The following is a 72,089-nucleotide window of genomic DNA, read 5'->3' as shown; positions in this document are numbered from 1 at the left end:
AATCAAATAAGGTCTTGCACTTGGCGTATCAATCAAAGTGGAATTATCCACTCTTCTTCTCTCTCCATCAATAATGGTGCCGAAGGGTTTGTCAAGTAAGATGTGTTTTACATTGATGTTTTCTTGATTTCTTATTGTTTTCTTTTTCATCTCTAATCCGATATATATATATATATATATATGTATCTAATCTCATCTCCTTAACCAAATCTATCTCTCTCACTCTTAGTAATTCATCCTCTCTACAAATTTTAGGTTCTCTTTGCTACAGGTACATCTCTCCCCGCAGTATCCTTATTGTCTACGGACAAGAATAGGGCTTGGGAGGGAAAATTATCATCTCTTCACTTCTCTCATATCTACATTTTTCACATACTATCCTAGATGAATAACCCACATGATGATCATTTCTATCGCTTTCACTCTGTACAATCTATTAGAATTAACGTATGGATTAGCCGTAAAATACACTTTCAACAACGTATAGTGTTTCTCTTTGGCCCTGAAAGGCTCAATGAAATACTTCTATCACCGGATCCCATCATACTACCTCTCATAGACTATAATTTTTCTTTTGATGTAAGCGTAGTTATCTTGCTATGAACCAAGAGGATTTGTACACACAATTAATCCCAATCACTAGAAAAATTATATATATTATGGTAAACACAAAACTACAATTCCAAAGAACAATTCGTAGCCTATTTGGTCAGCCAAGATTGAATGCCATTAACTCATCCATTAACCCTTTCATATTACCCATGATATGATATGACCATAGCCTTGATGTTTTCATCTTCGTATTGTTTTGACATTCTCTTTTGCGTTCTTTCTTTGTGTGTGTGAATGCAAGAGAGAAAGAGTGAGTCTTCTTTGATTGCACTTCTTTCCAAACCCTAGTCTTCATGGCATCTATGGTTTAACTCCTTCATATAGTTTTTGTTGAGTTCTCTCACAAACTCTCACAGCCATAAGCCTGGTGCTTTCCTGGCAAGACCGCAAATTTCTCGACATATTTTTGGTGAACCCGACGCGAACAAGCCGGGGTGAGAGTACATAAAGATGGTTAGCAAAGTGGAGCAGCTATATGCTGAAATGAAAGAGCTTGAAGACAGATGCAAATGGCTTGAAGAAGAAGACCGGATTCAAAAAGCGATTGAAAGCGCTATGCAATCCGTATATAATGAGCTTAATATATTCGAAGGCTATGATCCAAAAGGATATCTTGAGTGCTATGTGACAGAGATGAGGCTTCAAGCAATTCCAGAAGCTCGAATGATTGCAGCATTTGTTGAACTTGTGAGTGATGATTTCAAGCACCAAGTTCAAGGCTATGCAAGTGTATATGCAAGCAACTGGGGTGAGTTTTCTACAGCTATAACACGGGTATTCTTGGAACATCAAGACCAAGAGATGGAGCAGAGTGGAAGTGGATGTGACCAGGTAGAGTTGGTGTCTCCTGTAAGCCATGCAAGTGTCAACACATCCATACAGGCCAATTTAGAAGCAGTAATAGATGCATATCTTTTGCAAGATGCAAATTTATTGTATGCAGATGAAGCAGACATAGTGCAAGCTATTTATGCACGTTTGGGTCTTGTAACCTTTGTATCTCAAGATAATGACTCTCATGATGCCATCCAAGCGCCTGAAACAGCTCAAAGCGACTTAGAGGATGATGCAAACTCGTCGGCTATGATAGATGATTTGGACGCTCCTTTTGATTCGTTTGAAGATACACATGAGTGTATATACAAGGATGAGGATGCTATGGTTTTGACAGAGGATGTGAAGGAAAAACAGGTGGAAGACGGCTATATTAGTGATGTGCTACAATCTACTTTTGAGCAGATCTAGGAACTTTTACCAAGTTTAGAAGAGCCGGATGCCTATACTGAAGACATATACTAGGATGAAGAAGCCATTATTAATGCTTTCCTATGCGAGTTTGATGCATGTGGTACTACCCAAATGGATATGCCTAGCTGCAAAAGTGCTAATTTAGAGGGGGTGACTGAAAATCTCTTCCTTTGTGAGTATAGGTTTGCTAGTAGCATTGCGGATTGTGAAGTACCTCAGTTAGACGAGGTGGAAGAAGAGGAGTGCATTGACGGAGTAATATGTATGTCTTGTATATATGGAGTAGCAGATGTGATGCAGATGACTCATGAAATTGTGCCTTATTTAGAGCTAGATGCAGCAAGCTTTCACAATTCCATGGTAGAGGAAGGAATGACAGATGCAGATTCTCTGCATGAGGATTGGGGTTCTGCAGATGAAGCTATGAATCTTCAAGATTCACAAATCAAAGATAGAAAAGTGTTTGGTTATGCTATACAGGTTGAAGTGACATTAGAGGATAGAGTAGAAGAGCAAGAAACCTCTTCGGATATGGTCTGTGATTGGGGTGATATTTCTTATCTGTGTGAAGATGCAAATAAAGACGCTTGCCATAAAGTGCCTACTATACAGGGTTCTAAGAAATTCGGTTGCCTGCAGGTATGCAAACAATATCTGAGGCATAAAAGGGATTTAGGTCTTGTGTCATAGGGTATAAATTGCAAGCAGGTTTGTGAGCATCTATCTGCTATGGATAGGAAGGGTATACATGGTGATTCCTTGAAGAAAGAAGAGGATGCTAGCTCTATGCTGACACCAAAGTCATGTAATGAAGAAGGGTTCTCCCTAGATGAGTGGAGACATGATTTAGTTGAAGATAATTTAGCGATGAGTCAAAAAGGAAGAAGGGGTGAAGATATTGTGTCAGAGAATAACTCCAAGGAGGTTTTTGAGCAGTCCGTTACAAGTGACCGGGAGCATACCTACCAGGATGATTTGGAAAGGGAATTAGACACCATATTTGAGAGGTATGAAAAGTTTTATGCTATAAAGCTACAGAGGTATTTGGTAAAAGGTGAGAGAATTGATGAGAGGTTTACCATGCACATTTTTGAGGTTTCTCTCGATGTTGAGAAAGGCTATCTAGAGGATTCTTTTGAGAATGAAGATGCAGATTCAGACTTCTATGTGAAAGAGGTACATATGGATTTACAGGTTGGTCAGAAGGTTGAAGTGCAGTTTCAAAAATCTTTCAAGTATATTACAGTAGGCCTGGAATTGTTTTTTGAAGAGGAGGATGAGGAACTTATGTCTCTATGTCATGAAGATTTTGCGCATAATGGAGATTTGTTACAGATGTTTTGGAGACAGATGTATATAACAATTCCTTCTGATCCGAGAGCAATTAAAAGATGCGGAGAATCTCAATGCTTAGTACAATACAAGTTTTTGAGTTACCCATATGATCCTGGAGGAGGTCATGGGATGACAGGGGATACAATTGCTTTCACAAGTTACCATGATGTTGGCACATGCCGGAGGATGTGCAGGTTTAGAGGGGGTGGATGTCGTGCTGTGACACGTACATAGTGGGAACGCATGCTACAAGAGTTATCTTGTAATTTTTTAGATACATAATTATCTTTCCTATAATGTACATATGCATATTTAGGTATAATAATAAGCTTTCTATCTCATCCTATTATTTTTCTCAAGGGTAACCTATTCTTACTTTACCATCAGAAAATACTATGGAAAAAGCATTAATAGCTCCGCCTCTTTAACTTGGGGCAAAAAGCATTGATTCTTTGTTTCTACTATCTCATTATCATCTCACACCCTAGCTAGATCCTATATCTAGGGTAAACTCCAATATATATATATATATATTCTATGTATTTTTCATATTTTTCTTATATTTCTTTTTAAATAGCTACTAGGAGGGAATCATATCCTAGTGGGACACTAGGTGGCATGATTTCAAAGATACACTTATTTTAATGCATTATTGCAAGCATGATTACAAAACTTTGTCAAGGAGCAATGTCATTCTTTCATATGGCATGAGGTGTCCTTTGGAATTAAATGAAAGTCTAGGCTAAGGAGACCACATGAAGACTTTTTCTGCCATAAATGTACCCTATTTTGATGAATTTTTTACACAAGGTTCCAATCTGAATTGGAAAATGATTTCAAAATGAAAATCGTAGCTAATGAGCTGAAGTTTCTGCCCATATTTTTACTTTTTTATTTGGAGCCACGGTTGAGGAGATATGATCAAAATACTGGACCCCAGTCTGCCCACATCATGCAGGGACAGCTCATTTCCAACTTTTCCAATTCCTGTTCACACTGGCTCCTCTCTTCTTGTGTAAACCCTTGGGGGTTCCCTTCACCTATAAAAGGGGACCTCTTCTTCCTTGAAAAGGAACTCAAGCATTCAAGCCATTGATGAGAGGAATTCTTGAGGGAGTGAGTAGTAATGCCTAATTGTACTTAGCCATTAACATAAGCCCAAGCCTACACTTTCTCCTAGAGGGAGACTAGCCATTCTTGCAACAAGCTAACCTTGGAAGATCAACTCTAATCAAATAAGGTCTTGCACTTGGCGTATCAATCAAAGTGGAATTATCCACTCTTCTTCTCTCTCCATCAATAATGGTGCCGAAGGGTTTGTCAAGTAAGATGTGTTTTACATTGATGTTTTCTTGATTTCTTATTGTTTTCTTTTTCATCTCTAATCCGATATATATATATATATATATATATGTATCTAATCTCATCTCCTTAACCAAATCTATCTCTCTCACTCTTAGTAATTCATCCTCTCTACAAATTTTAGGTTCTCTTTGCTACAGGTACATCTCTCCCCGCAGTATCCTTATTGTCTACGGACAAGAATAGGGCTTGGGAGGGAAAATTATCATCTCTTCACTTCTCTCATATCTACATTTTTCACATACTATCCTAGATGAATAACCCACATGATGATCATTTCTATCGCTTTCACTCTGTACAATCTATTAGAATTAACGTATGGATTAGCCGTAAAATACACTTTCAACAACGTATAGTGTTTCTCTTTGGCCCTGAAAGGCTCAATGAAATACTTCTATCACCGGATCCCATCATACTACCTCTCATAGACTATAATTTTTCTTTTGATGTAAGCGTAGTTATCTTGCTATGAACCAAGAGGATTTGTACACACAATTAATCCCAATCACTAGACAAAATATATATATTATGGTAAGCACAAAACTACAATTCCAAAGAACAATTCGTAGCCTATTTGGCCAGCCAAGATTGAATGCCATTAACTCATCCATTAACCCTTTCATATTACCCATGATACGATATGACCATAGCCTTGATGTTTTCATCTTCGTATTGTTTTGACATTCTCTTTTGCGTTCTTTCTTTGTGTGTGTGAATGCAAGAGAGAAAGAGTGAGTCTTCTTTGATTGCACTTCTTTCCAAACCCTAGTCTTCATGGCATCTATGGTTTAACTCCTTCATATAGTTTTTGTTGAGTTCTCTCACAAACTCTCACAGCCATAAGCCCGGTGCTTTCCTGGCAAGACCGCAAATTTCTCGACAGCGTTTGTGCCAAATGTCAACATTAGCCACAACATCTGTGCCCTGTGCAAATAATGCAGCTTTTACCTCAGGCATGTCTACATTCAGCGTAAACATTCTGCCCACACATTTGCCCTCTATGATCAGCTTACAGCCATTCTGGAAATCTTCTACATGACAGCCATTTGGATTGAAGCGAACCTGCAAACCTTGCTCAACCATTTGTCCAACAGAAACAAGATTCTTTGTAATGTTTGGGACATGAAGTACATCTGCTAAGTACTTTGATTTCCCACTCTTCGTATTTAGAGGTATGTCCCCTACATGAGCAATTGGGTGAGCTGTGTCATCTCCTGTCTGCACATAGCTTGACACATCTGGTTTGCGCATATCTCTAAACCACTCTCCACGAGACGTCATGTGATTAGAGGCGCCTGAATCCACATACCAAACATCATCTTGGGTGGAATTCTCTGCAGTCATTGTATTCATTACATGCTGCATAACAAACATGCACTCGTTTTTGCTGTCATCTGCATCTCTGCTAGTAGATGCATAGTTGCCCTGTTCTCTCTTTCCACTTGCTTTTCCCTTTGGACAGTCACGTGACATGTGACCTCTTTCACCACAAGTCCAACATTCTTTGCTATCTGCAGTATATTGCTGCCTGCTTGATTCTGCACTGCGACCTCTTTGACTCCCCCTGCCTTGAGACTGGTTTCCCCTGCAACCTGTATTGTTTTGATTTGATTGACCTTCTTGAAATTGGCCCCTGCAACCCCTTGGGCCTCAAACACGACCTCTACCTCTACCTCTGTTGGAGTTAGAATAGAAGGCCTGTTCAGAATTATTTCTGCCATAAGAAGAAGATGTGTCAAGGTTCTTCTCCTCAAGAATAAGCATAGAAATCAAATCTTGGAACATGGGGATGTTGTCTCTTGTATTCATGGAAGACCTGAAATGTACATACTCATCTCCTAGACCATCCAAGCATGCACGGACAATGTCATCATCTTCCACTGAGACTTTAATAGATCCAAGAGCTTCAATGATACTCTTGATCTTCAAAGCATAATCATTGATGGAGAGGTTGTTCCTCTTAACCTGATTTATCTCCGACTTTAGTTGAAGCTTCCTGGCTTTGGTGTTCACCTTGAACACTCTGCCTAAGTTTTTCCATGCAATGGCGGGGGTTTCAGCATCCTGTAGATAGCCCATCATGCCATCTGTGATACTTATAGAAAGCCAATACATCACTTTGCTCTGGCCTTGTTGCCAGTCCCTCAAAGCTTTTCTTTGTTCTGCTGTAGCATTTGCCTCGGGAATCTCGGGAAAAACAAAAAGGCCTATGGGCTCGTTAGGGAAACGTAAAAGTTTGGCACGCCCTTAAGATAATTAAAAAGGAGGCTCGGGAGTATCCATAGGTGCCTAGAGAGAAAGAGATCGTGTGTGTGTGTGTGTGTGTGTGTATGTGTGTGTGTGTGTGTGTGTGTGAGAGAGAGAGAGAGAGAGAGAGAGAGAGAGAGAGAGAGAGAGAGAGAGAGAGAGAGAGAGAGAGAATGACCTTGGAAAGTACGTCATGAAAGAGAGAGGGGGTCTTGTGGGAGTGTGGTGTGCATCGAAATGCACGATAGTAGCAGAGTAGTAGACCACATGACTCATGTGCTTGTGTGTCCATTGTGTGGTAGCATGCCCTGTGTTGTGGTGCACGATAATAGAAAAAAAGCTAGCTAGAGAATGTGGTGTATGTGCATTAATTGTTCTACGGAATGGTGCTTACCATCGGGCATCACCTCGGTTATGTGGGGCATATGGTGTCCTTGTGGTAAGTATTGGCTCATCATATGGGTACTAGGTTGGTAATGTGGCGATTGTAGTATCATTATGGTAGATAAAAAGCTCACAACAAGCTTATTGGTTAGGAAAATTTGTATAGGTTAATAGAAGGTAACATTAATATCTAACGTGATCATGTATTTTGGAAAGTAATCACTCAACGTTATAACATGTTCACATGTTTGTGATCACGTTGCTGGGTGAAAGAAAAAGTGGACACCTCTAAATTTTTACAGCCCAAGAGCATTAAAGCTTCAACCTCAACACCCAAAACCACTCTTAGTAAACCTCAACCAAAAGGCCTATGTGTAAAGAAAGAGGATGCAAGAGAGCTACACAAGACAAGCACAAAGCACACAGAGATGGAAAGCTTCTTCTTCTTCGTACAGAAAAGAGAGTACAAAATGACTAAGTGCAAAAATTGAAAAGTAGCACATATATACATGCGGTCACTAAGTGTGAACTCGCTAGAAGCGTACTAGACTGGCACTATAAGTGTAGTCCAGCTGTAGAATCACTGGCAGAGATCCTCCGTGTTGGTCACCTAACGCGCCAGTGAGTAAATTCCGTAAGCGGCCAAGACCCGTAGTGGGTGCCAACTCAAGATGTAGAGCTCGACATCTCAACACTATGCTCCCTTGGGAATTTACAAGCATACACCCACCCAAAAGACCAAATTACATAGGAGCAAAACCTTGTCAAAGCACGGATTTACAACACACACAGACGAATGAATATTAAGACAAGGGCCTCCCCTTTCACAATTGAACATCACAAACCCACAATTTCAACATCAACTCCACAATTCATAGATATATGCCCTCCCAATCTGTCAGCACACAATTTGCCACTAGGCTGCCATTACCATAACCTTATAAAGAACTAGCCGTAATTTGAAGAGTACAACTCCAATTGGGACAGTTTAAAGCTTGAAAGAAATTTTGAAAAATGAGTGGCAGGAAATCTAAATATGATCAAAATTGATTCTACATTCCGCTATATGAAAAATTGACGTAAGCAAAGAACTGTCCCAATACGACTACACGTAGAGAGATAAGGCGAGGGAAAAAAATTGCATCCAAAGGCATGGAGAAGCTAGAACGACCCAAAAACTGTAACTTTTTGAGCTTTGGCTGAAAATTTTAATGTTTTGACATGACTTTAGTTATATACAAGTCTCACTTCAAAAAACTCACTAATGGACACAGTGACCCGATAGTTGGCGTTGTGAGCGGGATGAAAACACACACAGCGCCTCTATAACGACCCGACACACACTCTTGGAAAGATACACATACACACACTATGGGGCACCACTCGGCTTACACAACACACCTGGCCGAGACAGGGAACACACCTCTGGAGTGAGAGGAGAGAGACTATCCACTTGCCCACTCCACACAGACACACACACACACACACCCAAAAAACTCAGTTCAAAAGAGGAGAATTTCTGATGTTTAGATACAAATGAGCTTGGGCCAACACCAATGGGGCAAATAGCTCACACAGTATGGGTAAAATAAGCCAGATATAATCACAAAAACTGGAGCAGAAACTTCGCTCATAGGAGAAACTTACACAGAAAAACAGCAGAAAAAGAGTGAGGAATTTGGCAAAATGGACAGCGTCATTGCGTCCAGAACGGCCCAAAACCCCGGTGTACAATGTCAAAGTGCTCAAATCCGACCTCGGATGAGCAGTTTACGGCCAAAACAGCCTCCAAAATGAGCAAAAACACACCTGCGGCTGTTCCTCCTCTCTTCTCCACGTTTTTTCTGGTCTTCTCTCTTGTTTTTCAGTTCCCACACTTAGCTTTATTAGTTGGTCACCCTTGGCCTTTTAGATGACCTCAAACGGACCCCGAACAGGCAAAAAACTGACCTCGCAGTGCATAGTTGTCACCTTTTTGCATCATCCGCACACCTGGCACTCAGCTTTTTTCCAATAATGCATCTCGCCACCACGTGAAGTGGACCAAAAAAAGGTCCTAATGATGAACTTTCTGCATAACTCTCACAAGAAAACACCCACGTTGTGTCCGTCCTCATCCGCGTGCAAATATTGACCTCGTTCGCCCTCCTGACGCCACTAGATGCCATCTGACGCACCTGCTGACCTCACGTCGTCGGCCCGCGGATAGCTTCCTCGAGAAGTTTTACGCGCTATAAACTCCTCATTATTGTAGAAAAAACACGGTGGTACTGGTACTAGTGAAAATCGATGCACTATGTACACCGTGTCCTACCTGTACACATGTGGGCCCCACGTAACCACCTGGCTAAGGAAAATGGGCAATCCTTTATTTGATGCACCATGCATGTATATGTACATATGCGCAATCCCTTGCTCCAAAAAGCTCCTGACAGCGCTACACTAGTGACTTGCACTACATGTACATCTGCTTGCCTAAGACATAAAAAAACCCCAAAAGAACATGCCCCAAACACTCTAATGAAAGTCTTTCTCTAGTCAGTATGTACAATTTTTTACAAGAAACGGGGATCTGAAAATGTGTCGAATATAGATTGCCAAATCCCGAGTCTTCTAGAGCATTCATGCTCAGCAGTAGACTATGCACAAGGTTATGTACAAAGGTACAGCATGTACAAAGATATCAACAACATATTCCCTTACCATGATCAAATGCAAAATTATTATCCCTTGACTCCATCCTAAACACATAATGGCATTCTTCAAAGTCACAAGGACAATCATCAATCACTGGTGAGCTCCAACCATCAAGGTTCATGTCATACAAACCAAAAGACCATGGATCAACATTCTCACCATCATGAAATGTATCACTCACATCAAGCCAAGACAAAACATCCACTGTATCCATGTCATCATGGCTGTCCCAACTTTCCAAGTTACAATTCTCTTCAACATCCACACATGCATGTGAGGTTTTTCTAATCTTTTTAATCCTTGACAATGCATGGCACACACTGACTTGCATCTCCTCATCCATCTCAACTTGTGGATCATCGAAGCCCCAATCAAGACTACCAAAACAATTCACATCACTCAAACCAACCTCTTGCTCACAATGAAAATCATGACTAGTAGGGAACTCAATTGCACCAATAGCACCATCAACATAAAAAACATGAATCTCACCATAAAAAATGGACCCACATGCCACCTATTCGTCCTCTCAGCCACATCGTTTTAGACAAGTGTGTAAGACATGGTAAACTGTCTTCTAATGCCTCGTTTAATGCAAAAATAATTGAACTTGAAGGAGATGTACTCGCCTCCATTGTCACTTTGCAAAGCTTTAAGCTTTCTACCCGATTGGTAAGCTAAGAACTTCTGAAAGACACTAAAGACATCACTCTTTTTCTTCAAGAGATAAACCCACACCTTTCATCTATGAATGTTAGGAAGTATAAGGCTCCCCCTAGAGACTTGACTGGGATAGGTCCACACAAGTTGCTATGAACGATATCTAGAGGACTTCCTACCTCCTTGTCCAAATGCATTGATGTCAACCTAGTCTATTTTTCATAGACACAATGCTCACATAAAGAGAAGTTAGAGTAATATAACACAAGGATATAACCAAAATGCTACAAGACTTTCATTCTCTTCTGACTCATATGACCTAGTTGGCTGTGCCAGAACTCTATAGACGACATCTCGGCTACACAAATAGAACTCTCTTTCACGGAAGAGACATAAAGTGAGTAAAATGAGCCAGACTTGTGGCCTTTAAGCATGACCAAATTTCCCTTCTTGATAATCCAAGAACCATGAGAAAATGTGGTAGTGTAAGCCAAATCATCTAGCTGTCCAACAAACTCTTTGTCAATTTGGGTACATGCCTAACATTATGAAGCATAAACTCAGTGCCATTACGCATAGAAAATTGGATGTTGCCCACATTGCATATATCAAGCTCATAAGGGTTGCCTAGATTCACTGTTCCATGTGTGGCAATGTATGTAGAAAACCACACCTTCTTGTGAGGAGTCACATAAAAGCTAGCACCCGAGTCCACAATCCAATTCTGCGCATAACACTCATCAAGAGCTAATAATGCATCAAGACTCAATTCTGTTTGAAAATCAACACGTCATTTGGCATGTCAAAAACTGTCTCAATGGCTGGAGACTCAACCACATTAACCTCTTCAATTTTTATGATGATTTTAGATTTGTCAGACTTTGATTTCTCCTTGCCCTTGTCACGCTACAATGTGCGACAATATTTCTTCAAGTGTCCCTTTTTATGAGAGTAGTAACACTCAATATTTCTCACGTCTTCTGCGTGACTCTTACTACGACCTTGCCCGCGATCTTGAGAATGACCGTGGCTACGACCACGCTTCCTTTGCTTGTCACAATTTCCACTAGCCACATAAGTATCACTATGCCCACTTGGATCAAGAGATCATTGAATCTCCTCAATGAGCAACACACTAGTTACATTTGTTGAAAACTAGCTTGCCATTAGGTGGAGAATTACTTATGGCTATGTTGAAGGTATCCCATGATGATGGTAGCAAACATAGAAAGAAAATGGCCTTTTTTTTCATCACAAAAATTGAAACTTTTTGAAGTAATCTCTAGAAATATGTTGTTGAACTCGTTCAAGTGAGAACTAACATTAGTTTCCTCTTTCATATTCATGGGTATAAACTTCTTCATCAAGAAAACCTTGTTTGAGGCATTGTTGCCATCCCATGCTACACATAAAGCATCCCATAAATCTTTGGCATTGGTCATATCCATTATGGTAAAGTAAGTGGATTCACCTAGGTGCATGCGAATGGTTGCCATGGCATGCTCATTCAAGTCTTCCCACTCTTCATCAGTGTACGCATTCTCTCTTCTTTCAGGCAAGGGTGCTATCAGGCCTTTGTTGATCAAAACATCTTGCATACGCTGCCACCAAATAGCAAAGTTTGTGCCATCAAACTTTTTGATGTAGTACTCTTCTCTTTCGGAAGCACTACTCACAACCATGACTCCAAAGAATGTGGCCAAAAACTTTATAACAAATTTCCTGGGATAATTTTGGTAGAGTTCCCCTAAAACAGGAGTAAAAACTCAAACCAAAAGTAGTAAAATCATCGTGTAAGAACAATCAAATTTACCAAGAACGCATAAAATGGACTCACGGATAAAATCAGGTAGAGTCTCCTCTATACGGGGATCTAACTCTCAAACCTGATAGGACAAAAGTAAGCGCATAAACTGCTCAAAACAGCCACTGGCATAAACTGCTCAAAACCACTACCGTGTGATTGCCAAATCAATGTCAGAAGAAAAAAAGTATGACCAAATACATATCCTATGGCGAGTGTACCGTAAGAGCGAAACTCCATCTACCTGTATCATCAAAAGTATCTCAACATTCAAGAATACCCAGCTCAAAGAAAACCTCATGCAACAACCCCCCAGAAGGCTAAAGCAGACTCAAAACAACTAGCCACAGTCTCAAAAAGGTCTCTTCATGTCCGAGTCTCAGGAACGGCCGAGAAAACTGCCAAAAGTATCACGCCAAATCGACACCACAAAAAATGTACATATGCATTGACCGCAACTCAACATACATGAGTGACTGTGCATGAACATGCACCAAGAACTGTTGCGTGCAGTAAAAAGGATCCCTGCAGGGATATTTGCTCTCCAAATAGCTCAATAGCACTATGTGTGCTCAAACAAACATGCATCTGTCAACAAATCTGTCCATAGAGAAACTACTATGAAAACAATTGCCAAAATTGCCTGAAAAGCGCTGTGCTTGTAAGTGTCCGAAAACCTGGAGAAAATTTTGTATGTGGGCTCGAAAACCCCATGTAACCTACGTGTTGGTGTAGAATAGAAATGTCAATGTTGCTGTCTACCGCTGGAAGAAAATGTGCTCGAATCCAATGCCGGGAGTCACTCCTCTCTGACAGAGGTACCTCACCCATGCATGCCAAAAAAATTGATGGTAGATCGTCGATGAAGTTAATGCCAAAAAATGAAACCAATTTCGTCTTCTGCCGTCGGATGGAAGCACTTGTCTATGCTGAGTACAAGGTGTCAAAGTCAAAGCCTTGTTCTCTCTTGCTCTCTCTCTCTCTCTTTCTCTCTCTTTCTATCTCTCACTCACTTGCTCTCTTTCTCACAGCTTTACTCTCTCTCTCTCTCTCTCTTTCTCTCTCTTTCTATCTCTCACTCACTTGCTCTCTCTCTCTCTCTCTCTCTCTCTCTCTCTCTCTCTCTCTCTCTCTCTCTCTCTCTCTCTCTCTCTCTCTCTCTCTCTCTCTCTCTCTCTCTCTCTCTCTCTCTCTCTCTCTCTGGTACCACAAGGAAATCTTTGCAGACGTATGCAAAGCCTTCAAGTGCCGAGAGAATTTATGCATGCAGTCTTTCGCATCTACCAAAAAGTGATATGGCGACTACGTATGGGAGATGGAATTCCAAATTTTTTTGCAAGCACCATTGGTGTCAAACAAGGATGCCCACTTTCTCCAACCCTCTTTGGGCTACTCATTGATGAATTGGAATGCATGGTTCTTGATTTTATGCAACAAGAAGGCATAGAAGAGGTTAAGATCGAAAATGCGGTGATCATGCTTTTGCTTTATGCCGATGATGTAGTGCTCTTGGCACATACCTTAGAAGATGAAGCTTATGAGTGTCTTAGAACGCTTTTGCCTACATAGCGGGCTGATCGTGAATGGATCCAAAACCAAGGTTATGCTTGTAAAGACCCTCAATGCCAAAAATCCATGCATTGTTGTATACAATGAGCAACTTGAAGTGGTAGATAGCTTCAAGTACCTTGGCCTTGAGGTTCCATCCAATCATAAATGGAAGGATTGTGCAATGGGTTGCTTAAAAGCCAAAAAGAGGGCTTATTATGCATTTGAGAACATGTGCAATGCTGGAGAGATCAAGCGTTGGGCTCTCAAAAAGTACCACTTTGACACATTGGTGACACCGGTGCTTCTTTATGGAGTGGAGGTGTGGGGTGGTAGCATCGAGAAGTCTACTTGGAAAGAGTTTGAGAATGTCCAAAAGCATTTTCTCACCAACTTTTTCCAAGTCAAGACACAAACACCCTACATGATCTTACTTCTTGAGTGCGGATTGCTTCCCATTGAGGTCTTTGGCATGCAAAGGGTTGTGGAATACATGCTTAAGACACAACGTAGCCCTTTGTATAGCCTTCCTAGAATCGTATATGAAGCAAGTCAAAAGGTCCAAAAGACATGCAAGAGCAAAATACTAAGCTCGGGGTGGATGCTTGACATTAAGAACTGGTTTGGAAGATGGGATGCATGTCACTTGGTCAAGGATGCATCGATCGACTCCCAAGTTAATGAGTCCTTCTTACAACACCAATGTATCATGGCTTGGGAGAAATCCGGAGGTTCTCGCTTCAACCATTACACCATTGCCCCAAACTACAAATCTCTCTGCTTCTCTGAACAAGGTAAGCGAACCCATCCCTAATTTCGTGAGCCCATCCCGTTGAGTGCGATCGGCACCATTGCCTCCATTTGTCTTAGCTCCCATTCTCTACGCCGTGAGACAGGACGCTGGGGCACTGGCAAGGAGTCTCATTGACTTTGCACCTTATGCCCCCATCAAGTGCGAGAGAGTGAGTACCACACACTACTTGAGTGCTCAACTTTTGACCACATTAGGTCCTCTTTTCCCCATAGATTCAGCCATGAGCTCTCCCTACATACCTTCCTCTCCCAACCACGATGTGGACTCTTGATTGCGACGCTCATTTTAGCCATTTTTGAGCATCGAGAGTCACTTATGACCTCCACTCACACCACGTGACATGTTCATTTGGTCCCATAGGTCATATGTGACCTCCAAGGATGATAATAGAACTATCTATCTATCTCTCTCTCTCTCTCTCTCTCTCTCTCTCTCTCTCACTCACACACACACACACACACACACACACACACACACACACACACACACACACACACACACACACACACACACACACACACACACACACACACACACACTCTTTCTTGGGTGTGTGTGAGCAAGGAGGCCAGGTTTTCGAGGGCATTGGTGTAAATTGTGAGCTTTGCCTAAAGTGTAAGTCAAGGAGAGAAGAGTGGAATTATCCCACATGCTGTGGAGCAAGGCTGTAGAGCTACTTAAAGCGCTCATTTTATGAATGAATAGACACAACTCTATTTTTCACTACATGCTTGTCTATGGTGAGCTTGTGCTAAGCTAAGTCAATACTCAAGATTGTGTTTATGAGTCCAAGCTAATTCTATCTTGGAACCTAAGTCACTTGAGTGATAATCTTGCTTACACACACACTCACACACTTGCACTATGTTTCTCTTTCATCCACACTAGCTAGCACGATTCCATTCCTAACAATTGGTATCAGAGCTATGGTGTGCTAGCTAGGATTGTTGTTCTGCGTTTGTGTGTTAGTATGATTAGCATTACTTTACCTTCATTAGCTAGATCCATAAGGTTTACCCTCTAATGCCTAATTAGTATTCCATTAGCTATCATGAGCATGTTCTCAAGATAAAGACTCTTGAGCCACTACTAGCTGACTAATTGGAATCCTAATTAGCATTCGAATTCATTAAAATTTTCCATTAAACTTGCATTTAGATTGGTACTTAGGAATCAATTTTGCATAACTTGCATCTTCAAATTAATTTTTCAACTTTACAATCACCAAGCATTGCCCACATCATTGCAAAGTACTCCTCAAGCACTTTCCATAGAGCCTATAACCTCTTCAATCCGAGCCTGGGAGCTCCCTCTACACCATCCCTAATTTTTGCTCGACATAGGTGTGTGTGTGTGTGTGTGTGTGGTTTGTGTCTATAAGACTGCAAAAAAACGGGTCAATAATTTTGTTTTTGGCTTCACTTCCACCAAGGTCCATTGGGCCCTTGTGGCTTAGCTCTATTGTGGGGTCAAGCACCGGATTTTAGACGTGGGCTCATGGGCGGATTTGTAAAATGTGCTCAGTTTTGCCTTTGAACCCCTTTTGGGTCCGCAAGGAGGGTTCATGCGTGTACCCCTTTTTGCTTGGCGACCAGACCCTACCTGCCCGTGCTGCCCTCGCCTACCCGACCTGCACCCACTACCCCGTGCCTGCCCGCGCTTGCCTAGAGCTACTGCCCGCCGCCCAACTTGCCCCCGCTGCCCCCGACTGCCCGGAAATCAGCCCGCCTACCCTTGGCCTTGCCCATTGCTTTTGGGTCCACCTCAGGCAGGCCCCCCCCTTCCCGTGCTGCTCCACTTAACTCCTCATAGGCCTTAAGACTTCCAATTAAGCAGCCTTTCCCACAGAAGTTGAAAAGGGCCGTATTCAGGAGCTATTTCCACTTGCAAAGAAGCCAAGGTGACTAAGGAATTCCTACAAAGAAACAAACTCCATAAAGTTATTTTCAAAGGGATAGTCCTCACTGCCATAAGCCTTTTTCAAAACTCCTTTAAGCATCGGAAGCAACAATTTCCAATGAGCTTCACCTAGTAAAGCAAAGGGCACTACCTCCTTATGAAGAGGGGCTTCACCAACGGTGAAGAGGAGCTTCACAAAAAGGAGTAGAGCTTTATCAAAGAAATTCTCTCTCTCTCTCTCTCTCTCTCTCTCTCTCTCTCTCTCTCTCACACACACACACACACACACACACACACACACACTTTGCAATGAAATGGATCCATCCAAGCACAATAACTTGCCAATAAATTTTTTCATTTCCTAAGGGCTATTTGTGCTCGTGTAAAGAGGTAGACACTGGCTAGGAGAGTCTCCTAAGCTAAGACCCCTCTATTAGCACAAATGGGGGAGAAGGGAATAGAAATATTCAACGGGGAGGGGGTTCACACCTGGCAAACAAAGTTAAGAGGTTATGTAATAAAAAAATGTTTGTGGTCTATCAGCAGCATTGCCTTAGAGCAACAAACCGAACCCGATGGAGTGCACATTAGGGAAACTACACTCATAGCAAGTGCATAGAATTTGGCCAAAGACGAACAAGTGTTAGGAATCATCATCACCTCCTTGCATGACAACTACGTGCATTTCATAGATGAATGTAAACATGCACATAATACTTGGCATGTCCTAGAAAGTAATTTTGGAGGCAAGGCCAAAAGAAGTAAAGTTAGTCTCAAAAGAAAACTTTACAAGATCAGTATGACTAAAGGGGAGGACATTGCTAGCCTAGTAAATAGGCTTGAGAGCATTGCTAGCCTAGTAAATAGGCTTGAGAGCATTGTCACATAGCTCACTTACATCCAGGTCGAAGTACCAAAAGATGACAAAGTGGCCGTATTATTAAGTGCACTTCCACCTTCTTATGACCACTTAGTCACAATTCTTGAAGAAAAGGAACCGGCTCCACCTTTCCAAGATGTCATCAACTCAATCCAAGCAGAAGAAAGAAAGCAAAAAGGATCATTAATCTCATCAAAAGGGTTTTTAATCACAACATCCTCAAGGGGAAGATATTCGCCATCGATATCATCAACAGGAAGAAAGTGTTATGAATGTGGAAGAATGGGACACATAGCAAAAGACCGCTACACAAACAAACCTTGCAACAAATGCGGTAAGAAGGGACACCCTCCTTCTTAATGCTACTCAAATGGAGGTAGTAGCAGTGGAGAAAGCACCAACAGTAGAAGCAGCAACAAAAGCCACAAAGGGAAGAGACCTATCAAAGGATCAACTCACATGGTAGAAGACGAAGAAGATGAAGGCGAGAACAACCTTGTCTTTTATGAAGACCCATTTTGAAGATGCGGTCTCTCTACTTGTAGGGGTGTGGATATTATCATCCTGTGTGAATTTTGTCAGCCTGTTTGGATATTATCATCCTATGTGGATACTGAATTATCATCCTATGTGGATATTGAATCTTCAGTACTTTGTCATAGTCCAAACCTCAAGGGGAGGATTGTAAAGTGTGAGCTTTGTCCTAAAGTGTGAGTCAAGGAGAGAAGAGTGGTATTATTCCACATGCTGTGGAGCAAGGCTGTAGAGCTACTTAAAGCTCATTTCATGAATGAATAAACACAACTCTAATGAATAAGCCCGATTGTACCCTATTGTAGAATCTGATGCAATGTGTGTGTTTGTGTGTATGCACACATTCATGCACTCTTCCAAAGCTGACTTGGTTTGCTATCTTGCCGACTCGCTAGCTCAGATGCTCACGCTGCCCCTTGCTCTTTGCTTCAAGCCTTCAAGGCCCTCTATCTCCACAACGCTGCCCAAGCTTAAAATGTAGTATTTAAGCGTGCGTAGCACTCAAAAATTAGGGGTGTGTTATGGTTTAGGCCGTAGGGTATACCAAACACTATTGCTCCATGTGGAGCTCTTTAGAGGTAGTTAGGAGTGTTATATGGTTTAGGCCACGCTACAAAGGATCACTCAGTTGACTTGCTGTAGCGCGGCCTCAATTTTAGACTCTGCTCGATTTATTTTGATAAGCTTTCCCTTCTCAATTGTGCTCAATTTCCCCTGTAGATCTAGGCTCCCTTTTGCTTCTTATTGCTTGGCTTAGCCAATGCTCATGGGCTCGATGCTTGCAAAATTTCTAGAAACCCGATTCTCTACAAATGCTGCATTCTCTTTGGGCTTGCTGTACACCTGGGGTAGTCGGGGATGGGGGTTGAGATGCCTATGCTTGGATACTGTGAGGATGGAGATCCGTGAGAGTGCAGGATGCAAGAGAGGGAAGGAGAGAAAGACACAAGCAATATTGGTGGAGCTTATCGAGAAAAATGTGCTCACACTCCTTATTGAAATTATAACCAAAGAATAGAAGATGGGTGGTCGGCCATCGGCCACTTGGTCTAAAAACCTAACATGTGGGACTATTGAAAGGATAGTAAAGGTCAATTTTAGAACCTTTCATACCTTCATCTTCGAGTGCAAGTGGTTTGCAAATGTGTCTAGATGACATGAGAATGGCCTCTACATGGTGGACTCTAGTGTGCATGACACGGGGAGATATGACCTTTAGTTTTTCCAAGCAATTGTGAGGAGGTGAGTGATTACCCCCTTTAGCCATATTTTCTTGTAATATTAATTAAACCAATGTTACTTACTTTGAACTTCTCTTCTATAGGTCATCTATATCCTAGCAATCCACCGACCAAAACTTTGGTTCGTACTTCCCGTAACACCTGAGGGGAGAACCATTTTTCCATTAATGAAATGGAGACTATCTTTGACCCTCTCCCACCTACTACTTTGGATGGAGGGGAGACAGAGGAGAGAGAGATTGATAATTCAAGTCCCACAGCCACCAATCTTAGCGAGGATGATTTCCATGATGATGATGATGAGATGGAGGATGATGAATTTGAAGACAATGAAGCCAACACATCCACAAACGACATTTCAATTGCTCTCTTTATTGATTTGGGAGCCATGGGCTTAGAAGTTGATGACGCTTCTTGTACAGACCTTTTGGAAGATGATTCTATACTTTAAGTTATAATTTTTTTTGGTTGTTTGTCCATTCTCTCTCTCTCTCTCTCTCTCTCTCTCTCTCTCTCTCTCTCTCTCTCTCTCTCTCTCTCTCTCTCTCTCTAATTTTGTGAAGCATGCTAAATTATGTTAATCAAGTCGGTGTGGCTAATTTAATTAATGACAAATTATCTATAATTTTTTGGAACAGTTACTTATAAAAAATAACAAATGCTTTGTAATTTTTATAGAAAATAGATAAACATATACAAATTTTCATATTTTAGCCTTAAATCATTGCACGATAATACTACAGACAATAACGATGGCTATAACCTTTTCCTTTCCATCGCATTTACCTTCACGCATTGCATTTCGTTGTTATTTTGAAGCGTTATGGGTGCAAGTGGAGCTAGCGTTTTGTGTTGTGTGTAGTGCAAGAGTGCTTCCAATACATAAAATTTCTTTGCAGAAGAGCTCCTTTATTGTGCTCTTTGCTCAACACCTTTTCATGACAAGAGAGCTCTTTGGAACCACTATGTAAAGCCTTTCAGAATATGAAAAAAATGCATGGATGGAGTCACTCGAGTTAAATATATGAGTTTTTTGATGGAAGTGTGTGAGCCTCTCAATATGCGAAGAATGCATGGATGTAGTCGCTTTGGTCAAATGTGACGCTGTTCGAGGGAAGGGTGTGAGCATTTTTTGTTTCTTGCACGATGCAGGTATTACATACGGGTTAACATCAGCGACCACAGAGTGGTCACACACTTTTTATAATTTGATTTATTCAAATAACCGTTGTTTCATGTTTCAAAACCATTTTTTATCAAATTTTTTATAAATAAAAATTATCTTCTTTATGTTTTTTTAATAAGCAAAATAGATAGAAACATCCAAATTTGAATATTTTAGCGCCAAATGAGGGTTCAATAATGTGAACAATAACAATTACGATAATTACAACGATAATAAATGTGGTAATACTTGAAAACCAAAAGTTTGGTGTCCTGCCCCCTTCTCTCTTCTTTGGAGGGCCCATTTTGGACTCTCTCTCCATAAAGCGCGGTAAAATGCCGCGATAAATATTTTCATAGTTTCATAGTGTAGGAAAGCTACAAGCCCTAAGGACATGATTAATCCACAAAGGGAAGCAAACCCAAAGCTTTTTAAAAAAGCTTTAAAATCACATGAGGCAAGATCTTTTTGAATAGATATGCAGGGTTGTCCTATGTTAGAGCATAAGCCAAGCTGATCTCTCCTGCTAAGAGTCTCTCCCTAACATAGTGATAATGCACCTCAATGTACTTTGTGCGAGCATGAAAAATTGGTTTCCTTGTAAATGCCAATGCTCTCTAAGTGTCAGTGTAGATGATGTTGGTAGTGTCTTGTCCAACACCCAAATCGGCCATAAGGCATCTGAGCCATACACACTCAACTCATAGTTGTGAAGACTGTCCTAAACTCATCTTCACAATTGGAAGTGGAGTTGTAATAGGTTTTCAATCCTCAAGTCCAAACTTACATAGTAAAGTCTCTATGTATCTTCATTGACATAATGTAGTACCTCCATCACAATACTTAAACTGTATTCCCAAGTAATGATGTAAAGTCATAAGTCTTTCATCTTGAAATTAGTATTCAATTTAGCCTTGAATTCAACAATGTGCATCTCATTAGGAAGGCCTCTTTATTTGCCATGAGATTATGGAGGTGATTAAAATTTTGACAAATAGATGCACACCATGTGTGCAAGAATGGTGGGTATGTAAGAGAGGTATAAGAGTTGTTAAAGGATGCACTTTCCCCCCCCAAAAAAAGAGGGTGGAAAAATTTGTGATTTTTGGCCTTCCATAACTCCTACATGTGGTACCCGATTTGAGCGGAGATTACAGATCTGTAATCTACATGCCAAGATATTTCCGTAGATATGTTACATGATATGGTTTTGCCCACTAGATTTTAAATTTCATTTTGGGAGGAAAATTTCAAATAAACTAGCTGTCTTGCCTGTCTGAATTCAAAAATTACCCTTTGGTTGCTTTCTTAATACAAGAGGTTTGACTCCCTTAAACTGCCAAATAAAGAGGCCCTCCTAGACCCCATTCTCTTCCTAATGTTACAAAAGCCTCGTTTGACCAAATGAGAGTTAGCCTTCTCATACCAAGCACGAGGAGATTTCTTCAACCCATACAAAGCTTTGTTACATCCCCACACCTTACCCTCTTGTCCTTTCTTGACAAAAATGCGAGGCTGCGTTACATAAACTTCCTCAAATATGTCACCATTCAAGAAAGCAGTAACAATGTATGACTGATGTTCATACCAACCAAAATGAGCTGCCAATACACATAGAAAATGCACAGTAGTCATACGACAAGTGGGAGAAAAAGTATCTTCATAATCTATGCCTTTTTGTTGTGCATAACCCTTTGCAACAAGTGGAGCCTTATAGTGAATAATCTCACCATTCGGCTCGCATTTCAACTTGTAAACCCACTTTGTACCAATGGCCTTTTTGCCAAGTGGCAAATCACATAAAGTCCACGTGTCATTTTCTATAAGTGCATCATATTCTGATTGCATGGCAGCCATCCAATTTTTTGAATTTTGCTCTTCATAAAAAAACAAAGATTCCTCAACATCATGTGAGCTAGACACAACCAAATCATAACAATCTGATGCATAAGATGCATGGCAAGAACCTGAACAAGTACGACTAGACAAAACTGCATCCAATTTACTATCACATAAAGTATGCACCAGCCATTTAGGCATACCTCTAGCCTACTCATTCTCAGCCCTTTCCTCATCAAGTACATCATGTACATCTACATCAATAATAGGCTGATGTGTAACATTTTAAAAAACCCCCATAGGCTGTACATTTGCCTCATTGGAATTTACATTTGAGCTTCCACCACTGAAAAGAGGCAATGACACCGGGTTAGCCGCACTGCCCTCTAGCCCAGGAGAAACTGATCATGGCCGGCCTTCGGAGCCGAGGCCGCAGGAACCAACCCCGTTAAGAGAGCATAAAAAATAACAAAAAAAGTGTTTTTTCGTTTTTACAGCCACCAACCACCCCGCACTCCTACAGTGGGCCGCTCGACCGCGCCTCCCCTTGGCACCACTCCCTCTCTCCTCTCCATTATTGCCACCCCATTACCTTTCTCTCCTCAGCTACACTCTCCCTCTCTCCCTCTCATCTATTATTTGTCTCTCTCTCTCTCTCTCTCTCTCTCTCTCTCTCAACCCAAGAGGGTCATATAAAAAGACTCTCTCTCTCTCTCTCTCTCTCTCTCTCTCTCTCTCTCTCTCTCATTCGTCAACCCAGATGGGGGGCCACCAGTGAGGAAAGCTATCCTCTCCCTCCCCCTCTCACCCCACCACTCGCTCATACTCTCTCTCCCTCACCCTCTCCCTCATCCCCCTCTCTCTATGGATCCCATTGACTGCTCTCTCTCTCTCTCTCTCTCTCTCTCTCTAGCTCCTGGCGGCAGCCCATATGGTGCAAAAATAATGTCTCTCTCTCTCTCATAACGCCCACAACACTCTCTCTCTCTCTCTCTCTCTCTCTCTCTCTCTCTCTCTCTCTCTCTCTCTCTCTCTCTCTCTCTCTCTCTCTCTCTCTATAGCCTCAATCGAAGAGCACGAAGTCCTCTACGCATTGATGTAAAGACAGAAATTTTCAGAGTTATGGAAGGCGTTTCTGTAGCAGCATTTCCGAAGTGAACAGGTTCAACAAAACTGATTCTCATCTCCTATTTTACATACAATGTCTTCCGGCACTCGCAAGGGTTCTTCTTCTTCAACAAGGTCCACAACCATTGTGGAAAATGATCCAAAATCTCCTAAGTGTGGAGATAGCAACACAACCACCCAACCAATGACATCGGAAACCATGATCATGGCGTACTTGGTATCATTGCAAGAGACCGTAAACAAACAAGGCGAAGACTTACGAGCACTTGCAATGGAGAATGGCACACTAAGGGTACTTGTGGTTGAGAATGAGAACTTCAAGAGGACACTTGAGATGCAAACAAAACGTTTGATGCAACTTGAAGAGGAAGTCAAGGAATGTAAACGCTCTCTTGTGGACTTGAATGCTTTGAAGGAGCGGATGAGCAAAGTAGAGCATGACCATGTATTGAAAGAGGAGAAATTTGACACTATGAGCCGGGATGTATGCGACATGAAAAATGTATGCACAAACAAGTCTTGGGTTGATGTATGTGGTAGCAATGTGGTTTCTAATTCCTAACTCATGCAAGCTATGGTTCAAACAAAGAATGTTGAGAATGTGGATGTGGAGGAGTTGAAGGAACGGGAGCGACATTCCAAGAACATTGTTATTCGTGGAATTCCCGAAGAGAAGTTAGAGACACCTCCTTCTCTTGCCATTGTTATTGAAGATTTCTTCAAAACCCACTTTGGCATGTCCGGAGTTATGGTCTATGGAGCACATAGAGTGGGGAAGCAAGGAGCTCCTCGCTCGGGAGAATGGCCAATTGTATGCACCATGCCGGATGAGACCAAGCAAAAGATTATCCTTGATAATAGTTGGATCTATTTGAGGGATACAAAATGTTTTGTATGTGAAGATCGCACTATTAAGCAACAAAATATGCGCCGTAAGGCATATGAGGAAAATAATAATAAAAGCAAGGAGATCTCTCATGAAGAAAATGTGCCCAAGGAGGAGGCAAGTCTCTCAAGCAAATAGGGATGCGTGACCTATGAGACCGAGTTACAATTGAAAATACGCTTTTGGAATTGTAATGGATACCCATGGAATGCGGGGGTTGGCATTGATGAACTAACAAGCAAAGCCGATGTTGTACTTCTTGTTGAAACTTGGGAGCATGATACACAAAGGATTAACGGCTTGGAGGATTACAATGTACATTCATTGATGTGGTCAAAGAATCTCAAGCAACGAAGAGGACAAGGAGGGTTAGCATGTATGGTTAAGAAAGGATTGGAAGATTTTGTATCAATTGTGAAAGATGACAAGTACAAACGTTATGTATGGCTAACAATTATGACACCAAAAAGAGCACCCATTTGTAGCCGGTTGCTACATTCCTCATCATGATTCTCCCTTTTATGCTTGCATGGATAGAGATCAACCATTTTCTGATTTGGAAGAGGACATTGCTTATTTCAAAGGTGAAGGTGATGTTATTGTATTTGGGGATATGAATGCTCGCACAAAAACATTGCAACATGATACTCAACAATTTGATATGCCATACATTTCAAGGGAGTTGGAGGAAGTTCACTTGTATGATCGTACTTCAATGGATGAGAAAGAGCCGGATCACTATGGAAAGTTACTTTTACACATGTGTAATAGCACGGGTATGCTCATTGCCAATGGTGTATCTTTGTGGAGTGGAACCAATGGATTTACATGTAGGAGACATAATGGGGATAATGTGATTGACTATATGCTACTCTCTGAAGCTATCATGTATCGCATAAAGAGTTTTATGTTTGGTCAATGGCCCCGGAATCTGACCATCGCACCTTATGTATTGACCTTTCATGTGGAAAAGCAACTAAGCATGATAATCTCAGCCAAAGGAAAGAGAAGTTATCACTATGTATGGATTTCAAACGGGCACCAATGTACATTGAAATGGTTGAGCAAAAATTATGGATGACAAAGCTTCAATGTGATGCACCATTGGAAACTAAATGGGAAGCTTTCAAGAAAGCTATTTGTTCTTGTGCGGAAGAATGCTTTGCTATAAAGCATCTCCATGGTATCAACAAAGATAGATCACGCAAAAGGTGGTTTGATAAAGAATGTCAAGATGCTCGAAAGTCCTTGATAAAGCTTGATGCAACTATGGACAAAGACAACTATCAAAGTCATTTGCATACATACAAGGCATTGATTCAAAAGAAGAGAAGAAGATGGGAAGTAAAGCAACAAGAATTTCAAGTCCAAGAAAAGGCACATGCATGTGGAAGATTTTGGAGAAACTTGAGAGGCAAGCGGGTTGAGAATTTTGGTAACCTGAGTCTAGTGGATATGTACACACATTGTAGGCAATTATATGAGCAAGCAAATACTGAAAAAATGCCATTTTATGGTTCACTCCCATGTATGCCGTCTTTTTTTACTATTGAGGATGTATGCGGTGGGCTTGAAAAGTTGGCCACTCGCAAAGCGGGAGATCTTCAAGGTATCAAGCCGGAGATGATCAAATGGACAGGAGATTTTACCCATGAGTGGATGTGTGATATGTTCAACCTTGCACTTCAACATGGTATGCCTTATGATTGGAGTACTAATTGGGTTAAGCCTTTGCATAAAGGAGGGGATGTAAAGAATGTAAGCAACTACCGGACTATAATGATTGGGTCTCTTATGGCAAAGTTGTTTGGGTGCATAATGGAGATGAAATTGAGTGATTGGGCTGAAGAGAATGACAAGCGTGCAAAGGGACAAGCGGGTTTTCGTCGATGCCATAGCACCATTGATCATCTTGTCACTCTTCGTGTTCTCATGGAGGAAAGTCGGTTGAAAGGCAAGCGATTGTATTGTTGTTCTGTGGACTTTAAGAAAGCCTTTGATATGATTCCACGTAACAATTTGTGGAGAAGGATGAAAGAACTCCAAGTGCCAAGTGAGTTTATGCTTGCGGTTTCTCGAATCTATGAGAAGGTGATTTGTCAATTGCGCATGGGAAGAGAAATTTCAGAAATTTTTGTAAGCACTATTGGGGTTAAACAAGGATGTCCATTGTCACCAACTCTCTTTGGTATATGCATCGATCAATTGGAACAAATGGTACTTGACTTTATGCAAGAAGAAGGCATTGAAGAGGTCACTATTTGCAATGCGGTAATCATGCTTTTGTTGTATGCGGATGATGTAGTGCTTCTAGCACACACTTTAGAAGATGCACAAAGGCTTATGGTTGTCCTTGAGAACTTTTGCTTGCATAGTGGGTTGATTGTAAATGAATCCAAAACAAATGTTATGCTTGTGAAAACCAACCATAAGGAGAAGCCCAAGGAGACACTTGAAGTTGTTGAGAGCTTTAAGTACCTTGGCCTTGAGGTTCCATCCAATCACAAGTGGCATGAATGTGCTATGCGTCGTTTGGAAGCGGGAAAGAGAGCATATTATGCATTTGAGAACATGTGTAATGCGCGAAACATCAAGTGTTGGGTTCTCAAGAAGTATCTTTTTGATGCATTGGTGACACCGGTTCTTCTTTATGGAGTTGAAGTGTGGGGCGGGAGCATCTCAAAGTCTACTTGGAAAGAGTTTGAGAATGTCCAAAAGCGTTTTCTTACAAACTTTCTCCAAGTTAAGACACAAACACCATATATGCTCCTACTTCTTGAGTCGGGATCTCTTCCAATTGAGGTTATGGGCATGGAAAGGGTTGTGGAGTACATGATAAAGATGCGTCAAAACCCCTCACATCGACTTCCTACAATTGCATGGGAAGCAAGCAAAAAAGTTCAAAAGACGCATAAAAGCAAGATCTTGAGCACGGGATGGATGCAAGACATAAAGAAGTGGTTTGGGAGATGGAATGCATTACACTTGCTACATGATGCTTCAATTGACTCTCAAGTGAATGAATCTTTTCTACAACGCCAATGTATTACGGCTTGGGAGAAATCCGGTGGGTCACGCTTCATACATTACACCACCTATATTGCCCCCAACTACAAAACCATGTTCTTCGCTGAGAGAGGAAACCGTACTCACACTTACATGCTTGAGCCTATTCCCTTGTCCGCGATACACACTATCGCAACAATTCGGCTTAGCTCCCATTTCCTTCGATGCGAGATAGGGAATTGGGGCAATGGAGAAGAGTCAAATCGATTGTGCACATTATGCTCACTGCAAGTTCGAGAGTCTGAGTACCACACACTACTAGAGTGCTCAGCTTTTGATCACATCCGAACTTGCTTCTCTCACATTTTCAGCCATAACTTAGACCTACACACTTTCCTCTCCCAGCCAAAGTGTGGGCTCTCCATTGCAACTCTCATCACTACAATTTTGGAGCATCGAGAGTCACTCATCAGCCACACACATACTACATCACATGTAACTTTGGTCCCATAGGTCATATTTGACCTCCGAGGACGATAATAAAATCTCTCTCTCTCTCTCTCTCTCTCTCTCTCTCTCTCTCTCTCTCTCTCTCCCTCTCTCATCTTCTACCTCCCCCTCTCATCCCACCGCTCGCTGACGCCCTCTCTCCCTCTCTTGTTCTCTATAGTCGGCGAGCCCGCAAGCCAAGAAAAAAGATAAAAAAATATAGTATGTAATCTTATTCACCCTCGTTCCCACACACACATTCTCGTTCAGACACACACACACACACACACACACACACACACACACACACACACACACACACACACACACACACACACACACACACACACACACACACACACACACACACACAGACTTATCGGCACATTGTTTTCACACACACACACAACCCCATACACACACCCAATCACCCCCTTCAGCCTCTCTCAACCATCTCTCGCTCTCTTTCCATACATACATGCACATACACACACTCACATAGCATGGATACGCGCATGCAAACATTCAAACAAATACACACATGCCATACGCATGCACAAGAAGAAGAAACCAAGATAATCTCAACAATCAACGACCAACACGACAACAAAAGGACAACAAAAATAGGCGATGGTAACACCAAATTAAGAAAAGACACCGAAGGCATGCCCTAGCCGGCCCTAAAAGCAACGAACGCGACATCAACAAAACACTAGTCATGGCAGCATTAACTTCACAAAAGCCACCTGAACCATCAACAATACCCATTGTAAATGCCTCGATTGCCACCCGTCTCTAATAACCTAGCCAATGGCTAGTGAATTGTAAAAAAACTCCCCACCCACTCTTACCTACCTTCTCTCGATCTCTACCTCTCTCTAGAGAGGCATCTAGACTCTCTACAATGACCAGTGGGTATTTGCAAGGAGCATTAGGTAAGGACCACCTCTCAAGCCTATATAAAGAGTCCACCACTAAGCACAAAGGGGAGATAACACTGTGGAGGCACCATCCAGGCTCCATGCACTCTACATTCCATACATCACTAAGCACATAATGCACCTCACAAGCTAGGGAGCTCACTGTGTCGTGCTTGTTGCAATCATGGGCATTCTAGCATTGGCAACACCACCACCACCACCACCAATATTTACTCACACCATGATGGACTTACTAGTCATGGCCACCCCATGCACATAAGGCACTCATTATCACCCCGCAAGGCAATATGACCATGCTAGGATTGAATGCACCGATATCATGCTACCCAGGGCCACTCTTGATGCTAGTGATAGACAACACTAGCGGCTGCATTGTCTTGATATTCCCTCAACTAACCTCCCGCTAATGGGCTAACATCGCTAACTCCAAAGTTCGGCATGCATCATGTGGCGCTCGCATTCCATCATGTATCCCTAGTGGCAGGAGCAAGGTTTGTAATAGCCAAGACCACCATTTGTAAGTATCATCAACATCATTAAAAGAGTGCAATTCTATCATGATCTTTGAGTCCATTCTCTCTTTAACTTTGTTCTCCCCATGCCCGTGGGATAACTCTAACCTTGTATGGAATCTCACTCCTGCCATCCTAGGTCATCTATGTATGCGTCCTAGCCGCACTTATGCTAGTGGCGCCCTTACAGTTATAGGACAACTCCTATCTTGAGATGATGCATGGGGAGTTGAGGCTATGTGTGGTGTAGAGGCCACCCCAGCTGGACGTCATTTCCAAACATCATTTTCTTGGAGTCCCCATGGAGGATCCTTTCATGCAGTTTACAAGACTTAAAACCTTAACCTTTTGTGGATGGATGACTGGCTAGCAGGGTTTGCTAAACTGGATGACAGAAGAAGAAGACCTCCAAGCACAACTGGACGAACTTCGCATCTCCGTCAAGGCTCGAGTGCCAGGAGTAACGTTGATAGATTTGTAGTGGGAAAGACAAGCAGCACATCAGACTCAATGGATATACATAGCCCATGTGCCAAGGAGAAGGAGGAGGAGGTCGAGACCATGTTCGCAACCTATGCCAAACCTGCAATAACAAGATGGAGGGAGCTCTGCACAATAGAGAGTCAACACTATTCTTCTTTGAGAATCGGGTAACTCAAGTCACCAAGGTAATTATCACAGTCAGATTCTGTTTCAGGAAAGGACACCACTCTCTCCCACAAGTTTGTACAGTGACTAAGTACCTCTAAGCTTCACATGAGTCAGTATAACCTACCTCAAGGCAGATTACACATTCCAATACGAGTATGTTCAATCAAGGTAATACTGGATTGTAAGGCTCACTACTAGCACATCATCAACTCTATGCTGGGGGAGGGGTGCTTCTTTGGGGTTCTGGCATCAGATCAGCCATTTTTCCTACCTTTGGTACAAAGCAATGTACCATTTGAGATTTTAATCTATGTTCTAGTATAGAAAGGCTATACACTCCTTTTTGTAAAGAAAAAGAAAAAAGCTTTTGGTTATAAGCTAAGCAATGTATCTTTCTAGCTCTCTTTCTCTCAGTAATCATGGCAAGTGTAGCATTCCCAACATTTAAAGGAAAGAAGGGGGAGGATTTGGTAGCAGATTTCTTAGATGACTTTGAAGTAGCATGTGTAGTAAGCAAGAAAGACACAGATAAGTCCTGGGTTAGAATCTTTAAGCATCTCATGAAGCTAGAGGCTAGGGCGTGGTACAACACACTTCCACAAACAATTAAGGATGACTGGGAGCTCCTAAAAACTAATTTTAAGAGGCATTTTGGGAGGGGAGGGAGGTACCACTTCAGAGAAGCTGTGGGACAAGTTGAGAGACTTGAAGCAAGAGGGTCTTTTAGAGTATTCCACCTATGAGTCCAAGTTTGTGGATTTGTGGGAACGGTGGGTTGAGTCACTGGCAAGAGGAGAAGCTGCACCTGATTTCCTAAAAAAGGATCGGTTCACACATGGCTTGTGGCTGCCGCTCAAGGAGAAGGTGAAGGGTAGATTCGCGGCTACGTATGAGCTAGCCGTGGAGATTGCTCACCTTAAGGACAAGAAGCTACAAATGAAAGCCAAAGAAACCGAGTCAACAAAAGTAGGAACATCCCGTCAACTGCCAACATGAAAACCACCACTCCACCACCACTGGCTCCTGGGGTAAGAAATGACCAACAAGATATGTTGGCCCACATTACTGATCAATTGAAGAATTTGTCTGTCCACTTGATAAAACAAGGAATTAAGAGAGAGATCAAGACTTGAGAAGGGCACGATGGCAAAATAGGGAGTATCATTGCTACAACTGCAGAGAAGATGGTCGCAGTATGTACTACTGCCCTCAACTGCGACAACCCTATAATAGAGGAGGTAGGAGAAACTAGCTGTCACCCCCTAGAGAAAGAGAACCTCCACCCCGATCACCAGCCCCACCAACATAAATTTTACGTCCACCCCAAGCACCACCACAAGCACCCATTCCACCTCTTCCACCGACACCACCACCTGATTGCATTGTAAGCATCATAAGCTTAGACAAGAAGGGAAAGGCTGTAGTAGTGAAGCCACCCAGAATGAAGGAGAAGGGCAAGGGTAAGGAGAAGGTAACCTTTGTAGAACCATTTGAAACCATGACTGTAAAGAGAGCTAGGAGGGAGAAAATTGCATAAGCTAATGATGAGAGAAGCATGAAGAGAGAAACTAGCAAAAGGCCGTTAAGGCCACGACGGAAAATAGGCATCATTGACTGTTATTAGGGGAGAATTCTAGGCCTTACGATCTAACATTGGATGTGGCAGATCAAGGACCAAAGATTACATGGCCACAACTGCTACATCTCGCACCAAATATAAGGCAACAATGGTCTAAAATGGTAAGTACAAGGCGCTCCAAAGCAAAGGTAGCCATAGCAATTTTGGAATGCAACATGGATGACATCCTTTCAATCGTCGATGTCAACATAAAGGGTAAGAGGGTTGGAAACACCAATATTGATGGTGGTGCACAAATCTGTGTGATGAGTGAAGCTATGATGCTTCGACTAGGGCTTGAGGTTGACCAGCCTTCTCCATGCAAGGCAAAGATGGCAGACAACACAAAAATAAAATGCGCGGGTGTAGTAAGTGCAGTGAAGGTAAAAGCCTTCAACACGGAGGTAGAAATATATATTTTTGTAATGCCAACCAAGGGGAGGACTATCCATTGATCTTGGGAAGGCCATGGTTGATGGACATGAAGGCAAAATAGGACTGGGGCACTCATCTTCTATGCATGACTGGTAAGAAAGGGGAAACAATCTCCTACGACATGAGGATTGGCAAGCAAAAACAAATGGACCTAGAAACATCAGCAGATGAAACCACTAGTGAGTCTTCCACTTCTAAGGAGAAGACCACTTCCACCGATGAGAGCGACAGTTCCATCGATGCGATGGGCATTATCATGAAGGATCTACAAAGGACAAGCATGACTCGCAACCCATGACCAGAGGGGCAAAACAAGGAAGAGGGAAATAAATCACCTGGCCTAGGAGAGGGTACATTAAAGAGTATGCTGTCTATGGAATTAACAAGTGAACAGAAGGATAAATTTTTGCAAATGTTTATGGGATTCCCTGACCTTTTCATTGACAACTATCAAAGAATCACATGTATTACAGCGGTGGAGCATCACATTAAGTTGAAGGAAGGGGTAAAGCTAGTAGTGCAAAAACTACGACGGCTGGGGGGTCATACAAGAAAAGGCACTCCTTGCCGAGGTGAGGAAGCTACTGGAAGCAGGGTTCATTTATCCTGTGGAAAACTCGGAGTGGGTATCACCCGTAGTTGTGACGCCTAAAAAGAATGGTAAGTGGAGGGTTTGTGTTGACTACAAACCAAACCATTAAATGCATCCACAAATAGGGACCAGTTCCCTCTCTCTTTCTTGGATGAAATTCTGAATGAAGTAGCTGATTTTGAATGCTACAAAGTGTGTGACGGGTATATTTCGGCTATTTTCAAAAGTGGATAGCCTTTGAAGATCAACTAAAAACCACTTTCATTACACCATGGGGTTGTTTTTCTTATAGAGTTATGCCATTTGGTCTCACAAATGCACCTGCCATGTTCCAGAGACATGTCACATATCTTTCAACTGTTCTTTGAAACATCCATAAGAGTATTCATTGATGGCTTTTGTATATATAGCTCTTGCATCTCACACCTAGAAAAGGTAACTGAGGGTTTGGCAAGGCTGCAAAGCCTAGGAGGGCAATTAAATGTAGACAAGTGCCACATTGAAAGAAGTAGAGTCATTCTCTTAGGCCATGAAATTTTAGCTAAAGGTATCAATGCCGATTTAAGTAAGGTGTACGCACTCATCGCACTACTTTCACCAACAACTGCACGTCAAATAGTCTCTTTTCTACAAAAGGTAAGGTACTTGAGTAGATTCATACATCTACTATCCCAATTTGTTCTACTACTGCAACAACCCACACAACGATCAACTTTCACATGGGATGATGAGAGAAAACATCACTACAACAAGGTAAAGGAGGTCTTAGCCACCCTACCAACTATCTCCCCGCCTAAGTGGGACAAGAAGTTCTATGTCACCTCAAGCGTGGGTGATCTTGGGGGCTGTGCTACTCCAGAAGGATGCAACAACATCTTTCATGAGGCCAATCTACTTCTCCAGTCGCATGATGACAACGGCAGAGAAAGGTTTTACCCATGCGGAACACCTAGTCCTGGCTCTTAGATTTGCAACAACAAAGTTCCGATCATATTTGTTGCCTAGTCGATTTGTAATCTTAACCATGGATGAAATGTTTCCCTATGTGGTACAACACATGGATGTCTCTGCCAGAATTACTAAATGGCTAATTCAACTACAAGAGTTTAACTACACTATACATGTGGAAAGCACGACAAGGACAAGCCTGGGGGGACTCATGACCTACCAGAACTTTGAGAAGAAGGAGGGGACTCAACCACTTCTTGAGCCACTAGTGAAAGAAAGAGCACACTCTCTCTACTTTGATGGAGCCTACAAGTGAGCATCCGACAAAGAAGCTGCAAGCATAGTGGTCTTTGATGACAAAGGTATTAAGGTATTTTTGCATGGCCATTTGTTGGAATCACATTCTAACAATGAAGCCGAGTATGAATCCCTGACCAAAGGGTTGCAATGGTGCGTCTCACAAGGGGTAGAACACATCCCAAGGGCTCAAAACCATGAAGCCGACACCTTAGCAAGTGAAAGAATGCAGCAAATGGTGGTTGGGACTATAAAGATGAAGCTCCCTCTGTTACAAGGTAGTGACACCTTACTCGACATAATGCATTTCTTGGAAATAGGGGAATGTCCACCGGACCTAACGAAAGGGCAGAAGCAATGGTTTACCAGGAAGGCCAGAAGGTAGCAAATTATCAATGACGGCTTGTATTTCAAGGGTAAGGACTAAGTACTCAGTAAGGTCCCTCTCTCTAATGAAGGGGGGTCATTGCCAGATGGAGTTTGTGACGGTCACTTTGCCCTAGATATGACAAGTAGGAAAATCTTGTAGGGTGGTTCTATATGGCCTAGCCTCAATCGTGATGTACACCACTGGTGTAAGACATGTAAGTTGTGTCAAAAGGCTAGCACCAGGTCACTCATGCCTAAACCACAAGCACCTATCCTCTCATATGGGCCATTTGAAAAATGGGGTATAGATGCCATAGGACCATTGCCTAGGGCCAACTCAGGGAAGTTCTATATCATCATGGGAGTTGACTATATGACTAGGTGGGCATAAGCTATAGCCACAACTAGGATCACGGCTGTGGAGGTAGCTAAGTTTGTCTATGAGCACATATGTTGTAGATTTGGCACACCATTAGAAATCATCTCTGATAGAGGGCCAGGTTTCAGAGCAGACTTGGTAGGAGAGTTAATGTAGAAACTAGACATTACAAGGAGGCACTCCTCACCATATTACCCTCAATGTAATGGCCTAGTTGAAAAATGAATGGAATAAATTGTAAAATTATCACCAAGCACGTTAACAATTATCCTGGGAATTGGGATAAGTATCTACTCCCAGCTTTGTGGGCCTATGGAACCTCGTTCTGCACATCTTTGGGGTTCACCCCATATCATTTGGTATTTGGTATTTGGTAAGGAGGCAATCTGACCTATTAAGGTGCAACTAGAAAGTCTCAGAGTGATGGCAAGCCAGTTTCAACGACCCAACATATCACATCCTTGACTTGAAACAACTACAACTGGACAGAGAATAAGCAATCAATCACTATGAGGCACAGGCAGAACATAGATGGCTTACTTTCAATCAACATCTTTGGCGCAAATGTTTAAAGAAGGGCATGTTGGTGCTCCACTATGACAATCGCTTTGACACACACAAAGATAAGAAGTTCCTACTTCGATGGGAAGGCCCTTTCATCATCAGGAAGAAATATGCCAATGGGAGTTACCAGCTCATGGAAGCTGATGGTAAGCTTCATAAGACGAGAGCCAATGGATGGTGGCTTAAACCTTATTTTCTACGATTTGATCAAACTCCACCTATCGACATTCCTGATGAGGATACACCATCAACCTCCACCTCTGATGACTACGACCAAACAAATGGGTTGGAGGCATAAATGCCCCTAACCTTAGGGAGAAATTGATCATGCCGGCCTTCCGAGCCAAGGCCATAGGAACCAACCCCGTTTAGAGAGCATAAAAAATACAACAAAAAAAAGTGTTTTTTCCTTTTTACTGCCACCAACCACCCCGCGCTCCTACAGTGGGCCTCCTGGACGCACCTCCCCTTGGCACCACTCCCTCTCTCCCCTCCATTATCACCACCCCACTACCTCTCTCCCCTCAGCTACACTCTCCCTCTCTCCCTCTCATCTAATATTTGTCACTCTCTCTGTCTCAGACCAAGAGGGCACATATAAAAAGACTCTCTCTCTCTCTCTCTCTCTTGTTCGTCAACCAGGATGGGGGGCCACTAGTAAGGAAAGCTATCCTCTCCCTCTCCCTCTCACCCCAGCGCTCGCTCATACTCTCTCCCCCTCACCCTCTCCCTCATCCACCCCCTCTCTCTATTGATCCCATTGATTGCTCTCTCTCTCTCTCTCTCTCTCTCTCTCTCTCTCTCTCTCTCTCTCTCTCTCTCTCTCTCTCTCTCTCTCTCTCTCTCTCTCTCTCTCTCTCTCTCTCTCTCTCTCTCAGCCCTAACAGTCGACCTTCCTCCTCTGCTCCCCTTGGCCTCCCCCTGGGGCGAGGGGCTGCCCTGTGGGGAGGTACCAAGCCACAGCCCCGCCCCCCCACCAGCGCGAACTTCTGGCTATCGCCATGCACAATTGCCGAACTGCAGACCCTGCACAGTTGCCGACCTGTAAACTGTCCTCAGCCAGCACGCGACAACTCACACAGCTCGCCATTGAAAGCCTTTGATCTTACTAACTTCGGATCCCCTTTCGAACCTGAATTTGTCAAACTCATTTCTGTCGAGCCCAAAGTTCTGAGTAAACCCATCTTTGGCCGACTTACTTACTGAGTAAATCCTTTGAAAGCTGTCGATCCCATCCTCTTTCGAACCCAAATCTTGCAACCCACCTCCTCTGTCAAACCCAATCTCTGCATTCTCTATTGAACCCACTTTGGCCGACTTATTGAGTAAATCCATTTTCCACAGTAAACTCTCTTCCCCAGTAAACTCTCTTCTCGAGTAAAACCATGGACACACGAGCTTCATCCCGAAACAAGCTTACCTTTGCCGGGGTTGTGGCAACACCCCCAAAAATGGACAACATCAGTCGCCTTCAAGGTGAAGTTGAAAGACTCCGCAAGGAGAATGACGAGCTGAAACAAAAGCTCATCGCCATCGAAACTCGGCTAGTTGCAGTGGAGAACTACCAGATGGAGGAGATGGAACAGATACAAACCAAGCTCGCCAAAACAAAGAATGAAGTGGAGACTACCCTTACAAAGGCGGTCAAAAATCAAGTGCAAGAAGCTATCATCTACAAAGTTGACGACCGTGTGGCGTCAATGCTACGCAAGCAACAACGGCAAAAAGAGATCTCCCTCAATGTTCGCATTGGTGGGCTGCCAAGTGACTGGCACGGGGAGGGAGACCTCAAGTTCCAGGAAGCCATTGCCCGCATCCAGACAACAACTCACATGATCGAGTGGGATCCAACAACAATCGACTCCATCACACATGAGCATCGCACCAATCATGCGATCCTCACTTTCAAAACAAAAGTGGACCGAATTAAACTCCTTGAACAATCAAGGCTTCTCAAAGGCACTAAAGTCTGGTTCGCAGACGATCTTACCCCCGGCCAACTCAAGCAGAAGAAGGCAGAACTACAAAAGGTACGAGCAGCACGCACGGCAGGAAAATGGGCAGCCTATCGAGGAGGAAAAGCCATCATTCAAGAGTTCCGAACTCCTAAAATGGTTCCCCTCTCCCCTACCACCCCTTAGGTTTTAAGTTTTGTTCATCCCATTTTATCTTTTGTTTACCCCTCACTGGACCCTCAATCCTTAACTGAGATGTATCTGCCCTTCACTTAGAAGGAATCTTTGTAATGCGTTGTTTTTCAGTCCCATAGGTCATATCTGACCTCAGTGGACGATAATTCAATCTATCTATCTATCTCCAGCTCTTGTCGGGAGCCCATATGGTGCAACAGTAATGTCTCTCTCTCTTTCATAACTCCCACACACACACACACACACACACACACACACACACACACACACACACACACACACATACTCTCCCTCTCCCTCTCCCATCCTCTCCCTCCCCCTCTCACCCCACTTCTCTTAGTGACGCCCTCTCTCCCTCTCTTGTTCTCTGTAGTCGGTGAGCCAGAAAGCCAGGAAAAAAGATAAAAAAATTATAATATGTAATCTTATTCACTCTCGTTCCCACACACACATTCTCGTTCACACACACACACACACACACAGACACACGCACACACACACACTTACTGACACACTATTTTCACACACACACACAACCCCACTACACAACCACTCAACCCCCTCAGCCTCTCTCAACCATCTCTTGCTCTCTTTCCATACACACACTCACATAGCACAGATACGCGCACACACACATTCAAACAAACACACACACACACACACACACACACACACACACACACACACACACACACACACACACACACACACACACACACACACACACACACACACACACACACACAACATACACACACACAAGAAGAAGAAACCAAGAGAAGCTCGACAATTGACGACCAACACAACAACAAAAGGACAACAAAAACACGTGACAACGACACCAAATTAAGAAAAGATACCAAAGGCATACCCCGACTGGCCCCGAAAGCGATGAATGCGACATCAACAAAACACCAACTTTGGCAGCATTAATCTCACAAAAGCCACCCGAACCATCAACAACACCCATTGTAAATTCCTCGATCTCCACCCTTCTCTAATAACCTAGAAACCGGCTACTGAATTATAAAAAAACTCCCTACCCCACTCTTACCTACCTTCTCTCTATCTCTACCTTCTCTCCCTCTCTACCTCTCTCTAGAGAGGCATCTAGACTCTCTACAATGACCAGTGGGTATTTGCAAGGGCCATTAGGTAAGGACCACCTCTCAAGCCTACCAATAAGCACAAAGGGGAAATAACACATTGGAGGCACCATCCAGGCTCCATGCACTCTACATTCCATACACCACTAAGCACATAATGCACCTCACAAGCTAGGGAGCTCACGGTGTCGTGCTTGTTGCAAGCATGGGCATTCTAGCATTGGCAACACCACCACCACCACCACCAATATTCACTCACACCATGATGGACTTACTAGTCATGGCCACCCCATGCACATAAGGCACTCATTATCACCCAGCAAGGCAATATGACCAAGCTAGGATTGAATGCACCGATATCATGCTACCCTGGGCCACTCTCGATGCTAGTGATAGACAACACTAGTGGCTGCATTGTCTTGATATTCCCTCAACTAACCTCCCCCTAATGGGCTAACATCGCTAACTCCAAAGTTCGGCATGCATCATGTGGCGCTCGCATTCCATCATGTATCCCTAGTGACAGGAGAAAGGTTTGTAATAGCCACGACCACCATTTATAAGTATCATCAACATCAATAAAAGAGTGCAATTCTATCATGATCTCTGAGTCCATTCTCTCTTTAACTTTGTTCTCCCCATGCCCATGGGATAACTCTAACCTTGTATGGCATCTCACTCCTACCATCCTAGGTCATCTATGTTTGCGTCCTAACCGCACTTATGCTAGGTGGTGCCCTTACAATTATAGGATAAATCCTATCTTGAGATGATGCTCGAGGAGTTCAGGCTATGTGTGGTGTAGAGGCCACCCCACCTGGCATGTCATTTCCAAACATCAGCAACAAAGTGTCATAAATATCATGTGAGCTAACATTACTGTCCCTAGTACATGACATTATTGTCTCTAGTACATGACAGCAAGGGAACACAATCTTTCACAAACAGAACATCCCGTGAGACAAAGATATGCTTTGTTTGCAGATGATGCAACCTATAACCTTTGCTTTCAGCACTGATCTCGACAAAAGAAGACATATTTAGAAATTTTGGAAAAAATGCGTAATTTTGTTACAATTTTTTGTGAACCATGTTTTTGAGTGTTGGTTGCATTGTGCTAGGTTGGGCCATTGGTGTCGACTTTGTTAGGCTGCATTGTCGCCAATGGTTCGTGTCTGATTCTACTAACTTGAATAAGTTGCATATAGGAATCAGGAGTATAGAGACAACTTAGAAACAATTTGATGTTAGATGGGTATCGAGAGTATGTAAAGGAATGGAAAATGTTGATTTATGAATTGTTAAGTCCACATAAATGTAGCTAACATAGATTTTCCTTGTTGTAGAAGTAGAGGTAGAATTTGAAGAAACTTCAAGGGCCTTAGATGGTAAAATGTGGGGGTTGACATGTTCAATGTCACTTCTTTAAAAGCTTGGTCTAGTTGTCTTGTAAAGCTCAATTTTGGAATGTGTTAGTTTGTGATAGAGAAAGCATTGCTATTTTATGTTGCACAATCAAAGAATAGGAGCTTTTCTTTTGCTAAAAGGTATGTCTCAAGGAGTCCTTATTCTACATGAAAAAATTTGACTACTACGTGACTACTGGCCAATTTATTAACACGAACCTTTTGAGATTTGATTGCTCTCTGCTTTCCCATATACAAGAATCGTGTCTTGCATGGTCCACGCCCCCTCCCTCTTGCACTTCACTGCATCTCTTAACATCCACACCTCATCTACGCTACCCAGATCCTCCACACCTCTTGGCCTCCCTACATTCTCTGCGCTCTGCATTCTAAAGTGCTCAGTGTAGAATTTCCTCCCTCGCGTGCGCACACACACATAGAGCATGGACAATCTCTTGGAGAATCCGGAACTTGGAGGAAAAAGTGAAGAGCATGCCACCATCATTCGCCTTGGATGCATACCCCTCTTTCCCCCCCCCCCCAAAACCATCGCTATGGCAAGCCGGTGCTAAAAAACGATCGCTTGTACTCGGCTACCTCTTGACCTCCTGACTTGCAACCTCACGATATGAAATTTCTACTATAGCACAAGGTCGTCACAGTCTCCATCTATTGACTAGTCATTGTGCAACCCTCTCTACACTAGCTAGGAGCACTCATTGCACACCCTTCCCTTGACTCCCGTCTCTGCCAGGACATTCAACATTGCATGAGAGAGAGAAGGGGGTATCGAGCTGTAGGAGGGTGTCTCTAAGTAAAAGAGATCAGTATGGCACCCACTCAGTCATCATCTAAAATGGGCTCACATTGAGGTGTTGCAAAAGGTCGCCATACTAGAGGCACAAGGGGGTGGGTGTGTAGAAGTTGGGGATGCATATAGAGGGAGTGCGACATAGGGCCAAAGCTTGGAGGCTGAGCTAATTCTATTCAACAGCTATTGATCAAGCCATAACTAATTAGGGAGGCCAATTGGAATGAAGGCCAAATCCAGAGGGGAGCCGAAGGTGGCGGGCTATGAGAGTGCTACAAAAGATAGTGCAAAAGAAGCTACAGGTAGAATAGGCCAAGGAGGTGTAGTTTGTCCAGAGATACATAACAAAAAGGGCCAGCTCAATGGGAATATTCTTTTTCATTAGCATTGAGAAGCAGCCCGCATGCAGGTCGTGTTGTGGCTATGTTAACAAAGCAAGAGAAATTGCAGGGCACACACACATACCATTGCTAGAGAAGCACAAAAACAAAATTTTCTATCTATCTCAGAGCTCGTATTGATCCATCAAACCTAGGCAAAAAAATCTCTATCTGCTCATCCCTCGTATGCACGGAACCTCTCTCTCTCTCTCCACGTGCCACGTTCCCCCCTTTTTCCCTTGAAGCCACTAAAAGCACCTTTTGAGATCTGGATAAAAAAAAAGAACCACAAATCGTGACTACATAGTAGTCAAGTTGAAACATTGAAACTTGAGTTAGATAGAACACTCATTACAAGATCAAACAACTAAAAACCCAAAAGCTCATTACCTAGCTAGATTATGCTTAGCAAGATCAACCTCATTACCTGTGAATGCCCACAGAGATTTTTACGCTAACTCAATCCACTGTGAAGGATCACGTGCCAAAAAATCCATGAGTACTAATCTTTATTAAAAAAGAAAAGCTTTCCTTCTTCGCTTGTGTCTCCTCTCCCAGGCATTCATTGCACAAGAGCTCGTAGTCACCCTGGTTGGCTCTAACCCTCTCAATCTCCTTTGCTACACATGCCCGCTGCTTTTTTCTCCTCATGTCATCGTGTGCCTTTGCCTTTGCAACATCTTGACAAGATTCAATGTCTTTGCGCTATTTTTTAAAATGTCTAGGACAAACTAGCCTCACGGGCAGAAAGGTGTCAAAGGCAACTCGACTCGAGCTACAGTCCGAGCAAGCTTGAGGAACTACAATCTTTGGGCTATTTTTTAAAATGTCTAGGACATACTAGCCTCATAGATAGAAAGGTGTCAAAGGCAACACGGCTTGAGCTACAGTTCGAGCAAGCTTGAGGAACTACAATGTTTGCACTATTTTTTAAAATGTCTAGGACATACTAGCCTCACGGGCAGCAAGGTGTCAAAGGCAGCACGGCTCAAGCTACAGTTTGAGCAAGCTTGAGGAACCACAGAGGAAACACTAACTAGTGTCGTCAAAGTTGATAGAAACCTCCGTCAATTTGAAATCAAACGTTAGTTTTAAAATTTGAAAATAACGATGAAGACCTGTGACGTGTCTCACTGCTGTGCCGCCATGAGCTGTGGCGTGATACAGAACTTCTAAGCTCGCCATGAACCTGTGATGCCATGACGATGAGCCCGTCGGAGATCGAAAGCTTGTCGCTCCACGTTAAACAATTGCAAACATGTAAGCCACGAATTCTTAGAGGCAAAAGAACAAAAGCGCATGCCTGATATCCTCGAATGACAGCGCCAAGTCAGAGTGGGCCCTTGAGGCAGAGTTTGCAGAGTCTCGATGAAGGCAATGACGGGGGTCTCACAATGAAGTGTGACAACTTCGTCGACTGCTTCCTTAAGAATCCATTCCCTTCAGACTTTTGACTCTGCAAAGAAACTTTCGACTCTGCAAAGAAGCTGGGGAGCTTTATCCCATCAGCAGCTAGTTACTCTCCGTGTATAGGCAATGCACCTGCAGGAAACTTACAGATTTTGTCAATCCATTTTAGGTAGCAAGTGTCAAGCACATACAAGATCTTCAGCACGCCAATGACTATCCTGACTCCATCGACATCGTCGACTCTGTGCAGGGCGCAACTGGAAACTGATTCACCCACGTATAGGTCTCTCTCTTTCTCTCTCTCTCCCGAATTCTCCTTGCACCATCTTTGCTCAGTCAATAGAATGATAGCTGCAAAAAGAGAGAGCCCTACATGCGCTTCGGCATGAAGTGAATGTCTCCGCCATGGATTGCCACCTCTTTCGCGAGTGAAATTTTGCTTCTTCTAGCTGTGTCATGCGCTTCGCTTCTTTTCGTCTTTCATGAACGTTGTAGTCAGAAACATGGGATGTTTTTGGTGCCTACATGCACCCTCCATAAGCTACAACATGGACTGAGAGTCGCCTTGAGGAGCAATGAATTGTTGCCTTGCTGCCATGAAGCTTCACCTATTTGCCTCTTTCACGAACTTTGTAGCCAAAAACCTCGGCTATTGTTGATGCCTGCACCGTAACTTGTTATGTTGCGGTTGTTTTGTGAACCTTGCCTTTGCATAGAGCTTTTCACTAACTATTTTGTGAGTCTCTCATATTCAATGCCAACTGCACCTCATGTGCTTTTTACGCCTGCTCAAAGATCCTAGAAAAGATTACCCAAGAGTCCTACAAGATTTGCTACCTACTACGACCGTGCATTGTCAATTGGTGTGGGTTCTTACTTCATCAAGATTGCATTTAGTTCTTGTTGTGGGTAGAATACACCTGCAATACTCTTTCTAGATGAGATTTTGGTCTAAAGCCTCTGAGGCTCGAACTTAAGTTCGAGCCTCATGACCTCCACACTTAGTTTTCAAGCCTCATGAGCACTCAAATATGACTTGTTCTAGTTGAGCATTGAGTCTCTAGCTCCTAAGTTTGAGCCTCATGACTTGGACACTCAATTTTCAATGCTCATGAGCATTCTAGTAGAGCTCTTTCTACCTAGAAACTATCTCAAAGAGTTTGTATCCCAGGAGGTTTGAACTGAGTCTCTACCTCATGTGGCTCGAGATTAAGCTCAAGAGATTCTTGAGACAAAGACACTTGCAATACTCTTTCGAGTTGAGCATTCAGTCTATAGCTCATAAGGCTCGAACTTAAGTTCGAGCCTCATGACCTAGATGGATAGTTTTCAAGACTCATGAGCACTCTAGTATGACTCCTCTAGTTGAGCATTTATTCTCTATCTTTGGGGCTCGAACTTAAGTTCTAGCCTCATGACTTTCAGACTCAATTTTGAACTTCCTAAGCACTTTAGTAGAGCTCTTTCAACCTAGAAACTATCTGCAAGAGTTTGTATCTCACGAGGCTTCGATTGAGTCTTTACCTTCTGTGGCTTGACATTAAGCACAAGAGCTTCTTGAGACAAACACACTTGCAATACTCTTTCTAGTTGAGCATTCAGTCTATAGCTCCTGAGGCTTGAACTTACGTTTGAGCCTCATGATCACGACATTTAGTTTTCAAGCCTCATGAGCACTCAAATATGACTTGTTCTAGTTGAGCATTGAGTCTCTAGCTCCTAAGTTTGAGCCTCATGACTTGGACACTCAATTTTCAATGCTCATGAGCATTCTAGTAGAGCTCTTTCTACCTAGAAACTATCTCAAAGAGTTTGTATCCCAGGAGGTTTGAACTGAGTCTCTACCTCATGTGGCTCGAGATTAAGCTCAAGAGATTCTTGAGACAAAGACACTTGCAATACTCTTTCGAGTTGAGCATTCAGTCTATAGCTCATAAGGCTCGAACTTAAGTTCGAGCCTCATGACCTAGATGGATAGTTTTCAAGACTCATGAGAACTCTAGTATGTCTCCTCTAGTTGAGCATTTATTCTCTATCTTTGAGGCTCAAACTTAAGTTCTAGCCTCATGACTTTTAGACTCAATTTTGAACTTCCTAAGCACTCTAGTAGAGCTCTTTCTACCTAGAAACTATCTGCAAGAGATTGTATCTCACGAGGCTTCGATTGAGTCTTTACTTTCTGTGGATTGACATTAAGCAGAAGAGCTTCTTGAGACAAACACATTTGCAATACTCTTTCTAGTTGAGCATTCAATCTATAGCTCCCGAGGCTTGAACTTACGTTTGAGCCTCATGACCGCGACATTTATTTTTCAAGCCTCATGATTGAGCAATCGACTATGACTCGTTGTAGTTGAGCATTGAGTCTCTAGATCTTAAGTTTGAGCCTCATGACTTGGACACACAATTTTCAATGCTCATGAGCACTCTATAAGAGATCTTTCTACATAGAAAATATCTTAAAGAGTTTGTATCCCAAGAGGTTTAAATTGAGTCTCTACCTCATGTGGCTTGAGATTTAGCTCAAGAGATTCTTGAGACAAAGACACTTGCGATACTCTTTCTAGTGGAGCATTCAGTCAATATCTTATAAGGCTGGAACTTAAGTTCGAACCTTATGACCTAGATGGTTAGTTTTCAAGCCTCGTAAGCAGTCTAGTATGACTCACTCTAGTTGAGCATTTAGTTTCAAGCTCCGAGGCTCCAACTTAAGTTCCAACCTCATGACTTGCACAGTCAATTTTCAATCCTCCTAAGCACTCTAGTAGAGCTCTTTTTACCTAGAAACTACCTGGAAGAGTTTGTATCTCATAAGGCTTGGATTGGGTCTCTACCTTATGTGGCTTGGCATTAAGCACAAGAGATTCTTGAGACAAACACACTTGAAATACTCTTTCTAGTTGAGAATTCACTCTATAGGTCCTGAGGGTTGAACTTAAGTTTGAGCCTCATGACCGCGATGCTTAGTTTTCAAGCCTCATGGGCACTTGATTATGACTTGTTCTAGTTGAGCATTGAGTCTCTAGATCTTAACTTTGAGCCTCATGTCTTGGACACTCAATTTTCAATGCTCATGTGAGCACTCTAGTAGAGCTCTCTCTACCTAGAAACTATCTGGAAAATTTTATATCCTAGGAGGTTTGAATTCAGTCTCTACCTCATGTGGCTCAAGATTAATCTCAAGAGATTCTTGAGACAAAGACACTTGCAATACTCTTTCTAGTTGAGCATTCAGTCTATAGCTCACGAGGCTCGAACTAAAGTTCGAGCCTCATGACCTAGATGGTTAGTTTTCAAGCCTCGTGAGCAATCTAGTATGACTTGCTCTAGTTGAGCATTTAGTCTATAGCTCTGGGGCTCAAACTTAAGTTCTAGCGTCATGACTTGCACACTCAATTTTCAATTCTCCTAAGAAATCTAGTAGAGCTCTTTCTACCTAGAAACTATCTGGAAGAGTTTGTATCTCACAAGGCTTGGATTGAGTCTTTACCTTATGTGGCTTGACATTAAGAACAAGAGATTCTTGAAACAAAAACACTTGCAATACTCTTTCTAGTTGAGCATTCAGTCTATAGCTCCTGAGGGTTGAAGTTAAGTTCGAGCCTCATCACCTAGATGCTTAGTTTTCAAGCCTCATGAGCACTCTAGTATGAATCGTTCTAGTCAAGCATTTAGTCTCTAGCCTCATGAACACTCTAGTATGAATCATTCTAGTTGAGCATTTAGTCTCTAGCTTTGGGGCTTGAGCCTCATGACTTGGACACTCAATTTTCTATCCTCATGAAAAATCTAGTAGAGCTCTTTTTACCTAGAAACTATCTGAAAGAGTTTGTATCTCACAAGGCTTGAATTGAGTATTTACCTTATGTGACCCCAACTTATGTTTGAGTCTCATGACCTAACGACTCTATTTCTAAGCATAGTGAGCACTCTATTATGGCTCTTCCAAGCTGGAACCCATCTACATGAATCCTATCTCAATCTCTAGCTCATGAGGGTCGAACTTAGGTTTGAACCTCATGATTAGGAGACTCACTTTTCAAGCCACATGGGCACTCTAGTCAAAAATTTTCTAGCTATGAATCATCTTCAAGAGTGTTGATCATGGTGGTAAGTTCAAGAGCCTCATGATCTAGAGATTTTTGCAAAACTCTTTCAAGCTGAAATCCATCTTGAAAATTATCTAGGTCATGAGCCTCTTGACCCTCATGACCTAAAGACTCAATTATTAATCCTCATGAGAGGAATATTTCTATTTAGAGACTATATGGAGGACTATCTATAGCACTAAGCGTGAGAGCCTCAGTAGCTAGAGGCTCTTGTAGAAGTATCTTGAATTCCCTTTTCTAAAGTCTTGACATGATAAGGGCTCTTGACTCAGAAGCCTCATGACCTAGAGAGTTAATATTCAAGGCTCATGAGCACTCTAGTAGGCTCTTGACTCTTGAGCCTCATGACCCATAGATTCAAGACTCATGAGGACTCTAGTAGCAATCTTTCTAGCTTCAAATAATTTGCAAAAGTCTCTTACATCTCATTGAGGATTAAACATAAGTTCAAGCCTCATCAGTTTTACAGACTCTAGCAAAACTCTTTCTAATTGATAGCAATCTTTATAAGTCTCTAGCTCATTAGTTTGGGCCTCATGACTTGGAGACTCAATTTCAATCCTCATGAGTGCTCTAGTACTATGATTTCTAGATAGAAACATGATCAAAAGTCTCTACCTCACCATGCTAATATTTATGTGATCATCCTTACCAAGAGACTCCTGAATCTACCTCCAAATTACTTGGTAATTTTTGCTTCATCTTGGTTTGTGGGTTGACAATTTTGGTATCTGACGATATGGTGAAGATAAAAAATGTTTTCTATGTGTTGAAAAGTTTGATATTTGATACTATTTGAAGTTACATTTTTCATGTCTCCTCAAAAGTTTTGATATCTCTCTTTGAAGGGACTCAATTTTTGTTTTGAGGAGCACTAAACACTAGCATTTGGAGGAGACTTTTTGAAATCACAATATGTGAAACATGCTAAAATCAAGTTTTTGTCTGGGAAATCAAGGTGATGCTAGAATACCAAACATAATATTTAAAATTGACAATTCAAGAAAGCCAAAAAGATAGAAATAACTTCACACTAGGGCTACGTATGTATTGGGTTAGCCCCTTGATTATGAATTGCCTATATAACTAAGGCTACTTGTTAATATCTTTTTGTTCTTCATTTGTTATCTTGGTGTTTCTAAACACCATTCTCATTTGAGATCCCCTTAACATGAAAATTTCTTTTAGTAGGGCTTGTAAACAAGTCCAGTTTTGTTTCTCATTTGTTATCGGAGTTTCTTAATACTGTAGTCTTTGATGGTTATTTTGACTCCATTGCCCTCTCTTTAAAATGTCTTGAATTTGCAAACAATATATTGTTTTGAGTGGTGCATTTATCTATGGAAGTGCTATTCCTTAAAGCATTGTTCTTACATATCAACAATGTTAAAGTCATAGTTTCTGAATATACACAAAGAAATCTAGCTATGTGCTGAGGCTACATAAATAGGTTAACTAGAAATTTATGATACCAACCTCTAGTCACATATAATAGCCTCGAACTACATTTGAACCTCATGCCCACATGCTAGTTTAGGTGAGGCACGTGACGATTGAACTTAAGTTCAATCCTCATCTTAGTATCGTACAATGCAACAAGAAGTGAGGCTTGAACTTATGTTGGAGCCTCGCATCCTTGTGCTAGTGCCTTGAACTACATTTGAGTATGTCCACTTGCTAGTTTAGGCGAGGATCTGAGGCACAAATTGAACTTCAGTCCTCTTCTTAATATCCCACACAACCAAAACAAGTAAAGCTTGAACTCAAGTTTGAATCCCATTTTTATGTGCTAGTGCCTCATTTTCATATGGCACAAAGGGTCCCCACAAATAACCAAGAGGTCAAATATAACAAAAAATACTCGAGTTTTAAGTCTTATTTAAAAAATGGGACTTGAATAATTCCCAAAATTCTTAAATATGTGTTAAAGTACATTTGACAGCCTTATCATCTAATTTTATACGCTATGTTTGTGGCACCAAAACATATGCCAAACAACAAAAAACATGCATGTGCTCATATGGAGTGATAGATTGCAAAGGTTTCATAAGATACTTGTTTAGTACATAAGTGGCACACATGATGGCCTTAAGCCAAAAATAATGCGGCAAAGCTTGACTTTTGACCATACATCATGCCATTTTCGTAAGTGACTGGTTTTTCCTCTCAGCAACACCATTTTGTTGAGGGGTTTACGACACTGTACATTGGTGTTTTATCCCACGACTAGCCAAAAATGTATTAAATTCATGAGACATATACTCCCCCCCCACGATCGGAATGGAGGATTCCTATAGTACATTTTGAGACATTTTCAACCATAGCCAAAAATTGATTGAAGCACATAAAAACTTTGGATTCACTTTAAGCGGAAATACCCATGCATGCTTGGAGTAATCATCAATGAAAGTCACAAAGTAAAGGTAATTTCCCAAGGATGGAGTTTGCATGGGTCCACAAACACCACTATGCACAAGTTACAACCTACATGTGGCCCTAACTGAACCATCCTTTGGAAACTTTGAATGCTGCATCTTACCCAAAATACAGCCTTCACAAACATGTTTGACACGTGCTTCAAAAGGTGGCAAAGAAGAAACCATATGAGATTTCGACAAACGCAGCACACTGATAAAATTCAGATGTTCAAACGTGCATACCAAAGTTTTGCGTCTGAATAGCCTTTGAGTCCACAATTGCATTTGAAAAATTTTGCCCACACTTGTCATACAAAGTGAGCTTATACAGCCCATGACAAAAAATATCAGATGCAACAATTTCATCACTAAAACTGAGATCATGTATTGTACATCTATCATCCACAAATTTGACTACAAGACCAAGTCTAGCAAGTGCAGATACAGACGAAAGATTCTTCTTGATCCGAGGTACATAGAGTGCATCGACAAGTGTGAAAGAACTAACATTTACAACAGTAAGCACAATCTTTCTAACTCCCTGAATCGCATAAGAGGTGTTATTGGCACAAGTAACTGAATTTCCATGAGGGATAGACTCAAGAGAGGTGAACAAATCACGATGTGAGGTAATGTGCTTTGTAGCACCACTATCAAAATACCACACATGTGAATTTGCAGCAATTGACATGCATGCATCATGGAAAATAGGATTATAGGTACACTCTGTACTAGAAGCCCATTCTACATCAACATCAGCATCACAGTCTCCGTTCACAGAAGACTCAACAATAGCTGCATTTGTAGTGGAACCAGCATTTACAGTGGAACCATCCTCTTTCTTCTTAGCCTCTTTGGCCCTCAACTTAGGACACTGCTTGATCAAGTGATCATTAGCTTTACAATAATGGCAACGTATCTTCTTATGGCCAAAATTTCCAAACAAATTGCTGCCAGGAAAAGCATTAGGAACATGTATTTTTTCACTTACAAAAGAACCATAAGAAGTGGCTGCATTATTGTTGTTGCCACCTTTTTTTTGAGGAGCAATAAAGTCCTGTTCAACTACACGCTGTCTAGTCCTGTTTTATTTTAAAAGAGACTCTTGCAACATCAATGTGCATAATGCATCAAACTTGATAAATTCAAGATTTCCTTGGGTCATAAGTCTCCAAGTACTAGCAAAAGCCTGGTAAGAATCTGGCAAGGCATCAATTTGAAATGAATTCACTTGCAAAAATAAGTTGCTCATTGATATCCTTGACACCAGCAAGGAAAGTGTCCATATCATCTTCCTCATGCATAATCTTTGACTCCAGCTCTTTACTCAGCAATGAAATTATAGCCTAATTACGACTTGAAAAAAGACCAACCAGAATATCCCAAGCCTGTTTTGTAGATTTCACTGAAGGGTCTAAGCATGTATTGGTGGTACCACTATTTCACTTTTTGGGGTACCACCAAGAGACTACTTTGGAGAGGAATTTGTGATAAATTTAAAAAAGAAAAGGGAAATTTTAAAATGTTAATGGCCTTAGTAGTTGGAAGGGGCCATTGATTGTAGGCAGGGGCGGCTCAGTCATCATTTCAAGGTATGTGTGATGTGACTTGTCATAGGACAACATTGACGTCAACTTTTGGTAGATTCTTCCCACGTGCCAGGTGATCTCCCTGAGCTTTGAAACTCAAACACTCGTCTAATTCACTCTCGCCTCTGCTCTGCCGGATTAAGAAGGTAAACCCTACTGTCATTTTGAACTGATGAGGTTTGTAGACATCTCATTCGCTCTCGCCTCTACTCTGTCAGACTGAGAAGGTAAACCCTAGTGCTGTTTTGAACTGCTAAGATTTCCATGTCTGCATGTGCCATTTTTCCTGCTGCTTTTGAAGTGAAGCTTTGCATGCATAATGAATACTGTAGCACTTGGAGTTGTATGCATGCATTATTCTTTATCCTTGTACTCATAATACATGCATCCTTTTTGCAAACAGAGGTCGCCAACCGTGCTCATAAATAGTTTTGAACTGCTGAGACTTACATGTCTACATGTCCCGTTTGCCTGTCTGCTTTACCGAAGTCAAGTTTTGCATGCATAATACTGTAGCACTTGAAGCTGTAGGCATTGGTCTTTCTTTGTGTGCTCATAAGCTCATCCTCTTTACTATACAGTCAAGCTGTAGGGTGGAAGATGAAGTCACCTGGGTGCGGTTTACCAAGGCACAAGATCGAGAAGGGCACAATGTATGAAATTGAACTTCAAGATCAAACCCCTCCAACCAATGAGCTTGCGACGCAAAGCAGTCCATCAAAAGTAGAGGTAAAGGCTATGCCTGGCACTCTGGAATGTGTTGCATCTAACTCAAAGCTGTCAACAAAGTCATTGAAAGGTATGCATGCGTATGTTTTGCATTGTTTTTTTCCAACGCTTCAGTGTTTGCAAAGCTGGGCTTTCAACAAGCTCGGTTTTCTGGTGCTTGCAACATTGGAGTACCTGCGGCTATCAAGATTTTTCTTCTTGGCCAAGGAACTGCATGAGGAGTATGGGCTCAGCCTAGAGGGGAAGCTTCCTAAAGAGCTCACAGATAAAGATATCCTTGATGAGGAGTGGCTGAGTGTCTTCAAGTGCCTGCATAAGAAAAGCACAAAGCTATTTCTCAACCATGTGAGGGATGAGTTTGTTGACAAGTGTCGGCTTTTGTACCAGAAGGTATATCAAGCAACCCCATCCAATGGTGAGCTGCTAGCAAAATTTGCATGGGGTTTCGTGTATGAGACGTGTCTAGTAGTAGCGAGTGATCCAACTGGACATCGGATTGCACGGGCAAGGTTTGGTGGCAGTGTCCTTGAAAACTTCAAGATGCAAAAAGGGGGTTTCGAGCGTAAGATCAACAAGTTTCACACCGATTATGGATTGACATGTGTCATTCAAATAGAAGCATCTGTCTGTGACGGTGCCTTGTCATCACAATACTGACAATGTCGGCAAGAAAGTTGCTGCCATTTCAGGCAGTAGAGACGCCAATGTATATTCAGCTGGTGCTTAGCATGGTGGAGGGACTTAGTGGTCAGAAGAATAGCAAAAAAGGATGTTGGGCGAGGTGAAAGTTCAGCTGCAAGAAAAGAGGGACCTGTGTCTTAGAAATGAAGGGCATTTTTTTGCTTACAATGACTTCTATAGGGAATTGGACCAACTAAACAAGGACCTTGAGGTGATCAAGACCTCACCCGATTCAGATCCACACGAGGTAGACCGCAAAGAGGTAGAGGTCACAGTTATCACCAAGATGTTATCCAAGGCATGTGCCACTACTGATTCAGGGTGGCTTAAAGAAGATTTGGACTCCTTGTAGAACAACTTGTAATGTAGATAAGTAGAATGTGCTGACCAAGTGGTTAGACTTCAGACTATAAGTGCTTCATGTTAAGAAGTGCTTTGAGATAGGTCTAAACTGCTTACTTGGAGTAGGAAGTGATGACCACGTGGTTAGAAAAAGCTTCATAGTGCTCATTGGTGCCTAGCTAGAAAGTGCTTACAAATGCCTTAAAAGAACCTAAAAGTGCTTTGAAGTGCTAAATGGTGCCTACAATATGCTTGAAAATACTTGATAGGTGGTAAGAAAGTGTTTTAAAGTGTTGAAAGGGTCCTTCAAAGTACTTCGAAGTGCTTTGATATAGCTCTATAGTGCTTACTAGGTGGTTATGAAGTTTTGATCGAGTGGTAAGAATTGAATGAAGCAACTACTTTGAAGTGCTCCACAATGCTGAATGGTGCTAAGAAAGTACTTCAAAGTGATTTCAAGGAAGCAATCATCACTTTGAAGCACTTAAACTCCTCACAAGGAGCATATAGTGGTGACTAGGTGGTAAGAAAGTGCTTTGAAGTGCTCAATGTTGCTTAATAGGTGGTCAAAAAGTGATTTGAAATGCCTTATGGTGTGAAGAAAGTGGTTAGAAAGTGTTCTAAAGTACTCAATGGTGCCTACAATATGCTTGAAAGTGCTTAACATGTGGTCTAAAAGTGGTTGAAAGGGTCTTTAAATGTACTTTCAAGTGCTTTGACATAGCTCTATACTATTTATTAGGTGCTTATAAAGTTTTGACCAAGTGAAAAGGATTGAGTGAAGAGACTGCTTTGAAGTGCTCCACAATACTGAATAGTGCTTAGAAAGTACTTCAAAGTGATTTCAAGGAGCCAATCTGCAATTTGAAACACTTTAACTGCTCACAAGGAGTAAAACTGGTGACTAGGTGGTAAGAAAGTGCTTTGAAGTGCTTACTGTTGATCAATAGGTGGTCAAAAAGTGATTTGAAATGCTTTTTGGTGCCAAGAAAGTGGTAACCAGGTGCTTTGAAAGTGCTCTAAAGAGCTCAATGGTGCCTACAATATGCTTGAAAGGGCTTAATAGGTTGTCAGAAAGTGGAGAGAAAGTGTTGAAAGGGTCCTTGAAAGTACTCTGACATAGCTCCTAACTGCTATCAAGTGGTAAGGATTGAACGAGGAGACTGCTTTGAAGTGCTCCACAATGCTGAATGGTGCTTAGAAAGTACTTCAAAGTGCTTTCAAGGAACTACAAGATATACAAAGTGGTGACTTGGTGGTAAGAAAGTGCTTTGAAGTGCTCAATGTTGCTAAATAGGCTATTAGAAAGTGATTTGAAATGCTTTATGTTGCCAAGAAAGTGGTTACTAGGTGCTTTGAAAGTGGTGTCCAGGTGGTTAGAAAGTGCTCTGAAGTGCTCAATGGTGCTCAATAGGTGGTTAAAAAGTCCTAAAAAAGTTGCTAGAAAGCGCTAAGGAATGCCTAGAAAGCTTTTTGATAAGATTTCTTAATTTTCTTTGAATTCTTTAGAAGAAGTTGAATAGAAGCATTCAAGCTTGTGAACTTAAGTCCATCCAAGCATGAAATGATCATACTCTCTACTGTTGTTTATGCTATGGTTGGCAGCAAAGGAATATGGCTTTGGAATTTGAATTGGAAGCAGTGACATCCCGAAGAGCATTTATGGATACATCCATCCAATATATCCAGGAAAAGAATAGAGGCATCATTGTCCCTTCACTGTCGACTAAAGCCTTTGTTTTGAAACCATTTGTGTGTATTGGGGGTGACTCTGTTGCATGTGGGAAACCCCTCTCAGCTAACCACATGGCAGGGGTCTTCTTGCTGGAATGTCAACACAAATATCACCCATTTTTCTTTGCAGTTCTAAGAGGCATTATGGTAGAGTGCACTCACCTATTGTGCACTGTAAAGATTCCAAAAATTGCCAAGTGCTCGACACTCAAAATTGAGTACACAGAGCTGAAGGGTGGGTTCACTATACTCAGCTTAAATCCACTTGTCATGAGATAAGTCCCTTAATGTGATTTTTTTCATCACAGAAACCAATGCTGACAAAAGTTCTTGTCTGCTTGAACTTGATGAGAACAATATAGAATTGTTTGAACTTGACGAAACAACATAGAGCTATCTGAGGGTTTTTAGCATGGCAAGGTTGTTGTAAAAAGTGGGGATAGAGTGGTGGAGCTCGAGGCTGAACCCTTCGTCATTGAGAACCATGGCAAGGAAACCATTGGAGATGACTCCAACAAGCTCTCAATCGACCACCAGGAAGGTAATGAAGTGCATATATGTAGTGTTTCATTTTTGTTCGAGCAGATTTTGGTTTTTTCCCCCTAAACCTTATTGTGATCCCAAAATTGGAAACCACGGATAAAGTGGAGGACGCAGAGGATGTCGAGACATTACTAGAAATTCAGATACCCCAAGGAAGAAACGCAAGTGACAGTAGGAGGAAGGAGTGCATCATCCAGATCCAAAGAAAAGTACTAATTAAGACCCCCCAAAACCCATGCACATCAAAAACTTTAAGTTCCATGTGCTATTTACTTATTTTGAATATAAGATATATTTTTTGTCTCATGGTGTCAATAGTCACTACACTTTACTGGGTGTGGTTTTTTGGGCGCTGTAGTAAAAAGACAAGTGATTGGTAATGTTGGGCACCGGCATTGTGCTCAAGAAGACCTGGGGCACTTTGATCGATTTTGTGCCCCTCACCTTTCAAAGGATAATAGGCCTGCCTTGATCATTAATATTAATGATCTGCTTATTATCATTCACGACAAGAGAGAGGGACCAAGACCACCTAACATGAACATGCTACATTTTTGGAAGGTGAAGCAGTACAATAATGTGAACCAGTATGTGCACCATTTTGCAGAGTGGTTTGTTCTTGGGGCTAGCCTGATTGTTGAAGTGTACATCTAGAACACAAGCCCTTACCAAAACCTAGAAAAGAGGTTAGAATTGTGCTTGCTTCAGGCCCGCAAGTTCTTGAATGGGTGGATTGCAAAGGAGGCATGCAGTAGAAGATCATGGCTTGACGAGCAAGGGGAACAGATGCTCTTTCTAGTCTTGGGAACTTTTTGGAAAGAGTTTCCACAATTCAACAAAGATAACACCCTCCTGCTAGATGAAAAATATCCTAGGTGTTGCTTGAACAACGAAGACTCTTATGTTATCTTGCCTTCTCTAGAGGACCACACGGAAGACCAATGGAGAGATTTATGCATCATGAAGATTTGCCATTTGTCTATGAGTGGAAGAAAACTGATAATCGATCGGAGCTAATCGCTGCTTGTAAATTGGATGCTAGAAGAAGATGGTGATAGACTCTTCAAAAAGATGAATCTGTGAGGGAAAAATAATCAAGTGGCAAAGGCAAAGAGCTTCCTCCACCACCTCCACAACCACGTTACAAAAGGCCGCCTTCTGATCTCCGGTCTCAACATAAATCTTAAGAGTTGTGTACCTGTGATCATGTATGTAGATACCCATGATGAGTTTGATAGTGTAAATCATGATGAAGACTTCTTTTGTTTTATAAGATGGGAAAAAAACTGACATTAATATTGTATTGTGGAATTCAATACCGATTTCTAATGTAGAAACATGATTTTCTACTCAATTGACCATTTTGTTGTGTGCCTTGCAAGATGTATTATTATAATTTGATTTTAAATTGTTTTAGCAGTTTTTCTTAGGGCTTTTGTAGAAGATAAAAATCAGCAGTTAATGGGCAGAAGTGCAAGCTATACCACTTGTGAACTATGGACCAGATGCAAGTGGTTGAAAACCATTTGCATTATTTAAACTGGTAGCCACTAGCAAGTGGTTAAGAACCACTTGAAAGAGGTTTTGAACCACTTGCAAATGCCTTCTTAACCACTTGCTACGTCTTCTATTCCACTTGCAAGCACTTTGAAAGTGGTTCTGAACCACTTGCTAGTGGTTAAGATAACACTTGCTAGTGGTTTTGAACCACTTGCAGTGGTTCTAAACCTTTTTCTAGTGGTTAAGATAGCACTTGCCAGTGGTTTTAAACACTTGCCAATGGTTAATAACCTCTTGCAAGTGGTTCAGAACCATTTGCAGTGGTTAAGATAGCCTTTTTCCAGTGGTTGAGATAGCACTTGCTAGTGGTTGAGATAGCCTTTTGCCAATGGTTGAGATAGCACTTGCTAGTGGTTCAGAACCACTTGCTAGTGGTTTAGATAGCACTTGCAAGTGGTTAAGAACCACTTGCTAATGGTTCAAAACCACTTGCAGTGGTTAAGATAGCACTTACTGATGATTTAGATAGCACTTGCTAGTGGTTCAAAACCAGTTGCTAGTGGTTAAGATAGCACTTGTAAGTGGTCAATGATATTGAAACTACGTATATAATGGTGTCTTGAAAAATTTTGGGTGGCTTAAAGAGCCATATATTTTTGTAAAATCTGGTTGAAGGTAGTTTAAAGCACTTGCAAGTGGATGGCAAATTGTAAGCTACATGTACTCCAAAAGAATAAAAAAGTGTTAGAAACGCTTCAGCTTTTGGATGAGGAACATAAGTTTCTATCAGGAACAAATACAAGAAAGCGATACCCAATTATACTTTATGAGGTCAATGTGTTTAAAATAGGCTTGGTATCAGAGGGCATGCTATTGTAGATGTGCTCATTTCTTTTAGGATACAAGGGGAACTTAAGGCATCGAACGGTGAGTACATGGAAGGAGGAGGCCTATCATCTAATAACACATATCGATTGGAGCGTCCCTTGACTTTATTGTAAAAGTGCCCCTCAACATAGAAGGAGTTCTTCTTTATTTGATTGTACCATGCATCCTTTTGAGTCGTGGTGGATAGCCTATTCTCCATGCAACACCTCAATATATAAAAATCAGAGTCTTCCTCCTCAACGTTGATTGCAAAGTTATCTCCAACTCATAAGGCATCACTCAAATCATCATGATGGCCAGTTGTTGGCGGATACGCCGAGACGGACGCCAGCACAGCGAGAACTCACCTAACAAGATTTGTTAGCTAAGGACGAAGATCGATCTGCAAGCGTGTGGAAGCAAGCATAGGGTGTCAACCTACACTAGACCGACTATTGACTACTTCCTACAGAGGTCTCTACCAAAAGTCTAAGTTACAGCCTTCAAGATTACACAAGAGGAGATTTCCTACAACGCTTTCGAGAGCCAAATACCCATCAAACGTTCTCAAAACGCTACAGAACTTGAGGGAAATCCTATTAACACCAATAGGTTGCTCTCCCTAAGGTCCGTGACCCAAAACCCCAACCCTAAGCACCCGGTGCAAAATCACGTAGGATGTCTGACAGGTTTTTGCAGGTCATTTTTTCTGAAAACTAAAGTGCCTAATGTGTAGCTCTACTCATTGCGGACGCGTTTGTAGACCATCCAGAACATAGTATGTAGTTCCAAAGCTGGTTTCATAGAATATTTGGAGGGCCTTGTTAAGTAACTTGGCCCAAAATAAGGCTTAGGTGAATTGGTACTCCTTGATAAACTTCATCACATGGTTGGCGTCCAACAAAACCTGCTTTATAAATGGCATTTATACAATTTACGGGCCACACATGGTACCCACATGATCCTAGGGTACTTCTCTTGAATAGCTAGGCCTACACTCTTATAGTTGGACGCTTTGTCAACTTGTTAATCACAATCGCTATAGCATTTTGGAGCTCTGGGGTCGTTGATGGCATGCTTATACACCTTTGTTAAAAAGTTCAATGTCTTACCTTTTAGAGGGTGTCAATCACCTCCAAAAATAATGAGCCCTTGGGAAAAACTACCATTATGTTGATCAATGCCTTTTTTTTGGTAGCTCATCCACCCATCTAGTGCTATGGTAAAGCTAGACAAAATCAATTTGTGTTTGCTTTATTAATCTCCTCCGTGGTACCCTTAACCTTATCAACATATGATGTGTGCATTTTCTTGTAGTTAGGTAAGGCAAGCACTTTTTTCAGTGGAAATCAAAGCATCCCTAAAAAGGTGGTTTCTAATGACATTGAATGAAATCCCACATGCCATGAAAGTCTAAGTCCACTTTAGGTCTCCTTTAGGTACAATGCGTACAAGTCTCTCTCTTGGAATGATCCCTTCCATATTTGGGGGATGGTAGGCCTACTCCTTACACTTGGGCTCGCTTCCATATTGCCTGCCATGTTTGCAGGGTGGTAGGCGTACTACTCCTTACACTTGGGCTCGCTTCCATTGGACCCTCTGATACTTGGAAAAAGAACCTGTAAATATTGTACTTTATGCATGTAGAAGGTTTCGGAACTGATACGTTCTTCCCAAACCTATCACGTTTCTCACTAGCTACACTCTTCTACCTCAATTGGTGATTAGCCCGACCTTATCAAAGAAACTCATGAAGTGGATTGTGGAGATATAGGAATTCCAATTTTCTTTTCTTATTGAGAAGAGTAAAAGGGCTACACTGGATGATTTGCTTACCTATAAAGAAATCCCTCTTCTTATCAAGGAGGATGTGGTGAAGAATCAACATGTGGAAGCTCTTAACATAGAAAATGCTTATCTATTGTTTTTTTATGCCTCTTACAAGAAAGCACATGGTGAAGCTTAAGGAGGTATTTCAATTTATGATCCCTCAAGGTCTTCGCTCTGGGATACTTATGTTGTTGTCTTCACTATCTTAGTATACTTCTATTGAGGCTTGGTTAGATGGTCCAGCTATATTTGCCTCAATCTTGCAATTTTTAGGAATCATGCCTTTCTCTTTGCACAGCGTTATGTAGCCTACAAGGTGAAACCAAGTATCTGCATTGGTACTTCACATCCCAACACATTTGTGCCGACACAAACAAGTGCTCTCCAATGAAAGTTGCATTGCCGTTGAAGGCATGGGCACAAGTGTTGCATTGGAGCTTGGAAATAGTTTTTTTCAGGTGAAGATCTTGCACATATCCCCACTCTTTCCTTGTACCATATTCTTCAAATTCATGGGTAGTGGACACACCTTTTGTTTTTCTAGCTATAGACGGTTATGATTTTTTATCATGTGTTATATAAGCATCTATGTTGCTCTATATCTTCTCAATAGTGCTATCCCTTAGTAGGGAGAAGTAGCTTGAATAAGGGGAGATAGTAGAATATATGTATGTGAAAAGAAGATGATCAGCCAACCAAGAAACAAATTAGTTCTATGTTAGAAAGTTATAAGAATGCAAAGTTTCATCTTTAGGTGTAGTGGAGAGCCTAGCTTATTTAAATCAACCAGGCCATTGAAACATACATGCTACCTTGTAGACAAGCTCAGAAAGTACACTAGATGGAGTGATGGGAGGGGTTAGCCCCCAATCGTGTGATAAAGATTCTCAAAGTTACACATTTCCCCAGAAAGTATTCCGGCTCAAAAAGTACACTAGATGGATGGATGGGAGGGGTTGATTGCCCTCCTCACTATTTTGCACGGACATGGGCATGAGGGGATCAATGGCTTGTGTCTATTTTGAGGATCGGGTGCGGTGCGATCTGCATCGTCCGATTCGCTTTTGTAAATCCGATTCCGTCCGATCTCAAAGCCAGAGGAGAATATATTCTCATACATTAATGCAGCGACTGAGATGCGTGCGGCCAACTTGACATGAAAAAATCTTGAGATTTTAACTCAAGGAACTTAATCTAAATTTAAACTACGATTAAAAATTTATCGAGAAGATTTGACATGGATAGCCCTAGCATAACATAGAAGATTTGACGTGGATAGCCCTAGCATAAAATAGAAGATTTAAGTGTGAATTTTGTCTTACATGCTTGGAAAAGGCCGGCGCAGGTGTTTACCTGTGGGATACTACAAGGGATGGTCCTTTTTGGCTAGGATTGATAACAGTTGCTCTATGTTTTGAGCTTGGGTTCATTCACTGCCCTAGAAATGGGATTGAATGGGAGTGAGTCCTGGCCGAGTGATAGGGACCCGCGGATGCATCTTGATATCGGCCTAGTCCGGGTAGGCTTGATGCCGATGAGGAAAAGGAGGAGGGAAAATGGATCCATGAAGGGACCAGGATAAGGAAGGAGCATGTGATTTAATTAAGGAACTCTTATGATTGTTTGGTAAAAAGGAACCTTGGCAAGGCTAAGAACCTAAATGGGATATTTTGCAATTATCCTCATCAGCCGGACCTTTGCTCTGCTTCTTGGATTATTGATTCCACAGAAGATAAAGAAAAATAAAAATTGGAAAGTGTATCAAGGCACCATCTCCACATGTGGCGCAGGAAACAGGATACTCAAGTCCTGGCACTATGAAAATCTCCAAGTGTTTACCGCGCTGTTTTATCGCGTTTTGTAGAGAGAAGGTGCAAATTCAGGTAGAGAAGGAAGAGAGAGGAGGGCAGGGTATTTTTTTGTGTTTAAAATATTACCCCGATAGTTTTTCCGTTTATTACCACGTTTTATTACCGATGTTATTACCACGTGTATTAACGCTTTTATTTCCGACAACAAAATTTAGCACCTAAACTTTCAAATTCTAGGTTAAAATAAACATCCTCTCCCCCCCCTCCCCTGCGTTCAAATTTTGGTGTTTCCCTCCTCTCAATAAAAATTAAAGAATATTGTATAAAATTTTCAATTTAAAAAAAGAGAGAGAGAGAGAGAGAGAGAGAGAGAGAGAGAGAGAGAGAGGGGGGGGGGGGGGGGGGGGGGGGATAATAAGATTACCTTGGCTACAACTAATATAATCACTATCAATTAATTAACATAGTTGAGCATATTCCCAAATCTAGAGAGAGGAAGAGGGTGAAGAGAGAGATGAACGGATTAGACGACCAGAAAACTTCATGATAATTTTTTTATGAATCATCTTCCAAAAGATCTCTACATGAGGCATCATCCAATTCTAAGCCCATGGCTCCTAAATCAATAAAGAGAGAAATGGAATTGTTGTTTGTGGATGCATTGGCTTCATCATCTTCGAGTTCGTCATCCTCCATCTCATCATCTTCATCATCATGACAATCATCCTCACTAAGACTTGCTTCCGCCGAACTTGATTCATCGACCTCCCTCTCCTCTGTTTTCACCTCATCCAAAGTCGGAGGTGAAAGAGGGTCGAAGATGGTCTCCACTTCATTAGTGGAAACAATGGTTCTATCCCGAGGTGTTACGGAAATTACGAACCAAAGTTTTGGTTGGTGGATTGCTGGGATATAGATGAACTATAAAATAGAAGCTCAAAGTGAGTAACATTGGTATAATTAATGCTACAAGCAAATAAGATTAAAAACGGTAGATGTCATCACTTACCTGCTCACAATTGCACAGTAAAACTAAATTGACATACCTCCCTCTGTGATGCACACTAGAGTCCACCATGTAGAGGCCATTCTCATGTTGTCTAGACACATTTGCAAACCACTTGCACTCGAAGATGAAGGTATGATAGGTTTTAAAATTGACCTTTAGTATCCTTTCACTAGTTCCGCAATACCTACCTTCATCACCGTCTGTGTCAAAGTTGCCCATGATGGCACAATCCATGGTGGTTCTATGCTCGTCAATGTGGCGCATATGAAAGTGACGACCCTTTGACCACATAGAGTTAAAGGAAACTCACTACAAAATAGAAAAATAAATTAATTTATCAAATACATATTAAAGATAATTTCAAGAAATAGCGTTACAATATGGTTTAGGTATATGAGTACTCTACCTTTGGTACGCAGCCTCATGCATACTCCCATTCTTTGTTGGTGATGTCTTCTCCGCGCGCTTTTGCCTTGGTCATTCTCTCATGAATCCACTCTGCACTAATGAGATCTGGGAAACATGCAAGGTGTCTAGGCACTCGGGGTGCCCTCATTCATCCATGTGGTTGTTTCCATGCTTCCCTCTCTTGCAAACGCCTTGCCTTTGCCACTGTCCCCAAGTCCACCCACTTGGTCATAATCTTTGCATTGAGAATACAAAAGTTATTGACCACTTGGGAAAAATTCATATCCATGTTAAGTAGTTTCTCCTTTCCACTTGGCAAGTGTGAAGTCATCCTTGCATCTTCCTCGTCGGACCACATGCAAGGCATTGAAGGATCAACTTGTGCCAAATACTCTGATATGTAAACAAATGCCTTTTGAACGATCCACCCTTTGGCCATACATGCCTCTGGTTGAGACTGTAGACGCACAAAATCTTTGAGAGTCTTTAAAAACCTCTCTAAGAAGAACATCCATCGTGCATGCACTACTCCACATATAGCAATCTCCTCCACCACGTGAACCAAGAGGTGAATTTGACTAAGAAGGACCGATCGAAAAAATGCATCTTCAATGGCACACACAGTTTCTGTTGCAAGTGTTTGAGCAGCAAGGATAGCATCTATTTCGATTTTCTTGGAGCTCACAAATCTGCAAGGAAACACACAAAGAATCAAAGATACACTAAGTGCTAGTTGAAATTATCGTGTACATAAAAAAGGTTGAGTGGAGTCCTGTGGTGTACCTCACTAGCTCTCCTAGTTTGAAAATAGAGTCCCTGACTTTCTAATTGTCCCGACATATACACATACTCACCGACAGAATAAACTACAATGTAAATCAGGGGAAGGGAAAGTGAGTGATAGTCATACACACAAACTATAGATAGAATAAGGAGTATGAAGATTACCTGAAGCATCTTGTGCCAATCATGGGACTTCAACCCATACAATTGAACGCTTCCACCCTTCTTCGCTTTTGTGAAAGATCCCTTTAGCGACCTCATGTATCCTGTTGGTATGCGAATAGAGGCAATGGTACCCTTCACGTTGTCTAATTCTTCTTTGGCTAGCATCCATGGTGCTTTAGGAAGCACAATCTTTCCATTTGGGGCATGACGTGGAGTAGCAAAGGCGGGGAGACGTTTTAAAAGCCTCAAATCCTCTCTCGCACCCAAAGAGTCCTTCTTGCCAATAATGCGGTCCCATAGTGTTTGGGCTACATTCTTGAATATGTGCATGGGATCCAAGAGGTGTTGTATTTTTAAGTCCTTCCAATATGGAAGCCTGAAAGATATGGAATACCTTGACATACCTTTTGGTGGAGGACATGGATCTGGATTGTTGTTGTGGTGTTCTTCCCAAATGGTTACCCAATCTGCCATCGTGAGCTTTAGAGGGGTCTTCCCATTTGTTGGAGCCTTGTGCTTGTTATGCCCTTGGGTTAAGAAAAAATGGTTGTTTGGATAGATTACTTTGCTCAAGAAATTCGTGAACTAAAGTGAACTAAAGGGAGAGAGGGAAAGATAGAGAGAGAGATAGAGGAAAGGGGGTTACCAAAAATCTCTCCAAACCCAGGATAATCGTGCATAGTCCACATAAGGATTCCCCTCACAATGGCCTCTCTCCCCCTTTCCAAGTGAGACATATACAACAGGAATGCCTCTCCATAACTCCTCCAACTCCTTTTATGAGGGGCTCGAGGTAGAAGTCACTATTTGGAACTTTATACCTCCCTGGCACAAGCAAGGAAAGAAGTATATTTCCCTTCTTGGTTGTCTGCCATGGTGGAATATTGTAGTTGACGATCACCACAAGCCAAGTGCTCCATGAAGTAGACTTAGTGCCAAAGGGGTTGATACCATCACTTGCTAACCCAAGCCTCAAGTGTTGAGGCTCCAACCCAAACTCTAGCCTTTGAGTTTCGATGTGCCTCCATGCAGGTGAATCAGCAGGGATTCCATCATTTGAGTAATGGTTCGCATGCCACGCAAGAAGCTCCACGATAGACCTGCTTTTAAACATATGTTGGATGTGAGGAATTAATGGAAAATGTCTCAATAACTTGCGGGGTAGGTGCACCCCACTCACTCCGGTCTTGTATCATGCCTCCCCGCACATGAGACATGAGGTAGCATGTGCGTGCTCATTGCGGTATAGCATGCAATCTTTGACGCACGCATGGATGCGCTCATACTCTATTCCAACTGCAGTGATAGACAATCTTGCTCGTCGTCAATCTGGAGGCATGTGGTGATCTTTTGACAACATTTTGCCTATCAAAATACAACAAACATGTGTATTAGTATACTTGCTAGAAGACAGCACCATAAAGCAAGTGGAGAATATATAAAAGCCACATTCCATACTTACAGAAGTAGTGTATGGACACTTGCATTACTCCAACCAAATTTTTCTTGCAAGTTGAGGACTTCCAACGATGCTCGAAGCACCGAGTACTGTGCATTGTCGTAAAGAGGTGTTTGGACACTCATCCTCAATCTATCCTCCGTTTTGGCAGCCCGTTTAGTGTAGGACTGACAATCCTCCTCGCACACGTCGCGCTCATGAGCCGGTAACTGATCACACATGTAGAACATGTACTCATTCTCTATCTCAAAGTGCGATGGAGACGCCATAGGAGCTGTGGAAGTAGAGCCAATGGGAGGATCACAATGTGATGCACCCAAACCACCCAGTCGCTCTTGCCTTTGCCGTTCCGCCTTGCTCGCCGGTGCACCACCATCGAACACAGACCAATGGGACACCTCCTCAAGCAACGGGTGAGTCGTGCTCTCATCTCTCTGAGTGCTTTTTTGAGGATGCCAAAGCCCTTCGTTCTTCACGTGCTCCAAGGCAATGCGCCTCAAGCAAGGGATTGCCCTTTTGCATTTGGCACAAGGACAAGGGAGTTTTTTCTTGAGCCAATGATCGCGCTCAAGGCCTCCAAGAGGACCATGATCATCCTAGTCGATGTCTTGCACATGCGAAATGTTGTTTATTTATTCATGTGTGCAAGCAATGATAATTGATGCTCTTTAAAAAGATACAAAAGAATATTTAACATGCAAATTGTGTGCATTTAGATTTTTTACAGAGAACTTATGTAAATGAAGCATTAAAAATAGCGATAATGCTTGAGAGTCTTTTAGAAAGATAAAAAAAGAATATTTAACATGCAATTTGTGTGCAAATACTTTTTTACATATAATCTATATAAATGGAGCATTTAGAATAGCGATGATTGATAATAAAGTATTCTTTTGAATATGATTAGCTAGTATATAATTTCAAATGGACAATTAAAAACAACAAAATCAAACAATTCATACATTTTATATATGAAATACTCTTCACAGCCGCGTTACCGACCAAGTATTTCATATACTTAATACTTAAAAAATTAACTGCACATGCACATACACATACAAATTATATGACCGCGTTACCGATCAAGTATTTCATATACTTAATACTTAAAAAATTAACTGCACATGCACATATAAATTATATGACGTTCGTACGGCCGGGTTAACGAACTGAATGCCATATTTACGCAAAAACAGATGCTTCTAACAAACAAACCTCTATTAGCCGCGTTACAGACCGAGTGCCGCCTGAATCTAAGGACAAACAATGGCTTGCATACGAACATCATATAGCCGCTTTCCCGATCGATGCTCATATGTTTTTTGGGTAAGGGGAAGGGAAGTTGACTTACCATAAGGATACTAGATTCGCCACGTTACCGACGTAGTACCCAGACAGTAAGCAAATACTTACCACAAGGACACCATCTTCCCCGCGTCACCGAGGTGATGCCCCATGATAAGCACTGTTCTGTAGAACAACTTACACACACACTCCCATTGCGTGGTAAGGTACCTTATTACTGGCGTGCAATACGACAAAAGGCACGCTACCAAACAACGCATACACACACACACACAACACATACCCGGATCGTGTGGTCAGGTACTCTGCTGTTGCCGCGTACTGCGACGTAGAGCACGCTCCCACACGACCCCCTCTCTCCTCTCTCCTCTCGACGTACTTACAAAGGTGGTCGACTGTGTGTGTGTGTGTGTGTGTGTGTGTGTGTGTGTGTGTGAGAAGATGAAAGCAAGAAATAACACCCAGCGGGCCCGATCGGATCCGCATATATATAATTCTGTGAGCCCACTGGGCTTTTTAGTATAAATGAAAAATCCCGACGGGCCCCCCCCGGGGAAAGTGAAAAGCCCGACGAGAATTTAGTGGGTTTGCAGGTCACCCTTAACCGGATTCTGTGTGATAATGTTGAGTGTAATCATGTAAATGTGTCAATAAGACCTTGTGATCACACAAAATTTGTCGTAATTACGTAAATATTAAATCCTTGGCAGTGACCATCATGTAAGCTCCTAGTTTTATGTTAACCCATTAGTGGGAGATGATGCCATTGGGGCTATGTTTTTGCAAAGAGGGGAGGAATCTCAGTATATGAAACCCATGCATTATGCCAGCAGGGTGAATACTCCTCATGAAAGAGATTACTCAAATTTGAATTGGTGATGACCAGTATGGTTTATGCTTGCAGATGATTCATAAATTACCTGTTGTAAAAGTCATTCACTCTTCTCATCAGTTATTCATTGCTTCCTCAACTGTTTAATAATTCAAATATATAAAAAACAATGATGAAATGGGTTATTGAACTTTAGGAGTTTCAATTCACTTTTTTAGTGGAAGAGAGTACTCGGGCTATCGTGGCAGATTTACTCACTTATAAAGAGTTTCCTGTTTTGGTTAAGGAAGAGGTGGTACAAAAGAAGAAGGTCAAAACTCTCGCCATATCCGATGCTTTACTACTATATTTTGATGGCTCTTATCAAAGAAGTCATGATGCTGCTTCGAGGGGCATTGTCATTTATGATGCACATGGAAAACTTGTAAGGAAAGAAAGGCTAAAACTTGATGCAAAAAGTGACAATGAAGCAGAGTACATGGATCTTGAAGGTGGCTTGCACATCTATTTACAGTTGGGAATTAAACGCCTACAAATCAAAGGAGATGCCTTGTTGGTCGTGAAGCAAGTATTGGGAGTATGGAAGAATAAGAATCCTAAACTGAAAAAGTTATGATTCAAGGTGAAATTGTTAGTCAAAAAGTTTGAAGCATGGAGTTTGTAGCATATTGAAAGGTCTTAAAATGAAGAAGCTCAAGAAATGACCTGTTATGTATTTGTGTTGAAGGCAAATGCCCCTTTATATCATTGAAGGGAAATGTTATCAAAGGAGGTGGATTCTCAGTTGACAGGTGTTTTACCTGAGGGTCTACCATCATCCAAAAAGTATGCTTTTATAAGAAAATCTAGAAAGTACAAAATGCTTCATGATGTGCTTTACATGAAAGGAAGCGATTTAGTATTGCGTCATGTGTCCTGGAAAGAAGAAATTCACAAGATTTTAAAATAAAAACATGAGGGATCTTGTGGAGGCCATTTTGCCATGAAGATCATGTTGCATAAGATTTTTCAAGAAGGCTATGTGGCCAAGTATTCAGCGGGATGCAGCTAACCTTTGGTGCAAATCTTGTTAATCTTGTCAAAAAATGAAAAAGAGAATTTTGAAGCCTGAATTACGAAAGGTAATTCTAGCTTTTGATGTGTTTGAAAAATGGGGTCTTGATGCTATTTGACCCGTACCCATGACTAGTAAAAGGAATGTTTACATCTTGACAGTAGTGGATTATCTGTCACGCTGGACAGAAGCTAAAGCTGTCAAACAAATTACCAGTAAGGAAATGGGAAAGTTTGTGTATGAACATATATGCTAAAAGTTTGATGTGACACTAGAACTACTTTCTGATAGAGGACTGGGATTTAGAGGAGAGTTGTTTGTTTTTCTATGCGAAAGGCTCAATATACGGCACCGGTACAATTCTCCTTATTATCCACAATGCAATGGTCTCAATGAAAGGTTCAATGGATAGTTGGTGAGAATCTTGACAAAGATGACCCAGACACACGAGAAAACTTGGAATTCAAATTTGCCTTGTGCATTATGGGCCTAGAACTGCTATCAACACGAGAACAGGGTTTTCTCCTTACCACTTGGTCTATGGCAAGGAAGCATTATTGTCAATTGAAGTGGAGATTCTTGCACTTAAATTGTTGTCATTGGGAGATGAAGAGCAAACAGATACTGGACATAAAAGATTATTGAACTTACAATGTTTGCAATTGGACAGAGTTTTGGCTTTGAGCTACTATGAGGAAGTGTCAAAGAAAGCTTAGATAAAGGCTAATGAATGTGTGAAGGATAAGGAAATTGAAAAGGGTGATCTTGTGTTGCGATACAATAGTATGTTGGAAAATACCTTTAAAAAAAAGTTTTGGATTAAGTGGGCTAAGTGGGAAGGTCCTTTTACTATTGTGAACAAGCTTGACAATGGGACATATCAGTTGGCAGATTTGGGTGGTGCACAATATAAACACCGTGTTAATGGTCACAGATTAAAGAAATATCTGGCACGTTTGTTAAAAATTGCGACAGATGAGATGGTATCAATGGAGGAAGACAGCCTGAAGACATCTGGAAATGTGAATGAGGTTTTTGGAAATGAGCTACAACAGTTGTTCACCCAGCCAATAGATCATGCCAAAAAGCTTGCTAACTAGCCTCATGTATATATGTGTACATAGTGCTTTGAGTCTTGGGAGTGACCATGTAAAAATTCATGTACAAAGGTTTGGTTTTTTGGGGTTTTTGTACTAGTGTTTGGGGTTGTTTGAGTCCCCAAAACATGGTTTTCAATAAGTATTTTCAATCGTGCTTTATAGCTTGTGAATCGGACTTGTACATCATGAGTTATGTGCGTCCGAAGTGGGTGGTCTCGACTTAGAAAGTGATTGCAAATGCATGCGACAAAGGCAACTGTGCCAGCTTGATGATCTAAAATTAAAAATAACGAGATTCTAAATTTCTAGAGATAGTTGAAGTAATGGGCTCCGACCTTGCTTTACTGCGTCGCATTTGGTGGCTGGAGCGGTGCACTATGCTCTTGGGAAGTTGGTCCTGAGAAGGGGTCAAGCTAGAAATTTTTTGTGGGGAAAGAAGGAAGTTGGAGACTATGGAGTGTGTGCCATGTGGCAATGGGATAATCGCACATGGGGGAGATTGGGCTCAAAGCAACGAGTATAAGAGGGGGAGTGGGTCCCCATATAGAGTGTATCAAAGGAGAGAGGATATCTCTCAAGCCTTGGCTATGGAGGCTCGTGGGATTCTTCGAGGAGAAGATGGAACCCTTTTGCCTTCACACTAGCTGCCCAAGCACCTAGTCATCCTTTTGGTCCCCTGGACACTAGCCCCACCCCTTCCCTTGGCCCAAAAGCCATTGGTTGCCCATTTCCTATCCAAAGGAGGCAAAAAATGGACCAATTAAATGAATCCTTGCAAGAGAGCCTTCTCGGCTGAGGAGAGTGAAGAACTATCTTGGAATAAATGATCAAAAGAGGCCCCATTTTATAGGTGCAACACCTACAAACTTTCCAGGGAGCTCATTTTTTAGCAAGAGAGAATACACCCCCAGCTTCGAGTGGCCATAACTCTCTCATCTCTTATTTGTTTTTAGCCTATGGATGCTCTACGGACATCTACTCAAGACAATATATTCCATTATGTTCTTGGTTTGTCCTAATTTCAAGTGTGCTTCATGCTAGAAGGGTTCTTCATAAAATTTTACAAGTGATTATCACAGGTGGTTTCGGTGGTGGAATAGTTCTTCTTTCTGACGATGTGACTCGTGCAAGGCTATAGACGCACTCACTTTCCTTATCGTTTGCACGCTAACAACGTGATCGGTGACTCAAGGAAAACCAAGTGCAAATAGGAAATCCCTAGCTTGAGGTGCATTGCTTTGGAGCATGTAGAGAATGAGGAGCTTTCATGACCTCAAAAAAGCGCTCAAGTACATGAGAGCGCAGACCCCCCTCGCTTGAGGATGCCCCCAAGTGGTTTGCAAATGTGTCTAGACGACATGAGAATGGCCTCTACATCGTGGACTCTAGTGTGCATCACAGAGGGAGGTATGATAATTTAGTTTTTCCGTGTAATTGTGAGCAAGTGAGTGACTACCTTCTTTACTCTTATTTTCTTATAACATTAACTATACCAATGTTACTCACTTTGAACTTCCCTTCTATAGGTCATCTATATTCTAGCAATCCACCAACCAAAATTTTGGTTTGTAGTTTTTGTAACACCTCAGGAGAGAGCCATTTTTATCACTAATAAAATAGAGACCATCTTCGACCCTCTCCCACCTACTACTTTGGATGAGGGAGAGATAGAGGAGAGAGAGGTCGATGATTCAAGTCCCATGGCCGAAAAGTCTTCGCGAGGATGATTGCCATGATGATGATGATGCTGATGATGAGATGGAGGATGACAAATTCAAAGATGATGAAGCCAACACATTAACAAACTACAATTCTTTTTCTCTCTTTTTTTTATTTAAGAGCCATGGACTTAGAATTGGATGATGCTTTTTATATAGATCTTTTGGAAGATGATTCTTAAACATTTTTTATATTTGAAGTTATGAAAATTTTTTGTCGTATCGTCCATTCATCTCTCTCTCTCCCCCTCTTTCTGTCTCTAATTTTGTGAAGCATACTAAATTATGTTAATCAAGTGGGAGCGTTTAATGTAATTGATGACAAAATATCTATAATTTTTTGGAACAATTATTTATGAAAATAACAAATGATTTGCATTTTTCTAAGAAGTGTTGCTATTATGAAGCGTTATGGGTGTAAGTGGAGCTACCCTTTTGTGTTGTGAGTAGTGCGAGAGTGCATTAAAGAAGAGCTTCTTTATTGTACTCGTGCCTTTTTAGGACTCACACACACACACACACCACATACCCAAAATGAGCTCGTGACTGGGTTTTTTTTTTTTTTTTTTTTTCCCTCAAGTTTGCCTTAGGGTTATCGTCGATTTCACAATTGATATATAACGATGGTGATAACGACCCGGAATTTTGCCAAAAAGCATTAGGCATCGACCATTGATAGCTTTTGAAGTGCCTAATAGTGGAACACACTGTAGGATTATCGAGCTTCTCTTTTTCTTCCCTTGGAGGTTCTTGACCCCCAACTTGTATATACACTAATGATCTTTGTATAAGAGAACTCATTTATATTTTTCGAGCTTCTCTTTTTCTTCCCTAGGAGGTTCTTGACCCCCAACTTGTATATACACTAATGATCTTTGTATAAGAGAACTCATTTATATTTCTGCATGTGTTGTGTGTCTATAAGATTCTCCTTTATCTTCTCCATCTTTGCATGTGTTGTGTGTCTATAAGATTCTCCTTTATCTTCTCCATCTTTGCATGCATCTTTGAACAATTGGTACCAAAGCAAGTTGCAAAATTGCAAATAGTATTGCTAGCACCCTTTTGGCTCACTCTCATGTCGCGACGATGGTTTGTGAGCATTTGTAGGGTGACATAGTTTATGAGGGAGCTAGCAATGCTAGCATGACTAGTGTGGCTCGGAATGCATAGAAAAAGAAGGAAAAGGATGTCAGTTATATGACCTAAAATGATCAAGGAACATTGGCGAGGAGGGAGAGTACTCCATGTACTTTTCACACGAGGGGGGAAGTAGTCCCCTTGAAAGTGGGGTTGGCGTTCGATAGCTTCTAACATGTTACATGAGCAATATGAGATCTTAGATTTTGTATAGATTTTGTCCTTTGGTTTGCACCATTGCGACAGGGGAAACGTTAGAGACACCCACCACCCTAGCGCTAACTTTGCAAGGAACAATAGGTGGTTCAAGTGCTCGAACGTCCCCTTGTGCAAGCTGTATATACAACCGTGTAATGGCGAGTGTGTCCGTACAACTACTACTTACGATGTTGATCCCGCAAGGCCTCTCTTTGTTGGGCAAGAGTGGGGAAAGCATGAAAGGACAATCTCTCTCTCTCTCTCTCTCTCTCTCTCTCCAAAAAGAAAAAGGTGAAGAGAACAAAAAAAACGAACTCGAAATTTTTGACGAGAAGTACTTCGAGCCAGTTCACATGAGCGCAGCAGGTTCGCAACCATCTGCAAACTGGTTCCCGTTGGAAGCTATGTGCTTTTAGTTC

At 41.8% G+C, this 72,089-nt stretch overlaps 1 protein-coding gene across 1 annotated transcript in view; it reads left to right on the top strand.

Moving 5' to 3' along the window:
- The first annotated feature begins 71,774 nt into the window (after positions 1-71,774).
- Positions 71,775-72,089, top strand: part of LOC147453339 (zinc finger CCCH domain-containing protein 17-like) — a 3,514-nt gene continuing 3,199 nt past the window's right edge. Inside the window, exon 1 of the mRNA XM_086518731.1 lies at positions 71,775-72,089. This exon is cut by the window's right edge and continues 3,199 nt beyond it. The gene's annotated coding sequence lies outside the window, so the exon portion shown is untranslated.

This window comes from Adiantum capillus-veneris, chromosome 8, assembly GCF_014529385.1.
Source record: "Adiantum capillus-veneris isolate H3 chromosome 8, ASM1452938v2, whole genome shotgun sequence".
In the NCBI taxonomy this organism is placed as follows: Eukaryota; Viridiplantae; Streptophyta; class Polypodiopsida; order Polypodiales; family Pteridaceae; genus Adiantum; species Adiantum capillus-veneris.
Note: the sequence above shows the minus strand (reverse complement) of the source record. Positions and strands in the feature narration are given on the sequence as shown.